The sequence below is a fragment of the Bufo bufo genome, chromosome 6 (genome assembly GCF_905171765.1).
Source record: "Bufo bufo chromosome 6, aBufBuf1.1, whole genome shotgun sequence".
In the NCBI taxonomy this organism is placed as follows: domain Eukaryota; kingdom Metazoa; phylum Chordata; class Amphibia; order Anura; family Bufonidae; genus Bufo; species Bufo bufo.
Genome location: NC_053394.1, coordinates 112,641,426 through 112,713,514, shown reverse-complemented (window position 1 = coordinate 112,713,514; position 72,089 = coordinate 112,641,426).

Here is a 72,089-nt window from a genome sequence, read left to right as displayed (position 1 = left end):
GTAGCCCCCCCTGGGAATTCATCCAGAATTGCGACTTCCTTATCTTCCTGCTCCTGATCCTCGACGGCTTGATCAGTGACACAATGCAATGCACACTCCAGAAAGAAGGCGTAAGGTACAATGTCACTGATGGCGCCCTGGCTGCGACTGACCAGTTGGGTGATCTCATCAAATGGCCGCAGAAGTCTGCATGCATCACGCATGAGCAGCCACTGGCGCAATGAAAAAAAACAAGCTCCCCAGAACCTGTCCTGCCGCAGAGATCGTACAGGTAGTCGTTAACTGCACGTTTCTGCTGGAGCAGCCTATTAAGCATATACAAGGTGGAGTTCCAGCGGGTCAGGCATTCATAAATCAGATGTCTGACGGGCAGGTGGTGTCGGCACTGAATGTGAGCAACGCGAGCCATGGCTGTGTAAGATCTTCTAAAATGACCAGAGATTTTCCTGGCCTGCCGCAAGACGTCCTGGACCTCAGGATATTTGGCAACGAATAGTTGCATGACTAGGTTCTGGACGTGTGCCATGCACGACATGTGTGTAATTTTTCCCTGTTTCAGTATGCTCAGCAGATTGTCGCTCACCACTTTACCAACTGTCAAATTGAGCAGGGTTAGCCACTGATCGGCCTGTGACCGCAAAGCTGAAAGGAGTGCAGGACCAGTGTGGCTCTTGGCTTCCAGGCACAACAGCCGCAGTACAGCATGGCAATATCTCAGCTGGCACGTCGAATAGGTTCTGGGGAGCTTGGGGGGCGCAATGGAAGAGGCGGTAGCGATGAAAAAGGAGGAGTTAGCCGAGGACGAGACAAAGGATGGAGTAGGAGGAGGAGAAGAAGAGGCAGGCCTTCATGCAATCCATTGCGGTAACACCAAATCCACACGGGTGCCATGGGTTGCATGCTTGATGGCCGTCAGAAGGTTAATCCAGTGGGCAGTAAATGTTATATACCTTCCCTGCCCGTATTTGCTAGACCATGTGTCTGTGGTCAGATGTATCTTGGCACTGACACTGTGTGCCAGAGATACATTAACTTGCAGCTGAACATGGCCATATTGCTCTGGGAATATTTCCTTCCAGGGACCTTCCATTGTGGTGTGCCAATGGCCACAAATTTTCTAAAGGCCACGAAAGCCTGCCTTTTGCCAGATGAACACGACGATGGCACGGTGGAAGGTGGAGTGGAGGAAAAATGGGAGGAGAGAGGATAAGGAGGAAGAGAAGAGGCAGGATGTTTAACACCGGGAGTGTGGCTTTGTGGGTTCTGACGGTGTTGCTCCCACTGGGCTCGGTGATGGGAGGCCAGGTGCCTTCTTAAGGCGATCGTCCCTAGGTGAGTGTTGGGCTTACTGCGACTTATGCATTGACAGCACAGGCTGCAGATGGCAACACTATTGTCAGCAGCGGACACGTTAAAAAAGCCCACACTGCGGAGCCATGTGCCGGCCTTCTGGGAGCACCAGATGTGACCGTAAATGGTGGATGGCTCGTTCCAGATACATTAGCAGTCTGCTTTTTGCTTCCTGTGCACTGTAAGTTCTGCCTGCTTCTCCTCCTCCTCCTTTTCTGATGCTCCGTCTCTCCCTCTGAACTCCCCTCCTCTTCCTCTCTTGTGGGCACCCACGTGACATCCATCGACACGTCATCATCGGCACCTTCAACACCACTGACATTAGAGATCTCAGAGTAGGCAGCAACAGCGGGGACCAACCTCCTTGGGCTGGTCTGGGTACTGTTGTCAGACTGCTGGGTGGCGATTGTTGATACCTCCTCTTCCTGATCCGATGCCAAGAATGGCTGTGCATCGGTAAGGTCTTGTAATGGATGGAAAGACAATTTCTCTGACTCGAGCGGAGGGGATATGGTGGTTGTGGTGGTGGGGTCTTTGGGGGTGCACACAGCAGAGAGTGAAGAGGGTGCAGATAGAGAGGTTGAGGAGGGTGCAGAAGCAAAAGGCTGAGTGAGCTACTCAACCAACTCTGGTGCGTCCTTTGACATATTTACGCACACCTTCTGCAACTTCCTACTTAGGCTCCGGCCTGGTGCACCTGCCCAACCCCTACCACCCATGGGGAATGGCCTGCCTCTTCCTCTGCCTGTCATTTTCAAAATGACCCTGTGACAAAAGTCCCTATAGAAGAGCAGTATTTGTGGAAGATATATCACACCCCTGCCTCAATAAGATTTTTTTGGGGGTAACTGGTATATTACACCAGTAAAAATTATTTGTTCCAATAGGGTTTGTCACTCTGTGTAGCTGCGGTAACTCAGCAAAACCACAAACAAATGCTACACTACCCAAATGCACTATATAGAAAGTATATTATTGGTATATAACACCGCTGCCTCAATCACTTTTTTTGGGGGGCAACTGGTATATCACACCAGTAGAAATTATATGTTTTAAGAGTGTTTGCCCCTCTGTATAGCTGCAGCTTTTGTGGCCCTATTAGCTAGCGTTTGGTGTCCCTAACAGTCTGTCCCTGCTCCACACAGCAACCGCTTCCTACACTGGCAAAAGACTGAATATACCATGGCGTCTAGATGGGGTTTATTTGTAAGGTAGGGGGTATGTTCATGTGCTGAAACGTCTCAATTGGCTGCCCTGTACCACCTGATGGATGTGTCATGGGTCAAAGTTCTTCACAATGTAAAAGAATATGGTGCCGGCGGACATCGCCATATGTTCGCCCATTCGGCGAACCGAGAACGAGCAAAGTTTGCCGCAAAACGACCGCCGAGCGAACTGCAAGGCCGTCTCTATTGGCCACTATTTCTGTAATGTGCAGTTTATTTTTGCATTAAACTGGTAAATTGGAGCAAAAAAAATTGGGGACTTCTGTTTTATTGTATCTGCAGTTTTACTGCCCTGGAGCTGCACCCCATGCTTTTTATCAATTTTACTGGCTGATACCTTTTTGGTTCATAAGGATGGTAAACCCTTGAAGAAATAGGATTTTTTTTTTGCAGTTTTCAATACCTGCTTAAGATCCCAGATCTCTAAGTATCCAAAGTTTCATTATTTGGTGCCAGTATCAGTGCTAGTGAACTGGATTTATTGCGCCCATGATGTAGCATAGGTCAAGTGATCTTTGTAGATGCCTGCTTCATACTAGGGTGTCTTGCTTTGTTGCACCCTGGGGAGGGTGGTGGTGCAATAACAACAGCAGTAAGGGTACAGTAGATCCCTGCTGTTGCACCTTGAACATTCTGGTGTCAGATATTAAAGAGGTTGTCTCATCTAGCCATTACTAAAGCAAGATGAAACGCGGTCCCAACCACCAGCCGGCCGGGAAACAGCACTCTGGCACTCGCGGTTTCAGTAGCTCCCATTGCGGTGCATGAAAGCTGCGGAAACAGCATAGCACAGCAATCTATGCTGTTTCTGAGTTAGGGAAACAGCATATCTTGGCATGCTACACTGTTTCCGTAGCTCTTATGAAATGCAATGGGAGCTACTGAAACAGCTCCCAAATTAACCTATTATAAGTGTGTTCCCTCATTGAGAGAATGCAACAACTAAGGGCTCATGTACATTAACATATTTTATTTTTGTGTCTGTTCCATTTTTTTTGCGGACCGTATGCGGAACCATTCCTTTCAATGGGTCCGCAAAAAAACCAAAGTTACTCCGTGTGCATTCTGTTTTCCGTTTGTCCGCATGTCTGTTCCACAAAAGATAGAACATGTCCTATTATTGTTCACATAACGGACAAGGATAGGACTGTTCTATTAGGGGCCAGCTGTTCCGTTCGGCAAAATATGGAATCCACATAGATATCATCCGTATTTTTTGCAGATCCTTGTTTTGCGGACTACGAAATGCATGAGTCCTAAACCTGTTGCCTGTCAAAAACTTCTGTAACTGTTTAAAGGGTAGTCCCATCTGGGACATTTATGGAATATTAACAGGATATGCTATAAATGTTCGATAGGTGTGGGTCCCAACCATGGGACCTGCTCTTATCTCGAAAACCTGGAATAAAAAGGTGGCCACGCATGTGCAGCTCTCCCCATTACTTAGATAGCACTTCCACAAAAATAAAGCACAGCATAATAATTTTGGAAATGCTATTGAAGTGAACGGCCTCTCCCTTCCTTTGGAAAATTTGAGGATATGTTACTGCCCCATCTAGTCACCCTTTGGAATCATCTACTTCAAGGAGGTACTCTTTTTCAACAATCCCAGGAGGCACATATCACATTAATCCACAAAAATGGGAAGGATTCCCAAATGTGTGGGAGTTATCACCCCATCTCCCTGCTGAACCTTGACTTAAAAGTGTGAGCCAAATTGTTAGCAGTCCTTATTAGCTCCCTACTCCCTTGTTTAATTGAAAAAGAACAGTCACGTTTTGTGAAGGGTAGAGAGGGCAGAGACAATTTATGTAAACGACTTCACACCATACATACTGTATAGCGCATAGACGTAAACTACCTCTTGCGCTACTGGGAATTGATGCTGAAAAAGTACCATACTACAAAGCTATACAACTCAACAGATGGCTAGAGTTGCTAGAACCTAGCAAACGACTGGACCTTGACATCTTGGCAAGGTAGTCTTTGGGCTCTTCATTGCCCAGACTCTCTGGCTATCTATTCCAAGTACTCTTAAACACCCAGATTATGACCCGCTACTTAGAGCCTCATGTGCAGTATGGCTCTCTCTAAAAGACACTCTAGCCCCCTTTCCATTACCACTCCTCAATCTCTAGTCTACTGCCAGTAGCTCTTACTAAGATCGACTCCCCATACTCTGATTTTTGGGAAAAGCTTGATTCTGTCTCTATTTCTGACCTGTTTTTATCTAGGTAGGGTACCCTCATAAAAGGTCCTACAAGATTTATTGAAACCAACCCAACTAACCGCACTGCATTTTCAGAAGCTAGCAGAGGGGTTTTTACAGGACTTCTCCTTTAAAAGGCAACTCACTCCCTTTGAGGTTGCTTTGTCAACTAGTAACATACATAGTAACATAGTATATAAGGCCGATTAAAGCCTTTGTTCATCCAGTTTGGCCTGTTATCCTGCAAGTTGATCCAGAGGAAGGCAAAAAAAACTAAACTGTGAGGTAGAAGCCAATTTCCCCTACTTAAGGGGAAAAAAATTCCTTCCTGACTCCAATCAGGCAATCAGAATAACTCCCTGGATCAACAACCCATCTCTAATAACTATAACCTATAATATTATTACACTCCAGAAATACATCCAGGCCCCCTCTTGAACTCTTTTAGTGAACTCACCATCACCACCTCCTCAGGCAGAGTTCCATAGTCTCACAGCTCTTACCGTAAAGAATCCTCTTCTATGTTTGTGTACAAACCTTCTTTCCTCCACAAGGGGACGCAGAGGATGTCCCCTTGTCATATTCACAGTCCTGGGGATAAATAGATGATAGGAGAGATCTCTGTACTGTCCCCTGATATATTTATACAAAGTAATTAGATCTCCCTCAATCGTCTTTTTTCTAAAGTGAATAACCCTAATGTTGATAATCTTTCAGGGTACTGTCGTCCCCCCATTCCAGTTATTACTTTAGTTGCCCTCCTCTGTACCTTCTCCAGCTCTTCTATGTCTGCCTTGTTCACAGGAGACCAGAACTGTACACAGTACTCCATGTGTGGTCTGACTAGTGATTTGTAAAGTGGTAGGACTATGTTCTCATCACGGGCATCTATGCCCCTTTTGATGCAAACCATAATCTTATTGGCCTTGGCAGCAGCTGCCTGACACTGGTTTTTACAGTTTAGTTTGCTGTTCACTAAAATTCCTAGGTCCTTTTCCATGTAAATGTTACCCAGTGTTCTACCATTTAGAATGTACGGGTGACTTGCATTATTCCTTCCCATGTGCATAACCTTACATTTGTCAGTCTTAAACGTCATCTGCCACTTCTCTGCCCAAGCCTCCAATCTATCCAGATCCATTTGTAACAGTATACTGTCCTCTTCCATGTCAATTACTTTACACAGTTTAGTGTCATCTTCAAAAATTTATATTTTACTGTGCAAGCCTTCTACAAGATCATTAATAAATATATTGAAGAGAATAGGGCCCAATACTGACCCCTGAGGTACTCCACTAGTGACAGTGACCCAATCTAAGTGTGTAACGTTAATAACCACCCACTGTTTTCTATCACTGAGCCAGTTACTTACCCACATACAGATATTTTCTCCCAGTCCAAGCATTCTCATTTTATATACTAACCTTTTATGCTGTACAATGTCAAATCCTTTGGAGAAGTCCAGATATACGACATCTATTGATTCAGCATGCAGTAGGGCATTCACCGCCGTTTCTTTTCTGTATACGTCTGTTTCCAATATACCATTTTCTCCTATGTGTATTTTTAAGTCTAGGAAGGTAACTTCTTTTCCTATCTGAAATAGATAGGAAAAGAAGTTACCTTCCTAGACTTAAAAATACAGAAAAGAAACGGCGGTGAAGGCCCTACTGCATGCTGAATCATCACATTTGAAAGCCACCATTGATGGGATATCCACTGGACAATTTGCCAGGATAAAAAGGATCTGCTCGAATGAAGGCAAGTACAAAGAACAGAGTAAAAATATGACAGAAAGATTTAAAGCCAGGGAATATAGCAATAGACAAATTAAAAAAGGAATTGCAAAAACTGGGAGGAAAACCCGAGAACAACTATTATGCCCAAATATGACAAAAACTGAGGAGACATCACATAACACTACATTTCTGACAGAATACAACAACCAATGGTTGCAAATTAATGAAATCCTACAGAAGCATTGGAATGTTCTACAAACAGACATGATCCTGAAAAAATGTATTTCTGAAAACCCCCTGGTGACAGCAAAAAGAGCGAAAAACTTTAAAGACCTATTGGTGCACAGCCACTATATAGAGAAAGTAGAGAGTAGAGAAGATGAAAGACTTAAAGGATCCTTCCCATGCGGGACATGTAAATCCTGTAAAAACATGGTAAGATCCAAAGAATTTAAAGGTCTGAAACATGACAAAAGTTATGTAATTAGAGAATACATCTCTTGTTCCTCTAAAGGTGTTATCTACCACGCACAATGCCCATGTAATAATATCTACATTGGTCTCACGACCAGAGAGCAGAGAAAGCGAGTTAGAGAACACATACGGGACATAGAAAAAAGCAAGGATGAAGAAGATCTAAATAATTTGAAAACCATACCCCGACATTTTAAACTATTTCATCAGAGCCATGGGGAATTATTTAAGTTTACAGGCATAGATCAAGTACACATGGGGATGCGAGGGGGGGATCTTAGCAAAAGATTGGCTCAAATCGAAAGCAAATGGATCTTTCAACTAGGCACCATGGCACCCAGAAGTTTAAATGAGACCTTGGGATTCAGTTCCTTATTATAAAGATACTGTAGGGGGTTTTAATTAAGTTTTTATGTTATTAGATATATTCATCATGTTTTAACATTGTCTTTTTTTGATTTATTGTAGAACTCACCTGTGGTCGAATCCATAGTGGGCTGATGGCTGGACCATTGATTCTATGGAAGTCCATAGTAGTCTATGGAAAGGAAAATAAGATATTGAATATATGAAGAACCAGTAAAATCAATTATGAATCATCTGAGGAGAGAGAATATTAACCAGTTCAAACAGTGATTAGTACCATGTAGTACTTCTAGGGGGGTTACATTATGGGGGTTTTGTATATGGCATCACATGGTGGTATAGATTTTATATGATGGTATAGACTTTATATAAAAGGCTTTTTAAATATAGAAAAATTGGAATATTATGTATCACTTATTCCATTATTGGATTGTATGACATCAAGGTATGTCAAAATGGACAATTGGGATTAGCACTTATTATTATTGATCACTATGAAATATTACTATAACGTTATAGACCACTAATTATTATGGACTTAGCGTGTAATATCACTATACGTTACTGATTACCATATTGGTGCATTTAGCACTTCAGATTTACAGACATTATGTCCTGTTATATTTTTCTTGATATGCACAGTCATTGAATGGAGTATTACTATGACGTTATAGTATACTATCTTTCTGCACTTAGCACTTTATGTACAGAGAATATATATATTTTTACGATTATAGGATGTACACATTGTATCAAATGTATAGGTTTCTTTGCACCATGCTGCACTGGGCACTTTATAATCTGTGTGACATGGGATGGGAATGCCACACACTTATGTGGGGCGGGCATGGCCAGGGCCCGTGTGACACAGATTTATAACTATTTAATTTAGCACTGTTTATATTTATGTATTTCTATAGATGCCCTATATTATGTACCATCGATTAGATATTTATTAATAGCATATTCTGTGAATATGGATTTCTATATTTTTTACATCTTTGCACCTCTCCAGATGCCCCACATATATGTACTCCTCATATTTATACACCTCTTCTGATGCCCTCAAGATAGATGTATGCACATCTGTGTTTATAATGAATGGGTTGACTAATATTGATTAGAGATATATACTATATATGCCCCGGTCATGGCTGTTCATTATGGACTGTCATGCCGGGCCGCATATATGGGGGGGATAAAAATGTATCAAAAAATGTATCAGGATATACCTATAGACTTAGAAAATCCACAGCTTGACTCCAGTGCGCATCGTGGGTCAGGGGTGGGCGGACTTGCGCCGTCCCCTCATACGTGCTCCCAGTGATGTCAGACGTTGTGCTGCCCTTGCTGGGACTACGCGAGCGGAAGGGCGAGAGTCCTTAAGCAACCCTGCCTACAAACTATCGCGATGCGCCGCGAATTGAGTAGACATTAGAGAGACCACGTGAGTATAGGGAAACGAACCATTGGCCAAAGGACAGTTAAAAGACCTCCTATCCAACAATGTAGCCACTCCTCCTGAAGAAACAAACGCGAAACGCGCGTACAGGGGCACGCCAGCCAGCGACAGCTCATCCCATCCACATACATCTAGGGCATCGGGTAAGAGAGATTTAGATTCACTTACTACATTCCCTGTACAGAGTCTTGATTGCAGTTTGCCTGCACCCACTCTACCTATTGGAAATGCTTGTATTACAGATAGTAAGCTACCGGATGTATGCCAGACTCGCATAATATGCTTAGGACCTTATGCTAGGAGATTCAGACTTTATGTGAATGGTCTGTTCAGTTGATGGTAGTCCACATTTTATGTTATATGTGAAATCATGGAATTTTTATGAGTTGCTGCTGCAGGCACTTTATGTGTTTCCACCTGTCTGTATATGTGTATGTATGTTTTTTATGTCGAGCTAATAATTTGGGTATTTTTTTGTACCAGATCTCTTTGTTGATTCCTTTTTGAATATTGCCACTACATTTGCTATGCGCCAATCCTGTAGAACACTCCCTGTCAGTATAGATTATGAAGCCAGGCTTATATGGTGTTATTTGCTTATTTTTCTTGAGGTACTCCAAGATAGCATCTCTTAGAAAACTTTCAAACTGTTTTCCCATGACAGATGTTAAACTTACCGGCCTATAGTTTCCAGGCTCTGTTTTTGGATCCTTTTTAAATATTGGCACTACATTTGCTATGCGCCAATCCTGTAGAACACTCCCTGTCAGTATAGAGTCCTTAAATATCAGAAATAAGGGTCTGGCTATGACATTACTTAATTCTCTTAGGATATGGGGGTGTATGCCATGGGGGTGTATGCCATCTGGTCCTGTTTATTTTAATATTTTTAAGACGCTGCTGTACTCCTTCCTGAATCAGACAGGGCACTTTTAATGGGGAATTTACTTTTACATTCTGCATGTCATCTGACAGTTTATTTTCCTCAGTGAATACAGTGGAGAAAAAAATATTTAATAGCTTTGCTTTCTCCTCATCGCTCTCTGCAACTCACCCCTCATTACTCTGTAGAGGGCCGACACCATTAGATTTATACGTTTTACCATTTATATAATTGAAAAACATTTTATGGTTAGTTTTGCTCTCTTTGGCAATTAATCTCTCGGTCTCTAGTTTGGCTGCTTTTATTTGTTTTTTACATATTCAATTTTTTTCTTTATAGTTTTTTAGTGCTTCCTCACTACCCTCCTGTTTTAGTGATTTAAATGTTTTCTTTTGGTCATTTAGTGCTTTCTTTACAGTTCTATTTATCCACATTTTTTCTTGTTCCTTAACCTTTTATTCCCAGAAGGTATGTACCTCTCACAATTATATTTTAGGATGCTTTTAAAAATATCCCTTTTTGTGGCTGTATTTTTATTTTTGAGGACTTTGTCCCAGTTAGTTAGGCCTATGCCCTCTCTAAATTTAGCTTTTTTCAAGTTTGATATTTTTGTTCCTCCTTCAAGAAACACTCTTTTGAATAATAATTGGAAGGTTATTACTTTATGGTCACTATTTCCCAGGTGTCCCCCGACCTGCATATCTGTTGTTCTGTTAGGTCTATTGGTTAATACTAAGTCCAGTATGGCCGTCCCTCTAGTCGAGTCCTGAACCAGTTGGGAAAGGTAATTTTTTTTGGTTATTGCCAAGTTTTCTTTATGAGATATACAAGTTTCAGTTTCCCAGTCTATATCTGGGTAGTTGAAGTACCTATTAAAATGACCTCATTATGATTTGCTGCCTCGTCTATCTCGTTTAGTAGCAGATTTTTTGTGGACTCTGGTATATTAGGTGGTTTATAATAAACTCCTATTAGTAATTTATTATTGTTTTCGCCTCCATGTATTTCTAACCACAGTGACTCCACATGTTCATGTCTCTCACTTATATCTTCCCAGAGTGTGGGCTTTAGGGTCCATTCAGACGTCCATAGTGCATTGCGGAACTGCAAATTGCGGATCTGCAATACACCCAGCCGGCACCCCAAATGAACTGCCTATTCTTGTCCGCAATTGTGGACAAGAATAGGACATGTTCTATTTTTATCCGGAGCTGCGGACCAGAAGTTCAGGGGCGCGCTCCGGAAATGCGGATGCGGAGAGCACATACTGTGCTTTCTGCATCCATTCCATCCCCATAGAGAATGAATGGGTCCGCACCCGTTCCGCAGTTTGTGGAACAGATACGGACCCATTTTACGGACGTGTGAATGGAGCCTTAGACAGGACTTCACATAAAGGTAGACCCCTCCCTCTCTCCGGTTTGTATCGTTCCTTTCTAAACAGACTGTAATCCTGTACATTAACTGCCCAGTCATAGCTATCATCCAGCCATGTCTCAGTTATTCCCACTATGTCATAGTCCTCCTCATAAATCACTAATTCCAATTCCCTAGTTTTATTAGTCAGGCTTCTGGAATTAGTATACATACATTTAAGAGGTTTATGTATATTTTTTACCCTACTCCTTTCCTTCTGAACTGTTCTAGTCCCTCTTTCCATTTCTCCCCCAGTCCCATTACCTTGCCCCCTGTCTCTATCTGCACTATCTTCCCATCCTATAATGTAATTACCCTCCCCCAGTTCCTAGTTTAAACACTCCTCCAACCTTCTAGCCATCTTCTACCCCAACACAGCTAACCCTTCCCCAACTGTCTTACCATTGCCTAGAAATGTGGGAAGGATTTATTATTTGCTCCTAACACACAGATCTCCTTCTAGACCTGCTTTTATCTCTTCATGGGAGAGAGAGATGAACATATTCCTTACCAATGAAGAAGTCCATGTAATTCTCCATTCTTCTCATGGTTTCTCCTCCTGTGTGAGACTGCAGGAGAACCACTATAAGCTTCTTACACGGTGGTAAAAAAAAACAGAGTTTCTCTTCATTTACAATCTCACCCACTCTAACGAATGCTGGAGATGTGGGACTCATGTCACCTCTTTCTCACATATCTGTTGGGAGTGACCCCTCATTACATCATACTGGAAACAAGTTGAACAGACCATTCAAAAGATTTGTTCTCCCTCTTTCACCCTCAGAATAGATTATGTCGTATTGGCCAGACCAAGCTCGGCCTACAACACATCTAAACAGAATCTCATCACCCATTTATTAGCAGCAGCCAAGGTCTTAATTCCCCTACACTGGCTCAGCCAATCCACTCTGAATCGAAGGTGAACAAACTTTGTCAATTCAAAGTACTCACTAGCCTAGCCAATAGGACAAAAGACAGTTATCTGAAAATCTGGTCCCCATGGCCACAATTCCAGTCACATCACACACAAAATACCCCACTACCTGGCTTTACATAAAGACCATCAAAAAGGCTTGCATCCTTTCAAGCCGTTTATCTCAAGGTACCAATCTCCTCCCTTTTCTCTGTCTGCTATACTTCAACTAGATTATTTTATGTTATGTTATATCATATAATTTATCTGAACATCTCCACTAGCTGTATTGATTGTACACTTTGCCTAACTCATATGGGGTTATTTTTATTATTCCATGTCTATTATAATCTTGAAATAAAGAATAAAATAAAGAAAAGGAAATGCTATTCAAGTGAACAAATCCTCTTATGTGCGACCACTGCTTCATTCCTTATTGGGTGCAACCGTGGCCATTTTAGAGACAGGAGTGGGTCTCAGTGGTGGGACCTTTACCTATCTGACCTTTGGTTATGCCATAAATGTCTCAGATGGGAATTGCCCTTTAAGAATGCTGACACAAGAGACCACTAAAAGCTGCCTTGTTTAAGTTGTTCCTGTGTCTGCTTCCTTCTTCCATCCTAGAACCTACCCCATCATTGGGAGCCAATCATAACACTCAGGGCAGTAAGTTAGACCTTCCTGCAAGGTCTAATATTGTTATAAATCCTTATATTGTGCTAATGAAATTTCAGACCATTGATTTATTAATATCTATCATTATTGGTAGTTGATAATTATGTTTTTTGATTTATTTTGTGTGATAAGTACAGATAATTGAATTTCTTGGAATTAATTTTCTTTCCAATTTGAATGAATCGGCTGGCAGATTTAAAGGCTATGTAAACCCTTGGGGGCAATTTTTTTTTTCAAATAAATGCATTGTACTTATTTTGAGCTAAAAATCATTTTTTAAATTGGTCTTTATTAAAAATATGGTGCCCTTTTTTCCATACATAGCTAAGATGATCTAGTAGCAGCCTGTAGATTGTGTCTCTTTTCCGTTAGTTGGGGAGCTGATAGGCTCCTTATCTCTGCTCTCTAACATTATAAACACTCATTATAGCACAGTTCTTATCTTACTGATAATAATGTGGCTTAAATAAGTGTTTATGACCTCTTAGTAGTTTAGAGATAAGGTTTATTAGATGACCAACACAAATTGAAAGTGAAAGTACCAGTCACACAGTTTAAAAAACAGTTAACCCTTTGTGACAGAACGGCTCAATATTTTTTTTAATAAAGGCCAAATGAAAATATGATTTTTAGCCATAAATGAGTAAAATGCAATCATAAACAAAAATTGCCTCTAAAGATGTACATAGCCTTTAATTCCAGTATGAATAATATTGACATGAATTGAAAGTGCTCAGATTGCCCTGGAAAGGATTCTATGACACTCTAAGATCTCTTAGGACTATCTTCAACCACTTTCAAGCTCTTTAATGCCAAGACAGCATTAGTAAAGTCAGAGTGACTGTACACTCATTAACAGAAAATAATGCAACAAGAAGTAGTTGTTGAAATTGAATGAAACTTTCTATGTGTGAATGTAATGATATGTGTAAATGATTACAATATTAGAGAGAAAGGATATCCTGCTGCACATTTGCCCACAGATGTTGCAGCTGAGACTCTAGATCCTGCACACTTGTAGGTTTCCGAAGCTGGCGTCCCAGCTGGTTCCATAAATGGTTGATTGGCGATAAAACTGGTGACTGGGCAGGTCAAGGAAGTGTGGCAATCCAGAGACAATCCTGAGAAACTCTATCTGTGTGCGCACAAGCATTAGCCAGCTGAAAAATACCAACTGGAAGCCCTGGCATGAGAGGCAACATACTTTGTCACTGAGTGTATATGGGTATGGCTAAACAAATGGAAACGGGTGGTAACAGACTGTTTAAACACACACTGCACTGTTGGATTTGTTATGCTTATTTAACCCTTTAGTGAGCAGCCTGTTTTGGACCTTAATGAACAGGAGATTTTTTTAATATTTCTTCCTCATTGTCTTCCCAGAGCTATATTTTATTTTTTATTTTTTCCATTTATGCATGAGGGCTTGTTTTTTGCGGGACAAGTTGTAGTTTTTAATGACACCATTTTGGGGGTACACATAACTTACTGATTAACTTTTATTAACTCTTTCTGGGATGGAGATGGGGAAAAAACAGCAATACTGCTACTTAGTTTTTACGTTATAAATTTAGCAGTGTTAGTTTTTCAGCACAAATAACATGACATATTTATTCTCTGGGTTGGTAAAATTAAAGTGATACCAAATACATATACCGGTAGTTTTTTTATGTGTTACTACTTTTACATAATAAAAAACATTTTTACAGTAAAAAAAAAAGTTGAAAATTGTTTTATTCCAAGAGCCATACTTTTTTTTTATTTTGTTTTCTATGGAGTTAGATTTTTGTGACAAAATTATAGTTTTCATTGGGATCATTTTGGGGTACATAAAACATTTTGATCGCTTTTTATGCCATTATTTTTGGTGGCAAGTTAGCAAAAAGCAGCAATTTTGGCATTAATTTGTTGTTTTTTACAGTGTTCACCGTACGGGATTCATTACATAAAAATTGCATAGTGCAGGTTATCATGGATGTGCCGATACCAAATATGTGGAGGAGATAAAATGTTTGCAATATTTTCCATTGAATGAAATTTTTTTCAGTGGGAGAAAAGGTGTATTTTTTTTTTTTTTATTTAATATTTTTTTTTACCTTTTATTAACCATTTAATAGTCCCACAAGGGCAATATTTTGATCATTTCTAAAATACATTGTGCCATTTCTATAATGCATTGTATTTTAAAGTCAGTACTATTCTGACATTCACCAGAAGGCAGTGCTAGAGAGACACAGCCTGTTAGGGGAGTGGCGGAGTCGGTCCTGGCTTCGGACCTCCAAGCTTATATTAAAAAGCTGATTAAGCTTCTTTTGCCTGACTGTACCGAACAGGATCTTATTATCAATCGGGCACACAGGATCGCTAAACCAAAGCATCTTTCTGATGACATACCACGAGATGTACTGGCCCACCTGCATTTTTTCCAAGCCAAAGAGGATACCCTGGCGCGGCAAGGAAACTGGACACTCTGCCGGATCCATACCAAACAGTAAAGCTCTTTGCAGATCTTTCTATAGCTACCCTGCAACTACGACGCACGCTAGCTCCCATCACCCTAGCAGTGAGATCGCATTCTATTCGTACCGTTGGGGTTACCCTGTAAAGTTGCTAGTACAGAGTAATGGAGCCGTTGTGGTAATCCGCACAGTAGAAGAGGGCAAGGCCGTACTAGCTACCTGGAATATCGCAGTGGCTGAGGCCCCTCCTGTGACGCTTCATCAACACCAAGTGGAAGATGGAGAGTGGCACCAGGTGGAAAGACGCCACCAGAAGAAACACCGCTGAAAGGTTCTTTTATTTATCCTGCATTTAGCAGGAGCAGGGATTTGTTCTACCATCTTGGATCCTCCTGGTGGTAGGCATGACTGTTTCCCCCCAACAAAAATCACAAGGGGTTTTGCGTTCTAACCCTTGTGCTATTCTATTACTGCCCCAATACTTGGGCAGTCAGTTTTGGTTTACACTGTTAATGTTCTTATCTACTTGCCTATGTTTTCTCTCTGAGCCGTGTCTATATTTCACTATACATTTGATTATAATGCGATATGTTGGTGAGTGCCTCCCTCCGCATCGTCTGAGCGATTCCAATTTGCAGTTTTATATCTAACAAGATGGTGTTAACAATTGGATCTTTAAACGTAAGAGGCTTGAATAGCCCATTTAAGAGGCGGATTATGTGGAGAGAGGCACTCTCGATTAAATGTGATATCTTTTGTGCACAAGAGACACATATAGTGGAGGCTGATGTAGGGAGGTTAAAGCATCCTTCTTTCCCGACCTTGATCCACTCCCATGGTATAGGTAAAAAAAGAGGAGTACTTTTAGCAATACGGAATTCAGTGGCACACACTGAAAAGAATACGGTAGTCGACTCAGGGGGGCGTTATATTATACATGTGTGTTCTATAAATAATGTCGTCTATACTCTAGTAGGTGTGTATGCCCCGAATATCCGTCCCTTGCGTTTTCTCAACAAACTTTTAAAAAAAATACAATCCTTGAGGGAAGGCAGAGTAATTATTTGCGGTGATTTCAATCTAGCTCCTGACCCATCTCAGGACTCTTCCTCCATCTCCAGATCTTGCACAACCTCTCTTGTGCCGTCATTGCTAGCTAACTCCCTATTTGATGTATGGCACATTCATCATGCTTCTGAGAGAGATTTCCCATATTATTCTCCTGCACATCAAATCGTACTCCCGTATAGATTTGTTTCTTGTCAATAGAGCTTTCTTGAGTGCTTCTGTAAAGTCCTCTATTAGGACGATTACCTGGTCGGACCACGCCCCAGTGACCTTAAAACTAATGGAAGAATTCACCACCCCACCAAACCCGTTATGGAGGGCTAATGAATTTATATTAGCTAACACTAAATACCAATCTGAGGTGTCCGCAGCATTGCAGGAATACTACTATAGTATGGACAGCTCACAAGGCGTTTATTAGGGGAATCCTAATGAAGCTGAGCTATAGACACAAAAAGTTGAGGGAAAAATATAAAAATGATCTTATATTGCAAATACAAAATGTAGAAGCACAAAATAAGAGCTTTGAAATCAAAGATAGCTTGCCTTTGGGACCCTTCCAAATCCTACAAATTGTATGATCCGAAAGCTATAGCTAATAGATTCAGGTCCTATTACTCTCAATTGTATAACTTAAAGGATAAATCTGGCTTTATTCCTGCCTCCCCCGGGGACATAGATGATTTCCTGAAATCCCTAATGATACCCTCTTTGGATAAATGTCAATGTGACTCCCTTTGTGCTCCCGTCTCCCAGGCCGAAATATCTAAAATAATAAACGGTCTTCCACATCATAAAAGTCCCGGTCCAGACAGGCTTCCAAACTCTTATTACAAAACCTTCTCTGACTGCCTGTTACCACATCTCCACGCATCTCTGTCTCATGCCATGGAAACAGGAAAAATGCCAAAAGAAATGTTGGAGGCGGTTATTGTGACTCTACCCAAATCTGGAAAGGATCCTTCCACTCCACAAAATTTCCGCCCCATTTCTTTGCTTAACACAGTTCTTAAAATCTATGCAAAGATTTTAGCATCCCGCTTAGCGGATATCATTCCAACCCTAGTAGCCCCAGACCAGGTAGGTTTTGTACAGGGGCGTCAAATCACAGACAATTCACGGAGGGTGCTGAACTTGCTTGACTTTGTTAATCGAGCTCGTGTACCGACGGTTCTGGTCACCCTGGATGCCGAGAAGGCTTTCGACCGAGTTAACTGGTCGTTTGTCTTTTCTGTACTCTATAGAATAGGCTTCCCAGAGTCTACATTACAAGCCATACGGGTTCTTTATTCTAACCCTTCAGCCCGTGTGTTAGCGAATGGAGTATTGTCTGACCCGTTTGTTTTATCAAATGGCACGAGACAGGGGTGTCCCTTATCACCTTTAATATTTATCTTATCATTAGAACCACTGGCGCAAGCGATCCGTCAGGCGACTGATGTGACGGGAGTACAAATAGGAAATAGACAACATTGCATATCGTTGTATGCAGACGACATTATTCTGTCCTTAACGAACCCTCGGATATCTTTAAAGGCGGTGATGGACATCATTCGTTCTTATGGGGCCATCTCATACTATAAGATTAATGAAAGCAAATTCCAAGCTCTTTCACTAGGGATCCCAGAAATAACTTTGTCCCAGATGAAAGAAGAATTATCAATAGATTGGCAAGATTCGATGGTCCAGTATCTAGGTTTTAAAGTGACAGCCACCCTTCAAGAACTTTATAGAGCCAATTTCCCCCTCGTCCTGCACTCACTCCAACCAGAGTTTAATAGCATGGCCAAATCGGAACTATCTTGGTTGGGACGTATTGCTGCTTTTCAACAACATATACTTCCGAAACTATTATATTTATTTCGCACTATCCCTATTCCGGTCCCGGTGTCCTTTTTTAACCTAGCTAATAGAATGCTAAGCGCTTTCATTTGGAACAAGGCCAGACCGAGAATAGCCAGAATCATTATGTGTAGACATAAAAGATGCGGGGGATTGGGTATGCCTAACCTATACGATTATTACCTAGCTTCCAGAATCAATCAGCTCAGAGAGTGGTGGAGGGGAGAAACAGGGAAGCACTGGGTGCATATTGAACAATCACAAATCCCAGGTCGGAACCTACGCGCCCTTCTTATGGCTGCGTTGCATGATGACTATTCGGGCCTTCATCCCGCATTTTATGTCTCTACGTCAATAGCTTTGTGGAAAACGTACCATAAAAGAGGTCGAGCTGCCCCGATATCAGTGGCACATCTAACCCCTGTAGAATCTCTCCAACATCTGATTCCGGATTTGAATGTGAAGGTGTGGAGAAACAGTGGGATCTCCACAGAGGCTGACCTGTTGTCGGGCTCTGTTTAAAATCCTTTAATGCTGTTAAACAATCCTTTAATGTCCCCCAACAGGAGGCGTTTTCTTACCTTAAGATTAGACATACACTGTCAAACAACCCCTCTTTCATCCTCAAAAATCATACTCAGTTATTAATCCAATGGTCCATAACAGGCTCAGCTCCAAAAGGGCTTAAGTCTTTATACATGTACCTAGGGGATAAGGACCGGTTTCTCAAAACAGCCCCACTTCTAGCGTGGGAGGTTGATTTAAAATCAACATTTACCCCAGCTCAATGGTCAGCAGCAAACAAGTTTGCTATTTCCACCCTCAAATGCTCCTCACATTTAGAGTCTTATCTTAAAACGACACTTAGATGGTACTACACCCCAGTCAGGCTACATGCATTCTTTCCAAATGTTAACGTAGAATGTTGGAGGGGCTGCGGGCACAAAAGTACATTACTGCACATACTCTTGAACTGTCCGGGAATCTACTCTCTTTGGTCTCAAGTGTTTATTAAAATGTCTGGAATTGCTGGATACCAAATTCCTCTGGACCCAGCTCTTGCCCTGTTACTGATAGACCTAGATAAAATTCCACTCAAGTCTAGGACTATCGTTTTACATTTATTACTTGCCACCAAATTGGCAATCACAAGGAATTGGAAAAGCACCATTGTCCCTGATATAGAAGAGATCATTAGAGCGGTTGATACCACTAAATCATATGAATATATAGTAGCTCACCAAACCTTCCAAGTTGCCCAGCATGACTTGATATGGAAATCCTGGGGAAGTCTGTGTCCAGCGGTTCCAGAAAGCGTGGAGCAGTGACAATCGGTGCAGTGGGGAGGCGCGGGGAAATAGAGATGGAAATTAGATGGTTTTGTACACATGTAAACTTTGCATGTCTCTAACACAGGATGCATTTGTACTTTACGTTGGAGTGAAGATACGGCCCAGACTGTTGTCTGATATTGTGTTTGTTTGTTATGTTTTGCATGACATGATTTTGCTATGATAATCTGTACTTTTTGTATACTTTGTATTTGTACTTTAAAGAAAAAATGGGAGTATTATGCTCAATGACACATCCTATTGCCTGTAATTTGTATACTGTATTACTTTTGGTATGAGCTATTACTCTGACAATAAAAAACTATTGAAAGTAAGTTAAAGACGTTGTCATTGCCTCTATACTGCGTCCGCAAACCTGTCTACCAAAGCAAATCCCCACTATATATATATATAGAAAACCTACAAAAGAACACTGAAAGCTGATAAACTATAAAAATATTGTTTTATTTGAGTACATGATTAAAAGCATACAAAGAGATAACAGACAAATGCACAAAGTGTAGCACAATCCTGGGAGAGTTGGTAGAGTACAAAAAAGTGTAAAGAGACAGAAGTGACCCAAATATGAATATATCTTAATTAGGCAAAGCTACCATATAAAATATATGTTAAAGGGATACCCACTATTGGTAAGAGTGCACATGATCTCATCAAATATAAAGTGCAAGTGCAAGCTTACATATATAAGCAAAGGAGAGGAGAGATAACCCTCCAATGTGGGTCCCTAAATACATATATATATATACCTATTCAAGTAATCTAAGCGGGTAAATAAAGTGCATGTGCAAATCACGTAACGGTTTACAAGAAAAAACACATAATAGGTGTTTGATCAAAAAACAGAACAACCGCAAGAGTTTAACAGGTAAGCAGGTAAATAAGAATGAGGTCACATACCGTATGTAAAATGATGGTAGATCCACAGGAAGACTGCACACCCCGACGCGCGTTTCGATTTGAAACCTTCCTCTGGGGGTACAGTCTTCCCACTGGAGTAGTCCCTCTTAAACATGTGTTCCGCCAATCAGGGTCCATTAATCGGACACGTGAGTTCTGAGGCACAGGTGAACCGCGCGGTGGCCAATCGCGCAGGTGCAGCTGCGCCTATTCACTCAAGGACCTTCCGTGACGTCAAAAACGTCATAGTCTCGCGAGGTGTTCAACGGTCGTATGGTAGCCGGTATTACAACTACATCTATTACTCAAGGACCTTCCGTGACGTAAAAAACGTCATGGTCTCGCGAGATACTCAGCGGTCACGTAGTAGTCAGTATTGCAACCAACAAGGTCATGCAGGCGGATCACATGATCGTAAGTTACAGTCACATGTTTCTCCAATGGTTCAAACGTCATCCAAGTGTAAACAAGTGAGTGTGTGAGCGCGAATAATGCACCTGTATATTCATAAAATTGTAGTACACATTAGGTGCATGAGAAAATCAGTAAAGTGGTAATATTTGATGAGGTAAAATGAGTCGCGGCTACATAGTCTCCCAAAAAGGTGGTAACCTATAGCGGATACCCAATGCAGGGAGAGTCCATGGCCACGAGTCATAACCAAAACAAATGAAATTAAATGTATCAAAATTGATAGTGCAATTATATATATATATATATATAGTAGTGCTATATGCACAACATAATAAACAAAGTGAAGAATTGGACTAGGTAAAATGAATCACAGCGACACAATCTCCCAACAGTACAGCAACCCACATAGGTCGCCCAATGGGGGGAGAGTGCATGGCAGGGAGTCATAACCAAGCACAAGAAAAGTGTTATTAGTATACTTATAAATGCATTGTGCAAAATTCATAATATTATTAATCAGTGAGAAACAAGAAACAAGGAAATGAGAATGTAAAAAGTTGGATGAGGTGAAATGAGTCACGGCCACACAGTCTCCCGACAGGGCAGCACCTCAAAACGGGACCCAATGAAGGGAGACTGTATGGCGGGGAGTCACAACCAAACCCAAAGTGCAAGAAGGGGGATTATTGATATACTAGTAAGTACATTATGCAAAATTCGTAATATTATTGGTGAGTGAAAAAGAAAACAATCAATGAGTAAAAAAAATACACATGTGTGACATACATATATGAACCTGAGGGAACAATACATATATGTCTTTCATGAGTCATAAAAAATAATAATAATAATGTTGGAACACAAAAAAGAAAAGGCGTGAAGTGGCATTTCGATCCTTCAAATTGTATCATTGATGACGTAGATAGTCCAGTAGAGCGTGCTCAAGATACTTGTAGAGAGCGTGGAAATAAATCTAATAACCTATGATGGAGAAACATTATTAATATCGGGACTCACCAGTGGGAAGATACATAAAACATACTTATAAACATGAAATCCTGTCTAAGCAAAATTAAAAGAAACAAAAATATAAGACATTTTTGTTAGTAAAAATGTAAAATTACATGTTCACTATAGGAAAGGGGCATACGACAGGGCATCATTGAGGCCCTTTGGTTGCTTAGTATCCAAGGTCCAAATCCATTTTGTTTCTAATTGGGCCAACCGTTTCATCAGGTTACCACCGCGCATACCTAAGTCAATGTGGTCAATGCCACAGACTTTCAGGGATGAGGGGTCACTATCGTGAAAGCTCTTAAAATGTCTCGCGATCGGTTTTAGATCGTCCACTTCAGTGGTGTCCTTCGATTTTTAAATATCTCGGACGTGTTCGCGGACTCGTACTTTTAGTTCCCTGCTTGTCAATCCCACGTAAATTTTTGGACACGGACAGGTGGCATGGTAGATTACACCTTTGGTTGTGCATGAAATGTGGTGTGTAATTTTATATGTTTTCGTATGTGCAGAGTTCATAAACTCAGTGGTTTTTAAGATGTTATCACAGGCCACACATTTACCGCAAGGGGAACAACCCCATTTAGGTCCCTTTGAACCAAAGATTGTGCCTTGTGTTTGAGGGGTGTAATAAGATCTAACCAAATGATCTCCTAAGGTTTTCGCCCTCCTGGGTATAACAGATGGATGTGATGGTAATATTTTATCCAGAATTGGGTCAGCCCTCAGTATTGGCCAGAATCTCTCCAAAATCCCTCGCATGTGTTGCCACTGCGAATGGTAAGGGGTGATATATATTACCACGTCAGATGTTGCTGTCTTTGGTTTGGGATTAATGAGATCTTGCCGCACCGAGTGTTTAGCCCTGTTGTACGCTCTCCTAACTGATCTCTTGCTATACCCTCTTTCCAGGAAACGTTGTCGCAAGATGTCCGACTGAATCTCGAAGTCCTCATCAGTGGAGCAAACTCTCCTGATCCTGATAAACTGACCGGTTGGTATTGCTTTGATTGTCTGCGGAGAGTGAGAGGATGACGCGTGTAAGAGAGCATTAACAGACGTTTCTTTTCTATATATATTTGTCTGTAAATGGCCCAATTGATCACGTCTAATTAAAACATCCAGGAATTCGATTTGTTCCATATCGCATTTGTAGGTCAGATGGATGTTATATGTATTATGGTTCAGGCCATCCATAAACAAACCCAAGGTTTCGGAAGTGCCCTGCCATATGAGAAAGACATCGTCGATGTACCGGGCCCAAAATATGACCCGGTCCATCGACGCATGCCCATCAGACATAAACAGCTCCCTCTCCCACAGCCCCAGGAACAAATTGGCATATGAGGGTGCACAGGCCGCCCACATTGCCGTCCCCCGGAGCTGTAGGTAGAAGGAGCCGTTGAAGGTGAAAAAATTATGCGTTAAAGCAAATTGTAGCAAGTCAATCAAGCAGGCCGAAAACTTCTTGTCATTGTCTGTCATGGACAAAAAATAGGAGGCAGCACGTATCCCATCTGCGTGATTGATGCTGGTGTACAACGATTCGACATCGCATGTCACCAGCATCATATCAGGCTCGAGATGAATACCGTCAATCTTCCGAAGAAGGTCGGCGGTGTCTCGCGTGTACGATGACAGATTTTCTACCATGGGTTTCAAATTGTGATCCAAAAATTTACACACATTTTCCAAGAAACCCCCACATCCCGATATTATCGGCCTAACTGTTGGTTTGGTGGAACTCTTATGAATCTTGGGTAAGAGATATAGGGTAGGTATTGAGGGAGGTCGTATGGTCAATGCTTCACATAGTTGTCGGGATATGACTCCATCAGTTACTGCTGCTTCCAGTAAATCCAGCAATAATTGACTGTAGGCAGAGAGGGGATTGAAAGTTAATTTCTTATAGCATGCCATATCCCTTAACTGGCGGTAGGCCTCTGCCTCGTACATTTTATGAGGCCAGATGACAATGTTCCAAGGAGGGGAATTTGTCAGAACGCTTCCTAATGACCATAGGAACCTTACCTGAGGTTTCTCTTTGTTCCTCTAATAGACTCTCCAAAATATTTAAAGTTTCTTCCTCTGTTGGTACGCCTGAGGGGCTTTCTTCTTCAGGTTTAAAAAAACCACCTCTTAAAAATCAGCGATCGACCAAATAAATGGAGATCCTTTATCGCTGTGAAGATGTCGCGAGAGGCAGAAGGTGAGAAAGTGAGTCCCTTCTGTAGGATAGAGATATCCACATCAGAGAGATTATGTTCAGAAAGATTGATTACCTTCAAGTTCTTGTCTTGATGTGGGTCATCTCTCTGTCTCCTCTTGTAAGGCTGGGTCCTATGTTCCCACTTCCTTTTATTTTGACCCCTCCATCTGGTCATCATCCCAGGACTAGTTTGACCACTTGCTTGACTGCCTGTGTTACTGGCTCCAGACAGTGATGAAATTGATGAGGACCAAACTAGTGTCTCAGATCTTTGGACACGTCGCCATCGGTACACCTTCTTATTTTGTGCATCAGTGAGGTCCCTATTAAATTTCTTGGATTTTAATTGTTGGATATCCCTTTCCCACGTCTCAAATTGGGCTTCCAATTGGAGATTAAAGGAGGTCCATTCCTCACTTGACATTACTGTCTGTAATTGATTTTGTGTGGTCTCAATCTCCTTATCCAATATTGAAAGGGTATTAACATTAAGGCCCACCAATAGTTCCATGAACTTCATGGAACTACTTGTGCAAATCTCCTCCCATTTCTCTGTGAATGTTTCGTCTTCTATTGGAAAGGAAGGGAACACTTGAATACGTAAACCTCTAGGTACAAGACCCCGCTGTATATAGTTTTCTAAAGAGGCCTTATTCCACCAAGTTTTTAACTTGCGGTGGAGTTGAGACCTCAAGGTGCCCTGCAGTGTGCCCACATCCCTACGTGCATTAAAATCAACAGATGAACTGTCATCTCTAAAAACCTCCACAAGACGAGATTGCCAGGTGCGTTCTCTCGTTCTAAAATCCATGGGGCCTGTAATCAAAGTACAAAGTCTGTGGGGACCACAGAAAATAAACTAATTAGTACAGAAGTAGATTACACAAAAGAATGGCGTAAGGGCCCCTCAAAAGAGCTTAACTCAGAAACTGATAGAAAACCTACAAAAGAACACTGAAAGCTGATAAACTATAAAAATATTGTTTTATTTGAGTACATGATTAAAAGCATACAAAGAGATAACAGACAAATGCACAAAGTGCAGCACAATCCTGGGAGAGTTGGTAGAGTACAAAAAAGTGTAAAGAGACAGAAGTGACCCAAATATGAATATATCTTAATGAGGCAAAGTTACCATATAAAATATATGTTAAAGGGATACCCACTATTGGTAAGAGTGCACATGATCTCATCAAATATAAAGTGCAAGTTCAAGCTTATATATATAAGCAAAGGAGAGGAGAGATAACCCTCCAATGTGGGTCCCTAAATACATATATATATATATATACCTATTCAAGTAATCTAAGCGGGTAAATAAAGTGCATGTGCAAATCACGTAACGGTTTACAAGAAAAAACACATAATAGGTGTTTGATCAAAAAACAGAACAACCGCAAGAGTTTAACAGGTAAGCAGGTAAACAAGAATGAGGTCACATACCGTATGTAAAATGATGGTAGATCCACAGGAAGACTGCACACCCCAACGCGCGTTTCGATTTGAAACCTTCCTCTGGGGGTACAGTCTTCCCACTGGAGTAATCCCTCTTAAACATGTGTTCCGCCAATCAGGGTCCATTAATCGGACACGTGAGTTCTGAGGCACATGGGAACCGCGCGGTGGCCAATCGCGCAGGTGCAGCTGCGCCTATTCACTCAAGGACCTTCCGTGACGTCAAAAACGTCATAGTCTCGCGAGGTGTTTAACGGTCGTATGGTAGCCGGTATTACAACTACATCTATTACTCAAGGACCTTCCGTGACGTAAAAAACGTCATGGTCTCGCGAGATACTCAGAGGTCACGTAGTAGTCAGTATTACAACCAACAAGGTCATGCAGGCGGATCACATGATCGTAAGTTACAGTCACATGTTTCTCCAATGGTTCAAACGTCATCCAAAGGGAGGATACAAGTAGGCACGTCACGAAGTGTAAACAAGTGAGTGTGTGAACGCGAATAATGCACCTGTATATTCATAAAATTGTAGTACACATTAGGTGCATGAGAAAATCAGTAAAGTGGTAATATTTGATGAGGTAAAATGAGTTGCGGCTACATAGTATCCCAAAAAGGTGGTAACCTATAGCGGATACCCAATGCAGGGAGAGTCCATGGCCGCGAGTCATAACCAAAACAAATGAAATTAAATGTATCAAAATTGATAGTGCAATTATATATATATAGTAGTGCAATATGCACAACATAATAAACAAAGTGAAGAATTGGACTAGGTAAAATGAATCACAGCGACACAATCTCCCAACAGTACGGCAACCCACATAGGTCGCCCAATGGGGGGAGAGTGCATGGCAGGGAGTCATAACCAAGCACAAGAAAAGTGTTATTAGTATACTTATAAATGCATTGTGCAAAATTCATAATATTATTAATCAGTGAGAAACAAGAAACAAGGAAATGAGAATGTAAAAAGTTGGATGAGGTGAAATGAGTCACGGCCACACAGTCTCCCGACAGGGCAGCACCCTAAAACGGGACCCAATGAAGGGAGACTGTATGGCGGGGAGTCACAACCAAACACAAAGTGCAAGAAGGGGGATTATTGATATACTAGTAAGTACATTATGCAAAATTCGTAATATTATTGGTGAGTGAAAAAGAAAACAATCAATGAGTGAAAAAAATACACATGTGTGACATACATATATGAACCTGAGGGAACAATACATATATGTCTTTCATGAGTCATAAAAAATAATAATAATGTTGGAACACAAAAAAGAAAAGGCGTGAAGTGGCATTTCGATCCTTCAAATTGTATCATTGATGACGTAGATAGTCCAGTAGAGCGTGCTCAAGATACTTGTAGAGAGCGTGGAAATAAATCTAATAACCTATGATGGAGAAACATTATTAATATCGGGACTCACCAGTGGGAAGATACATAAAACATACTTATGAACATGAAATCCTGTCTAAGGAAAAATTAAAAGAAACAAAAATATAAGACATTTTTGTTAGTAAAAATGTAAAATTACATGTTCACTGTAGGAAAGGGGCATACGACAGGGCATCATTGAGGCCCTTTGGTTGCTTAGTATCCAAGGTCCAAATCCACTTTGTTTCTAATTGGGCCAACCGTTTCATCAGGTTACCACCGCGCATACCTAAGTCAATGTGGTCAATGCCACAGACTTTCAGGGATGAGGGGTCACTATCGTGAAAGCTCTTAAAATGTCTCGCGATCGGTTTTAGATCGTCCACTTCAGTGGTGTCCTTCGATTTTTAAATATCTCGGACGTGTTCGCGGACTCGTACTTTTAGTTCCCTGCTTGTCAATCCCACATAAATTTTTGGACACGGACAGGTGGCATGGTAGATTACACCTTTGGTTGTGCATGAAATGTGGTGTGTAATTTTATATGTTTTCGTCTGTGCAGAGTTCATAAACTCAGTGGTTTTTAAGATGTTATCACAGGCCACACATTTCCCGCAAAGGGAACAACCCCATTTAGGTCCCTTTGAACCAAAGATTGTGCCTTGTGTTTGAGGGGTGTAATAAGATCTAACCAAATGATCTCCTAAGGTTTTCGCCCTCCTGGGTATAACAGATGGATGTGATGGTAATATTTTATCCAGAATTGGGTCAGCCCTCAGTATTGGCCAGAATCTCTCCAAAATCCCTCGCATGTGTTGCCACTGCGAATGGTAAGGGGTGATATATCTTACCACGTCAGATGTTGCTGTCTTTGGTTTGGGATTAATGAGATCTTGCCGCACCGAGTGTTTAGCCCTGTTGTACGCTCTCTTAACTGATCTCTTGCTATACCCTCTTTCCAGGAAACGTTGTCGCAAGATGTCCGACTGAATCTCGAAGTCCTCATCAGTGGAGCAAACTCTCCTGATCCTGATAAACTGACCGGTTGGTATTGCTTTGATTGTCTGCGGAGAGTGAGAGGATGACGCGTGTAAGAGAGCATTAACAGACGTTTCTTTTCTATATATATTTGTCTGTAAATGGCCCAATTGATCACGTCTAATTAAAACATCCAGGAATTCGATTTGTTCCATATCGCATTTGTAGGTCAGATGGATGTTATATGTATTATGGTTCAGGCCATCCATAAACAAACCCAAGGTTTCGGAAGTGCCCTGCCATATGAGAAAGACATCGTCGATGTACCGGGCCCAAAATATGACCCGGTCCATCGACGCATGCCCATCAGACATAAACAGCTCCCTCTCCCACAGCCCCAGGAACAAATTGGCATATGAGGGTGCACAGGCCGCCCACATTGCCGTCCCCCGGAGCTGTAGGTAGAAGGAGCCGTTGAAGGTGAAAAAATTATGCGTTAAAGCAAATTGTAGCAAGTCAATCAAGCAGGCCGAAAACTTCTTGTCATTGTCTGTCATAGACAAAAAATAGGAGGCAGCACGTATCCCAGCTGCGTGATTGATGCTGGTGTACAACGATTCGACATCGCATGTCACCAGCATCATATCAGGCTCGAGATGAATACCGTCAATCTTCCGAAGAAGGTCGGCGGTGTCTCGCGTGTACGATGACAGATTTTCTACCATGGGTTTCAAATTGTGATCCAAAAATTTACACACATTTTCCAAGAAACCCCCACATCCCGATATTATCGGCCTACCTGTTGGTTTGGTGGAACTCTTATGAATCTTGGGTAAGAGATATAGGGTAGGTATTGAGGGATGTCGTATGGTCAATGCTTCACATAGTTGTCGGGATATGACTCCATCAGTTACTGCTGCTTCCAGTAAATTCAGCAATAATTGACTGTAGGCAGAGAGGGGATTGAAAGTTAATTTCTTATAGCATGCCATATCCCTTAACTGGCGGTAGGCCTCTGCCTCGTACATTTTACGAGGCCAGATGACAATGTTCCAAGGAGGGGAATTTGTCAGAACGCTTCCTAATGACCATAGGAACTTTACCTGAGGTTTCTCTTTGTTCCTCTAATAGACTCTCCAAAATATTTAAAGTTTCTTCCTCTGTTGGTACGCCTGAGGGGTTTTCTTCTTCAGGTTTAAAAAACCACCTCTTAAAAATCAGCGATCGACCAAATAAATGGAGATCCTTTATCGCTGTGAAGATGTCGCGAGAGGCAGAAGGTGAGAAAGTGAGTCCCTTCTGTAGGATAGAGATATCCACATCGGAGAGATTATGTTCAGAAAGATTGATTACCTTCAAGTTCTTGTCTTGATGTGGGTCATCTCTCTGTCTCCTCTTGTAAGGCTGGGTCCTATGTTGCCACTTCCTTTTATTTTGACCCCTCCATCTGGTCATCATCCCAGGACTAGTTTGACCACTTGCTTGACTGCCTGTGTTACTGGCTCCAGACAGTGATGAAATTGATGAGGACCGAACTAGTGTCTCAGATCTTTGGACACGTCGCCATCGGTACACCTTCTTATTTTGTGCATCAGTGAGGTCCCTATTAAATTTCTTGAATTTTAATTGTTGGATATCCCTTTCCCACGTCTCAAATTGGGCTTCCAATTGGAGATTAAAGGAGGTCCATTCCTCACTTGACATTACTGTCTGTAAGTGATTTTGTGTGGTCTCAATCTCCTTATCCAATATTGAAAGGGTATTAACATTAAGGCCCACCAATAGTTCCATGAACTTCATGGAATTACTTGTGCAAATCTCCTCCCATTTCTCTGTGAATGTTTCGTCTTCTATTGGAAAGGAAGGGAACACTTGAATACGTAAACCTCTAGGTACAAGACCCCGCTGTATATAGTTTTCTAAAGAGGCCTTATTCCACCAAGTTTTTCACTTGCGGTGGAGTTGAGACCTCAAGGTGCCCTGCAGTGTGCCCACATCCCTACGTGTATTAAAATCAACAGATGAACTGTCATCTCTAAAAACCTCCACAAGACGAGATTGCCGGGTGCGTTCTCTCGTTCTAAAATCCATGGGGCCTGTAATCAAAGAACAAAGTCTGTGGGGACCACAGAAAATAAACTAATTAGTACAGAAGTAGATTACACAAAAGAATGGCGTAAGGGCCCCTCAAAAGAGCTTAACTCAGAAACTGATAGAAAACCTACAAAAGACCACTGAAAGCTGATAAACTATAAAAATATTGTTTTATTTGAGTACATAATTAAAAGCATACAAAGAGATAACAGACAAATGCACAAAGTGCAGCACAATCCTAGGAGAGTTGGTAGAGTACAAAAAAGTGTAAAGAGACAGAAGTGACCCAAATATGAATATATCTTAATGAGGCAAAGTTGCCATATAAAATATATGTTAAAGGGATACCCACTATTGGTAAGAGTGCACATGATCTCATCAAATATAAAGTGCAAGTGCAAGCTTATATATATAAGCAAAGGAGAGGAGAGATAACCCTCCAATGTGGGTCCCAAAATACATATATATATATACCTATTCAAGTAATCTAAGGGGGTAAATAAAGTGCATGTGCAAATCACGTAACGGTTTACAAGAAAAAACACATAATAGGTGTTTGATCAAAAAACAGAACAACCGCAAGAGTTTAACAGGTAAGCAGGTAAACAAGAATGAGGTCACATACTGTATGTAAAATGATGGTAGATCCACAGGAAGACTGCACACCCCGACGCGCGTTTCAATTTGAAACCTTCCTCTGGGGGTACAGTCTTCCCACTGGAGTAGTCCCTCTTAAACATGTGTTCCGCCAATCAGGGTCCATTAATCGGACACGTGAGTTCTGAGGCACAGGTGAACCGCGCGGTGGCCAATCGCGCAGGTGCAGCTGCGCCTATTCACTCGAATCGTTGTACACCAGCATCAATCACGCAGATGGGATACGTGCTGCCTCCTATTTTTTGTCTATGACAGACAATGACAAGAAGTTTTCGGCCTGCTTGATTGACTTGCTACAATTTGCTTTAACGCATAATTTTTTCACCTTCAACGGCTCCTTCTACCTACAGCTCCGGGGGACGGCAATGGGGGCGGCCTGTGCACCCTCATATGCCAATTTGTTCCTGGGGCTGTGGGAGAGGGAGCTGTTTATGTCTGATGGGCATGCGTCGATGGACCGGGTCATATTTTGGGCCCGGTACATCGACGATGTCTTTCTCATATGGCAGGGCACTTCCGAAACCTTGGGTTTGTTTATGGATGGCCTGAACCATAATACATATAACATCCATCTGACCTACAAATGCGATATGGAACAAATCGAATTCCTGGATGTTTTAATTAGACGTGATCAATTGGGCCATTTACAGACAAATATATATAGAAAAGAAACGTCTGTTAATGCTCTCTTACACGCGTCATCCTCTCACTCTCCGCAGACAATCAAAGCAATACCAACCGGTCAGTTTATCAGGATCAGGAGAGTTTGCTTCACTGATGAGGACTTCGAGATTCAGTCGGACATCTTGCGACAACGTTTCCTGGAAAGAGGGTATAACAAGAGATCAGTTAAGAGAGCGTACAACAGGGCTAAACACTCGGTGCGGCAAGATCTCATTAATCCCAAACCAAAGACAGCAACATCTGACGTGGTAAGATATATCACCCCTTACCATTCGCAGTGGCAACACATGCGAGGGATTTTGGAGAGATTCTGGCCAATACTGAGGGCTGACCCAATTCTGGATAAAATATTACCATCACATCCATCTGTTATACCCAGGAGGGCGAAAACCTTAGGAGATCATTTGGTTAGATCTTATTACACCCCTCAAACACAAGGCACAATCTTTGGTTCAAAGGGACCTAAATGGGGTTGTTCCCCTTGCGGGAAATGTGTGGCCTGTGATAACATCTTAAAAACCACTGAGTTTATGAACTCTGCACAGACGAAAACATATAAAATTACACACCACATTTCATGCACAACCAAAGGTGTAATCTACCATGCCACCTGTCCGTGTCCAAAAATTTACGTGGGATTGACAAGCAGGGAACTAAAAGTACGAGTCCGCGAACACGTCCGAGATATTTAAAAATCGAAGGACACCACTGAAGTGGACGATCTAAAACCGATCGCGAGACATTTTAAGAGCTTTCACGATAGTGACCCCTCATCCCTGAAAGTCTGTGGCATTGACCACATTGACTTAGGTATGCGCGGTGGTAACCTGATGAAACGGTTGGCCCAATTAGAAACAAAGTGGATTTGGACCTTGGATACTAAGCAACCAAAGGGCCTCAATGATGCCCTGTCGTATGCCCCTTTCCTACAGTGAACATGTAATTTTACATTTTTACTAACAAAAATGTCTTATATTTTTGTTTCTTTTAATTTTTCCTTAGACAGGATTTCATGTTCATAAGTATGTTTTATGTATCTGCCCACTGGTGAGTCCCGATATTAATAATGTTTCTCCATCATAGGTTATTAGATTTATTTCCACGCTCTCTACAAGTATCTTGAGCACGCTCTACTGGACTATCTACGTCATCAATGATACAATTTGAAGGATCGAAATGCCACTTCACACCTTTTCTTTTTTGTGTTCCAACATTATTATTATTTTTAATGACTCATGAAAGACATATATGTATTGTTCCCTCAGGTTCATATATGTATGTCACACATGTGTATTTTTTTCACTCATTGATTGTTTTCTTTTTCACTCACCAATAATATTACGAATTTTGCATAATGTACTTACTAGTATATCAATAATCCCCCTTCTTGCACTTTGGGTTTGGTTGTGACTCCCCGCCATACAGTCTCCCTTCATTGGGTCCCGTTTTGGGGTGCTGCCCTGTAGGGAGACTGTGTGGCCATGACTCATTTCACCTCATCCAACTTTTTACATTCTCATTTCCTTGTTTCTTGTTTCTCACTGATTAATAATATTATGAATTTTGCACAATGCATTTATAAGTATACTAATAACACTTTTCTTGTGCTTGGTTATGACTCCCTGCCATGCACTCTCCCCCCTTTGGGCGACCTATGTGGGTTGCCGTACTGTTGGGAGATTGTGTCGCTGTGATTCATTTTACCTAGTCCAATTCTTCACTTTGTTTATTATGTTGTGCATATTGCACTACTATATATATATAATTGCACTATCAATTTTGATTCATTTAATTTCATTTGTTTTGGTTATGACTCGCGGCCATGGACTCTCCCTGCGTTGGGTATCCGCTATAGGTTACCACCTTTTTGGGAGACTATGTAGCCGCGACTCATTTTACCTCATCAAATATTACCACTTTACTGATTTTCTCATGCACCTAATGTGTACTACAATTTTATGAATATACAGGTGCATTATTCGCGCTCACACACTCACTTGTTTACACTTCGTGACGTGCCTACTTGTATCCTCACTTTGGATGACGTTTGAACCATTGGAGAAACATGTGACTGTAACTTACGATCATGTGATCCGCCTGCATGACCTTGTTGGTTGCAATACTGACTACTACGTGACCGCTGAGTATCTCGCGAGACCATGACGTTTTTTACGTCACGGAAGGTCCTTGAGTAATAGATGTAGTTGTAATACCGGCTACCATACGACCGTTGAACACCTCGCGAGACTATGACGTTTTTAACGTCACGGAAGGTCCTTGAGTGAATAGGCGCAGCTGCACCTGCGCGATTGGCCACCGCGCGGTTCACCTGTGCCTCAGAACTCACGTGTCCGATTAATGGACCATGATTGGCGGAACACATGTTTAAGAGGGACTACTCCAGTGGGAAGACTGTACCCCCAGAGGAAGGTTTCAAATCGAAACGCGCGTCGGGGTGTGCAGTCTTCCTGTGGATCTACCATCATTTTACATACGGTATGTGACCTCATTCTTGTTTACCTGCTTACCTGTTAAACTCTTGCGGTTGTTCTGTTTTTTGATCAAACACCTATTATGTGTTTTTTCTTGTAAACCGTTACGTGATTTGCACATGCACTTTATTTACCCGCTTAGATTACTTGAATAGGTATATATATATATGTATTTAGGGACCCACATTGGAGGGTTATCTATCCTCTCATTTGCTTATATATATATAAGCTTGCACTTGCACTTTATATTTGATGAGATCATGTGCACTCTTACCAATAGTGGGTATCCCTTTAACATATATTTTATATGGTAACTTTGCCTCATTAAGATATATTCATATTTGGGTCACTTCTGTCTCTTTACACTTTTTTGTACTCTACCAACTCTCCCAGGATTGTGCTGCACTTTGTGCATTTGTCTGTTATCTCTTTGTATGCTTTTAATCATGCACTCAAATAAAACAATATTTTTATAGTTTATCAGCTTTCAGTGTTCTTTTGTAGGTTTTCTATCAGTTTCTGAGTTAAGCTCTTTTGAGGGGCCCTTACTGCAGCTTTACGCCATTCTTTTGTGTAATCTACTTCTGTACTAATTATATATATATATATATACATATATATATATATATATATATATATATACTACTTACAAAAATGTAAAAAGTTTATGCTACAGTGATATTATATCATAAAAGTAGGGCATTTAAGTAGAAGCATCAGTGGTGATTTCCTCATCCCAAACAATGTATTGAAGCAAAAGCCAATAACAGTGGTGGGTACACCCCCACAAAAGTTGTAGATGTCTCAAAAACTTGTCATGTGATCTTGAGCATCAATTACAGCTTGATAACGACGTATCATGCTGTTGACAAGTCGACTTATTGTCTGCTGAGTAGAGTTGAGCGAACACCTGGATGTTCAGGTTCGAGAAGTTCGGCCGAACTTCCCGGAAATGTTCGGGTTCGGGATCCGAACCCGACCCGAACTCCGTCCCGAACCCGAACCCCATTGAAGTCAATAGGGACCCGAACTTTTGGGCACTAAAAAGGCTGTAAAACAGCCCAGGAAAGAGCTAGAGGGCTGCAAAAGGCAGCAACATGTAGGTAAATCCCCTGCAAACAAATGTGGATAGGGAAATGAATTAAAATAAAAATTAAAAAAATTAAAATTAACCAATATCGATTGGACAGAGGTCCCATAGCAGAGAATCTGGCTTCACGTCAGCAGAGAATCAGTCTCTTCATGCCATAGCAAAGAATCTGGCTTCATGTCAGCACAGAATCAGTCTCTTCATGCCATAGCAGAGAATCTGGCTTCATGTCAGCACAGAATCAGTCTTCATGTCATAGCAGAGAATCAGGCTTTACGTCACCCACCACTGGAACAGGCCACTGTCACACATTTAGGCCCCGGCACCCAGACAGAGGAGAGAGGTCCTGTAACAGAGAATCTGGCCTTATGTCAGCACAGAATCTGTCTTCATGTCATAGCAGAGAATCAGGCATCACGTCACCCACCACTGGAACAGTCCACTGTCACACATTTAGGCCTAGGCACCCAGGCAGAGGAGAGAGGTCCCGTAACAGAGAATCTGGCCTTATGTCAGCGCAGAATCAGTCTTCATGTCATAGCAGAGTGTCATGGTCTTACCTGCTTGCTGCTCTCCTTCGTTTGACATGTGCTGGCGGCCATCTTGGGTCCTGGGTTTCTTGTAGCCTTCCACCCTGCGGCTCCTCCTTCCCCTGGGAGGAGCTGGATGCCTAGCTCATATATATAGGAGGTCTGTGGCTTCAGTTCCTTGCTTGGTCCTCTTGTGTTCACATGCTTCTAAGACTGCTGCTGCTTCTGGTTCCTGATCCTGGCTTCGTCTGACTACCCTGCTGGTTCCTGATCCTGGCTTCGTCTGACTACCCTGCTGGTTCCTGATCCTGGCTTCGTCTGACTATCCTGCTGGTTCCTGATCCTGGCTTCGTCTGACTACCCTTCTGGTTCCTGACCTCTGGCTTCGCAAAGACTCTGCTCGGTTTCACCATCCGTTTGGACTTTTGCTTTACAGCTTTATTTTCAATAAAGCCTTCTTATTTTCACTATCTCTTGTTGTACGTCTGGTTCATGGTTCCGTGACATTAGGACCAAGCCATGAATTCTGACGGTACAGGGCCATCCTCGCTACTCACGCTGGTTGCCAGACTTGATCAGCAGGATCACCTGTTGGGTCGGTTCGCTGTGGCGTTGCAAACCCTGCTTGAACGCACGGCTCATTTCGCTCCCGTTGCCGATGGGTCGGTTGTCGCTCCTGGGCTCGCTCCTACTGCCGCTCCGGTTGTTGCGCCAGAGTCTACCCCGACACCTGTTGTTGCGCCTGCGGTGTTTCGGGGTATGACCGGTTCTGCCCCTCTTCCACAGCGCTTTGGGGGAGAGCCAACTCAGTGCCGAGGTTTCCTTAACCAGGTGGGCATTTATTTCGAGTTGCTGCCACATGCCTTTCCTACTGAGAGATCAAAGGTGGGCTTCTTGATCTCGCTGCTCTCGGACAAGGCCTTGGCCTGGGCCAGCCCTTTATGGGAGAACAACAATCCGGTGGTTGCCGAGTTTTCCGGTTTTGTTGCTTCTCTTCGGAAGGTATTCGATGTGCCGGCTCGTGCTGCCTCTGCTGCGAAGCAACTTATGTCCATCAGACAGGGTTCACGATCCGTAGCTGAATACGCCATTGAGTTTCGTACCCTGGCAGCAGAGGTGGGCTGGAATAATGAGGCTCTGGTCGCTGCTTTCTCTCATGGTCTCTCGGATGCCTTGAAGGATGAGGTTGCAGCTAAGGACCTACCAGTTGAGCTCGAGTCTCTTATTTCTTTCCTGATTTTGATTGACACCAGACTCAGGGAGAGACCTTCCTTTAAGGAGAACCTGCGGAGGTCTTCTAACAGATTGGTGCCTACGTTTGCTGTCCCACCCGTGCCTCCCTCTCCTCCCACGCCTCCTGGGGATGACTTGTCTGGGGGTGAACCCATGCAGCTGGGGTTTGCTCGCCTGTCCGAGGGGGAGAGGGCACTCCGGAGACGCGAGGGCCGATGCATGTACTGTGGTCTCGGTGGGCATTTTCGGTTGGCATGTCCGAACCGTCCGGGAAACGCTCGTACCCTGAGATCCTGTCGGGGGCAGATCTTGGGTGGAGTCTCCTCGTCCCCGGTTTCCCGTGTTGACAAACCACTGATCACTGTTGTCCTCTCCTGGGTCGGGGGCTCGGTGACGACCCAGGCGTTGGTGGACTCTGGTGCTGGTGGTTTGTTCATTGATAGTGTGTTCGCTGCCGCCAATTCCATTCCTCTGCAGGCTCGAGGTTCCCCACTGGCTCTTGAGGCGATAGACGGCAGACCCCTTCTGCCGCCACACGTGACTCATGAGACCCTTCCAGTGGGGATAGCCATTGGTGCCGTTCACAGAGAGTCGGTCTGCCTCCAGGTTATTTCGTCTCCACACTACTCGGTGGTCTTGGGGTACCCCTGGCTCCAGAAGCATAATCCGACTTTCGATTGGAGATCGGTCGAGATCCTCTCGTGGTCACCGCAGTGTGGGGCTAGTTGCATCCATGGGTCTGTCAAGTTGCTGTGTACTTCCTCGGACTCTCTGTTGCCTCCTGAATACGAGGAGTACCGGGATGTATTCGATAAGGTGCGCGCGGTTGCCCTACCTCCGCACCGCCCATACGATTGTGCCATAGAGTTACAATCTGGTGCCGTTCCTCCTCGTGGCAAAGTCTATCCACTGTCGGTAGCGGAGAATGAGGCCATGGAGGAGTACGTGAGGGAGGCGCTTTCACGCGGACACATTCGCAAATCTTCGTCCCCGGCAGGGGCTGGATTTTTCTTTGTGAAAAAGAAGGGCGGTGAGTTGAGGCCTTGCATCGATTACAGGGGTCTCAATCGCATCACGATCAAGAACGCTTACCCGATACCCTTGATTTCCGAGCTGTTCGATCGCCTTAAAGGGGCCACGGTCTTTACCAAACTCGACCTGAGGGCGGCATATAACCTGGTAAGGATCAAGGCGGGCGATGAGTGGAAGACCGCGTTTAACACCAGGACCGGTCATTACGAATCCTTGGTTATGCCCTTTGGGTTGTGCAATGCGCCCGCAGTCTTTCAGGAATTCATCAACGATGTTTTCCGTGACCTGTTGCAGCAGTGTGTGGTAGTCTATTTGGATGACATCTTGGTATATTCTGAATCCATGGAGGCCCACATTCTGGATGTCAGACGAGTGTTGCAACGGTTACGAGAGAACAAGCTGTTCGGTAAGCTTGAGAAATGCGAATTTCACCGATCCCAGGTAACCTTCTTAGGTTACATCATTTCCGCTGAGGGGTTCTCCATGGATCCTGAGAAGGTTTCGGCTGTCTTACAGTGGCCCCAGCCCAGTGGTCTTCGTTCCCTGCAGCGCTTTTTGGGCTTCGCCAATTATTATCGGAAGTTCATCAGGGACTTTTCCATGCTGGCCAAGCCTCTCACGGATCTGACCAGGAAGGGCAGTAATTCCCAGGTCTGGCCGCTCGAGGCCATCCGAGCTTTTGAGGCCCTAAAGTCCGCCTTTGTGTCGGCTCCGATTCTGTCGCATCCCAACCCTGGGTTGCCCTTTGTCCTCGAGGTGGACGCGTCTGAGACGGGAGTAGGCGCCCTTCTGTCTCAGCGTAGAACACCAGAGGGTCCTCTGCTTCCTTGTGGGTTTTACTTCCGGAAACTGTCTTCCGCGGAGTGCAACTATCAGATTGGTGACAGGGAGTTATTGGCCATCGTGCAGGCCCTTAAAGAATGGAGGCACTTGCTCGAGGGTTCGGTGGTTCCGGTTCTCATCCTGACGGACCACAAGAATCTGACCTACCTTTCTGAGGCCAAGAGATTGACACCACGTCAGGCCAGATGGGCTCTGTTCTTGTCACGTTTTAATTACGTGGTCTCCTACCTACCCGGTTCCAAGAACATCAGGGCGGATGCCTTATCACGGCAGTACTCCGAGCTGTCCAGGGAGGAGTCGATTCCGACTTCGGTCATACCTCCGAATCAGATCCTGGCCGCCATTCGCACCAGCCTGACCTCTCCCCTGGGTGAGCAGATTTTGGCGGCTCAATCTGGTGCTCCCTCTGGGAGACCCAACGGCAGATGTTTTGTGCCTGAGGAGTTGCGCACTCGGTTGTTGCGAACCTACCATAACTCCAAGACCGCGGGGCATCCTGGAAAGAATCAGCTGTCCTGGGCTGTTTCACGTCTGTTCTGGTGGCCTTCCCTACGTTCCGACATCGCCGCATATGTAGCGGCATGCTCCGTTTGTGCCCAGAGTAAGTCCCCTCGGCACCTTCCGTTGGGCCTTCTGCAACCCATAGCCACCGGGGAGCGCCCATGGTCACACCTGGGGATGGATTTCATTGTGGACCTCCCTGCATCCCGAGGCCATACGGTCATTCTCATGATTGTGGATCGGTTTTCCAAAATGTGCCACTGTGTTCCTCTCAAGAAGTTACCCTCTGCACAAGAGTTGGCCACGATTTTTGCCAGGGAGGTCTTCCGGTTGCACGGTTTGCCTAAGGAGATTGTGTCGGATCGGGGGAGTCAGTTTGTGTCCAGGTTCTGGCGCGCCTTTTGCTCCCAGTTGGGGATTCATCTCTCCTTCTCCTCGGCCTACCACCCTCAGTCTAATGGAGCCGCAGAACGATCCAATCAGGCCTTGGAGCAATTCCTTCGTTGCTATGTCTCCGATCACCAAGACAATTGGGTTGACCTCCTGCCTTGGGCTGAGTTTGCCAGGAACACGGCGGTGAACTCTTCCTCTGGGACGTCTCCCTTCATGGCCAATTATGGGTTCCAACCTGCCGTGTTACCGGAGGTATTCTCTCCCCAGGATATTCCGGCTGTGGAGGATCACCTTTCCGTCCTACGTGCTTCTTGGGTACAGATCCAGAAGTCCCTTGAGGTCTCTGCGCAGCGCCAGAGATTCCAGGCTGATCGCAGACGAGCGCCTGCTCCTTCCTACCAGGTCGGAGACCGTGTATGGTTGTCCACCCGCAACCTCAACCTTCGAGTGCCCACTCCCAAGCTGGCGCCTCGCTTTGTTGGTCCCTTCCGAGTGCTTCGCAGGGTAAACCCGGTAGCCTATGCCCTTGCGCTTCCTCCTGGCATGCGGATCTCCAACGTGTTTCATGTCTCCCTGTTGAAGCCACTGGTGTGTAATCGTTTCACTTCCTCGGTTCCTCGGCCTCGTCCGGTCCAAGTGGGCAATCGTGAGGAATATGAGGTGAGCAATATCCTGGACTCACGCCTGGTCCGCGGTCGGTTGCAGTTTTTGGTCCATTGGCGTGGTTATGGTCCAGAGGAGCGTTCCTGGGTTCCCTCCGCAGATGTCCATGCTCCTGCCTTGCTCCGAGCCTTCCACGCACGCTTCCCTCAGAAACCGTTTTGTGCTCCGCGGAGGAGGGGCCCTTGAGGGGGAGGTACTGTCATGGTCTTACCTGCTTGCTGCTCTCCTTCGTTTGACATGTGCTGGCGGCCATCTTGGGTCCTGGGTTTCTTGTAGCCTTCCACCCTGCGGCTCCTCCTTCCCCTGGGAGGAGCTGGATGCCTAGCTCATATATATAGGAGGTCTGTGGCTTCAGTTCCTTGCTTGGTCCTCTTGTGTTCACATGCTTCTAAGACTGCTGCTGCTTCTGGTTCCTGATCCTGGCTTCGTCTGACTACCCTGCTGGTTCCTGATCCTGGCTTCGTCTGACTACCCTGCTGGTTCCTGATCCTGGCTTCGTCTGACTATCCTGCTGGTTCCTGATCCTGGCTTCGTCTGACTACCCTTCTGGTTCCTGACCTCTGGCTTCGCAAAGACTCTGCTCGGTTTCACCATCCGTTTGGACTTTTGCTTTACAGCTTTATTTTCAATAAAGCCTTCTTATTTTCACTATCTCTTGTTGTACGTCTGGTTCATGGTTCCGTGACACAGAGAATCAGGCTTCACGTCACCCACCACTGGAACAGGCCACTGTCACACATTTAGGCCCAGGCACCCAGGCAGAGGAGAGAGGTCCCGTAACAGAGAATCTGGCCTTATGTCAGCACAGAATCTGTCTTCATGTCATAGCAGAGAATCAGGCTTCACGTCACCCACCACTGGAACAGGCCACTGTCACACATTTAGGCCCCGGCACCCAGACAGAGGAGAGAGGTCCTGTAACAGAGAATCTGGCCTTATGTCAGCGCAGAATCTGTCTTCATGTCATAGCAGAGAATCAGGCATCACGTCACCCACCACTGGAACAGGCCACTGTCACACATTTAGGCCCAGGCACCCAGGCAGAGGAGAGAGGTCCCGTAACAGAGAATCTGGCCTTATATCAGCACAGAATCTGTCTTCATGTCATAGCAGAGAATCAGGCTTCACGTCACCCACCACTGGAACAGGCCACTGTCACACATTTAGGCCCCGGCACCCAGACAGAGGAGAGAGGTCCTGAAACAGAGAATCTGGCCTTATGTCAGCACAGAATCTGTCTTCATGTCATAGCAGAGAATCAGGCATCACGTCACCCATCACTGGAACAGGCCACTGTCACACATTTAGGCCCAGGCACCCAGGCAGAGGAGAGAGGTCCCATAACAGAGAATCTGGCCTTATATCAGCACAGAATCTGTCTTCATGTCATAGCAGAGAATCAGGCTTCACGTCACCCACCACTGGAACAGGCCACTGTCACACATTTAGGCCCCGGCACCCAGACAGAGGAGAGAGGTCCTGTAACAGAGAATCTGGCCTTATGTCAGCACAGAATCTGTCTTCATGTCATAGCAGAGAATCAGGCATCACGTCACCCATCACTGGAACAGGCCACTGTCACACATTTAGGCCCAGGCACCCAGGCAGAGGAGAGAGGTCCCATAACAGAGAATCTGGCCTTATATCAGCACAGAATCTGTCTTCATGTCATAGCAGAGAATCAGGCTTCACGTCACCCACCAGTGGAACAGGCCACTGTCACACATTTAGGCCCAGGCACCCAGGCAGAGGAGAGAGGTCCCAAAACAGAGAATCTGGCCTTATGTCAGCACAGAATCTGTCTTCATGTCATAGCAGAGAATCAAGCTTCACGTCACCCACCACTGGAACAGGCCACTGTCACACATTTAGGCCCCGGCACCCAGACAGAGGAGAGAGGTCCTGTAACAGAGAATCTGGCCTTATGTCAGCACAGAATATGTCTTCATGTCATAGCAGAGAATCAGGCATCACGTCACCCACCACTGGAACAGGCCACTGTCACACATTTAGGCCCAGGCACCCAGGCAGAGGAGAGAGGTCCCGTAACAGAGAATCTGGCCTTATGTCAGCACAGAATCTGTCTTCATATCATAGCAGAGAATCAGGCTTCACGTCACCCACCACTGGAACAGGCCACTGTCACACATTTAGGCCCCGGCACCCAGACAGAGGAGAGAGGTCCTGTAACAGAGAATTTGGCCTTATGTCAGCACAGAATCTGTCTTCATGTCATAGCAGAGAATCAGGCATCACGTCACCCACCACTGGAACAGGCCACTGTCACACATTTAGGCCCAGGCACCCAGGCAGAGGAGAGAGGTCCCGTAACAGAGAATCTGGCCTTATGTCAGCGCAGAATCTGTCTTCATGTCATAGCAGAGAATCAGGCTTCACGTCACCCACCACTGGAACAGGCCACTGTCACACATTTAGGCCCAGGCAGAGGAGAGAGGTCCCGTAATAGAGAATCTGGCCTTATGTCAGCACAGAATCTGTCTTCATGTCATAGCAGAGAATCAGGCATCACGTCACCCACCACTGGAACAGGCCACTGTCACATATTTAGGCCCAGGCACCAAGTCAGTGGTGTAGTACAGTCGATATGAACCACATGAAGCTTCACCAAATATCCAGTCTGCAGGTTTGCAATAGGGTCATACCAATATACAGGAGCTGCAGCAATGATCACTTGTTAAATATAGTTCCATATATTCATAAGCTGTTAGCAGAGAGTCAGGACATGCTAAATAAACCTCTTCAAATGTGCTATTAGATAACTGAGGAAAGTTTTAACAGACATAGTCTTTACAGTGGACTCTTCCAGAAAGCCCCCTGTGTATTCTGCTACTTGGTTTGGTCTCCTCAGTGCAGACATTTACTGTGAAGGAGGTAGGATCTCTGTCTAAGTTCTCTAAAGCTAAAGTTCATTTATCTATTGTAAAAAGTTATAATATATACCCATAATAGTTCTGTAGAATGTAAAGAGGTGACTGTATGTTTTTTTAGCAGCCTTTAAACCCTGCAGCACATGCTAGGCTGAGTAGATGATGTACAGTTAAAGAGACATGTGTTCTTCCTAAAATGGCTGCAAGACATGCTGTATTCCAGGTCACCCTGCTGCAATATCTTTGTAAATGATTTTCTCTTGTTCATTTTTCTGTATGCTTTGTTATATCCTGTAACATGTATGTGGGAATGTAATATAATGACTGCCTGTTATGATATAGGTGGGCTGGTGACCTGGCTGTATACCACATAGTGGCAGTGTTTCCCTGTTGTATTACAAGCTCCAGCCAAGTGCACTCCACCTCAATAAAGCTTTAAACCACAGAAGACCTGAGTGTCGTCCCTTAGAGTCCACTTAGAGTTTATGCCTGGAGGAGCTGGTGACCGAGTGAGTGTGAAAGATGGAGGTGTCGCAGATGGTGCAAGGAAAAGAGGGTTACATTTGGTGCCGTGACTCGGAAGTCATCATTCTGCTCAAAGTGACCAGTGAAGATACCTAAAGTCACCAGTGTGCGAGTTCTGAGGTGATTGTGCCACGGCGGAGCTGCTAGGCGGCAGATTGACCTTATTAGCGGTTTATATCCTCTCAGGAATAGAAGATGAGTGGACGAGCCAGAGCCCGCGGAAGAGCACGTGCCAGGGGGCAGCCCAGCCAAGGACAGCCTGGACAGGAGCAAGAGGCTCAAGAACCTAGACGCATTGAAAGACCCCAGCAGCCACCAGCCGAGCCTTTGCTTGTGGGAAGAGGGCGCCAGAGAGGCCCGCCAGTAGTGGAGAGACCTCCGACTGATGTTCTGCAGCTTTCAGCTGGATTTCAGGACATATCCCTCGGAGAACGGGTGGCCGCAGGCGTGACTTCCATGACCTTGGAGTGAACACCCGGCAGACCATTGAATAGAAATGTGAGACCTGTTTTTTTTTTGCACTGTGTGACAGGTTAAGGTTTAATCACAGAATCAGACTTCTATCTGCACGGTAGCGTGTGTCTTAGGTTTTTCTGAATGACACTATCAGTACCTTCAATTTAAGATATCCTTTTTGGGATAGATTTCAAGTAGGCCTCAAATACCAGAAACTAGTTATTTTGAGAATGGCACATTTGGGAATAGTTTTTCAACCCAGAAAAAAAATAGGGCTTTTACGGTCTCTACAAATAACTTGACCAGATTAAACAGTACAGATTTGCTTGAATAGAAATGTCAGGTCTATTTTTTAGGCGCTGGGTGACAGGCTCAACTTGCCCCTGATGTAATATATGGCCAAAAAATAACCACACTGTTGATGGTTAAATGCACTTGGGTGACACAGGCTCAGCCTGCACCAGATGTAGTATATGGCCAAAAAATAATCAGACTGCTGATGGTTAAATGCACTTGGGTGACACAGGCTCAGCCTGCAGCTGATGTAGTATATGGCCAAAAAATAACCAGACTGTTGATGGTTAAATGCACTTCGGTGACACAGGCTCAGCCTGCAGCTGATGTAGGATATAGCAAAAAATATCCACACTATCGATGGTTAAATACACTTGGTGATAGCTTGTGCTGGCGCACCACAAGTCACAAAATGGCCGCTGATCACCCCAGAAAAAAAGTGATCTAAAAACGCTCTGGGCAGCCTCAAAAAAGTGAGCAAGTCAATAATAGCACTTCAATGATCCACAGCTGCAGATCGATCACAGAATGAAGTCTTTTGGAGGAGTTAATCTGCATAATCTCGCCCTAACGTCGCAGCTGCAACCTCTCCCTACACTGATCATAGCAGAGTGACGTGCGGCGCTACGTGACTCCAGCTTAAATAGAGGCTGGGTCACATGCTGCACTGGCCAATCACAGCCATGCCAATAGTAGGCATGGCTGTGATGGCCTCTTGAGCCAAGTAGTATGACGCTTGTTGATTGGCTGCTTTGCAGCCTTTCAAAAAGCGCCAAAAAAGCGCCGAATACCGAACCCGAACACAGACTTTTACGAAAATGTTCGGGTCCGTGTCACGGACACCCCAAAATTCGGTACGAACCCGAACTATACAGTTCGGGTTCGCTCATCCCTACTGCTGAGGCATGACATCCCACTCTTCTTGAAGGGCGGCCCTCAGGTCATTGAGGTTATAGGGTATAGAGTTACAAGGCTCTACATGGCGACTCAGCTGGTCCCATTGATTTTCAATGGGATTCAGATATGGAGAAAGTGCAGGACACTAAATTTGAGGTACCCCAGTCTCCAGCAGCTGTTCCCTAATGATGTGATGTCGTTGAGCTGGTGCATTGCTGTTCATGAAAATGAAATTAGGCCTGTGTTGTTCAGGCAGAGGCACAATGACTGGATTAATGATGTTATTCAAGTAGTATGGGCTTGTCACTGTACCATTCACAAAGTGTAGGGCAGTTCTGTGTTGACTAGATGCACCTGCTCACACTGTAACACCACCACCACCAAAGGCACATCTAGTGACAACAATGGCTAATGCATAGCATTCTCCTTGACGTTTCCAACATTGTTGGTGGATTTCATTTCTGCTCAGCGTGAATCAACTTTCATCAGTGAACAGCACTGAGGCCCACTGGTCCCTCCTCCAGCGTAGATGCTCTTTGGCCCCTGCAAGACGATGACACCTGTGCCTGGTGGTGTGTTCAGGTACCTAGGTTGTCTAGCATGCAGACCACGCTGATATAAATGGTTTTGAATGGTCTGACATGACACTTGTGTGCCTCTTACCTCCCTTAAAGGGAATCTGTCACTAGCATACACTGCGTGCAGAATTATTAGGCAAATGAGTATTTTGACCACATCATCCTCTTTATGCATGTTGTCTTACTCCAAGCTGTATAGGCTCGAAAGCCTACTACCAATTAAGCATATTAGGTGATGTGCATCTCTGTAATGAGAAGGGGTGTGGTCTAATGACATCAACACCCTATATTAGGTGTGCATAATTATTAGGCAACTTCCTTTCCTTTGGCAAAATGGGTCAAAAGAAGGACTTGACAGGCTCAGAAAAGTCAAAAATAGTGAGATATCTTGCAGAGGGATGCAGCACTGTTAAAATTGCAAAGCTTCTGAAGCGTGATCATCGAACAATCAAGCGTTTCATTCAAAATAGTCAACAGGGTCGCAAGAAGCGTGTGGAAAAACCAAGGCGCAAAATAACTGCCCATGAACTGAGAAAAGTCAAGCGTGCAGCTGCCAAGATGCCACTTGCCACCAGTTTGGCCATATTTCAGAGCTGCAACATCACTGGAGTGCCCAAAAGCACAAGGTGTGCAATACTCAGAGACATGGCCAAGGTAAGAAAGGCTGAAAGACGACCACCACTGAACAAGACACACAAGCTGAAACGTCAATACTGGGCCAAGAAATATCTCAAGACTGATTTTCTAAGGTTTTATGGACTGATGAAATGAGAGTGAGTCTTGATGGGCCAGATGGATGGGCCCGTGGCTGGATTGGTAAAGGGCAGAGAGCTCCAGTCCGACTCAGATGCCAGCAAGGTGGAGTACTGGTTTGGGCTGGTATCATCAAAGATGAGCTTGTGGGGCCTTTTCGGGTTGAGGATGGAGTCAAGCTCAACTCCCAGTCCTACTGCCAGTTTCTGGAAGACACCTTCTTCAAGCAGTGGTACAGGAAGAAGTCTGCATCCTTCAAGAAAAACATGATTTTCATGCAGGACAATGCTCCATCACACGCGTCCAAGTACTCCACAGCGTGGCTGGCAAGAAAGGGTATAAAAGAAGAAAATCTAATGACATGGCCTCCTTGTTCACCTGATCTGAACCCCATTGAGAACCTGTGGTCCATCATCAAATGTGAGATTTACAAGGAGGGAAAACAGTACACCTCTCTGAACAGTGTCTGGGAGGCTGTGGTTGCTGCTGCACGCAATGTTGATGGTGAACAGATCAAAACACTGACAGAATCCATGGATGGCAGGCTTTTGAGTGTCCTTGCAAAGAAAGGTGGCTATATTGGTCACTGATTTGTTTTTGTTTTGTTTTTGAATGTCAGAAATGTATATTTGTGAATGTTGAGATGTTATATTGGTTTCACTGGTAAAAATAAATAATTTAAATGGGTATATATTTGTTTTTTGTTAAGTTGCCTAATAATTATGCACAGTAATAGTCACCTGCACACACAGATATCCCCCTAAAATAGCTAAAACTAAAAACAAACTAAAAACTACTTCCAAAAATATTCAGCTTTGATATTAATGAGTTTTTTGGGTTCATTGAGAACATGGTTGTTGTTCAATAATAAAATTAATCCTCAAAAATACAACTTGCCTAATAATTCTGCACTCCCTGTATTAGCAAAAAAAATAATTTTTGACTCCATGTGTAATAAAGTACCTTATATCCATATGTCTTGTTCTTTTTATTGTGAATCTTGTCATTTCTTCAAAAAAACGCTTCTTATGATATGCAAATGAAGCTGTAAGGAGCCCAGAGGGGCGTTATTCTTTCTCCACGGTCCCCAGGAACGCCCCTCTGAAGTGCCGTGCCCGCCTAAATTTGAAAACTGATAACTCCTCCAAGTTCAGCTAAATCGCCTCCCAGAGGCGAGGCTAAGTGCCCCCCCCAGCGCCGCACTCAGCGGCAAACACCCCCGAACACTAAAATAACACATCCTAGATCTGAATTAATTAAATATTCTTCTGAAATACTTTGTTCTTTACATAGTTGAATGTGCTGACAACAAAATCACACAAAAATTAAAAAATGGAAATCAAATTTTTAACCCATGGAGGTCTGGATTTGGAGTCACACTCAAAATGAAAGTGGAAAAACACACTACAGGCTGATCCAACTTTGATGTAATGTCCTTAAAACAAGTCAAAATGAGGCTCAGTAGTGTGTGTGGCCTCCACGTGCCTGTATGACCTCCCTACAACGCCTGTGCATGCTCCTGATGAGGTGGCGGACAGTCTCCTGAGGGATCTCCTCCCAGACCTGGACTAAAGCATCTGCCAACTCCTGGACAGTCTGTGGTGCAACGTGACGTTGGTGGATAGAGCGAGACATGATGTCCCAGAAATTTATTCAATGCCACATTGCACCTAAAATACATGTCTGCCAAGTCAGGCCTGTCATCAAAATTCATATTTGGCAGTTTTACTCTAGAGCCCTGCCATGCACCCATATATCATTTTTTGAGCACATATGGGGTGTTGGCGTATTCGGGGGAAAATGGGGAACTAAATGTGGGCTGCATTTTGTCCGGTAACCCTTTGTAAAAGTGAAAAATGTGGGTGTAAAGCAACTTTTTCTGGAAAAAAAATTTATTTTTATTTTTCACAGCCAAGCGTTTCCTAATTCTGTGAAATGCCTGATGGGTCAAAGTGTTCAGTATATTCCTTGAGGGATGTAGTTTTTTCAGGAACGGAGTCACTTTTTTGGGTTTGCCACTGTAGGGCCACATCAGGGTGTCTTCACGTGTGACGTAGCTCCCAATTACCATTCAAGCTAAATCTTCTCTCCTAACGCCATATGGTGCTCCTTCCACTCTGAAGCCTTCTGTGCGGCCTATACATCTGTTTTTGAGCACACATGATTTTGAGTTTTGTTTGGCTGTTAACCCTTGATGTGTTTCAGAAAAATCTATTCAAATTTTAAATCTGCTACAATAAGTGATTTTTTTTTATTTCATTCCCATTTTCATTTCATTCTCGTAGGCCACCTAAAGGGTTAATAAGGTATGTAGAATCAGTTTTGATTAGCTTGAGGGGTGTAGTTTCTAAAATGGGGTGATTTATGGGTGGTTTCCACAATGTAAGCCCCAGAAAGTGACTTCATAACTGAACTGGTCCTGAAAAAATTGGGGTTTGGAACAGTAATTAAAAATTTTAAGATTTGATTCTAAACGTCTAAGCCTTCTAAGTCCCAAAAAACAAAAAAAATGTTTTCAAAAAGATTCAAACATGAAGTAGGCATATGGGGAATGTAAAGTAATAACTATTTTTGGAGGTATTACTATCTATAATAAAAGAAGTGAAATTGAACATTGGAAATTTGCTAATTTATGGTAAATTTGTTTTTTTTTATGAATAAAAAAATTATTTTTTTCATCAATTTTTCCACTATCATGAAGTACAAATATGTGACGAGAAAATCTCAATGGCCTGGATAAGTAAAAGCTTTTTAAAGTTATTACCACATAAAGTGACACTCAAATGGCCTGAGCAGGAAGTTAAAAACTGGCCTTGGGTAGAAAGGGTTAATGTTTCTGAATATGTTATGTATATAGAATTATATTGCTGTGTGCACATATTTACCCCCATGGTGGAGGCTGGTGACATCCTCCTCATCATAAGCTTGGGGGGGAATCCGGCTGATGGGAGGGTCCGGCCTCTTCCGCTGCCACCTCCACTTCACCAACATAAGGTGGGGGAGGGGCATACACATTCTGGCAGGGTCCTGCCTGCTCTCACTCCTCCTCCTCCTCTACGGAGATCTCCACCACCTCCAAATTCTCAGTGGAACTCGTGCGGCGGACTGAGGGAACGGGAACCCCTGTAATCACACAATATTCATAATTTTGACAAACAACTCAGAACTCATAACAAATGCAAATTAAGATGTATCTAATGTAATGATGTAATGTAATGACGGGGCCTTTTACTGGAATACAGAATGATGATTGCAGTTTATGTATATATACACACACGTATTTATATTTATGTGTGTGTGAAACGTACGGAATCAGCCAGTTACATCATAGAAGTCTACCTCGTTGTGTGTATAAATATATATATATATATATATATATATATATATACAGTACAGACCAAAAGTTTGGACACACCTTCTCATTCAAAGAGTTTTCTTTATTTTCATGACTATGAAGGCATCAAAACTATGAATTAACACATGTGGAATTATATACATAACAAACAAGTGTGAAACACCTGAAAATATGTCATATTCTAGGTTCTTCAAAGTAGCCACCTTTTGCTTTGATTACTGCTTTGCACACTCTTGGCATTCTCTTGATGAGCTTCAAGAGGTAGTCCCCTGAAATGGTCTTCCAACAGTCTTGAAGGAGTTCCCAGAGATGCTTAGCACTTGTTGGCCCTTTTGCCTTCACTCTGCGGTCCAGCTCACCCCAAACCATCTCGATTGGGTTCAGGTCCGGTGACTGTGGAGGCCAGGTCATCTGGCGCAGCACCCCATCACTCTCCTTCATGGTCAAATAGCCCTTACTTTCAAAGTTTTCCCAATTTTTCGGCTGACTGACTGACCTTCATTTCTTAAAGTAATGATGGCCACTCGTTTTTCTTTACTTAGCTGCTTTTTTCTTGCCATAATACAAATTCTAACAGTCTATTCAGTAGGACTATCAGCTGTGTATCCACCTGACTTCTCCTCAAAGCAACTGATGGTCCCAACCCCATTTATAAGGCAAGAAATCCCACTTATTAAACCTGACAGGGCACACCTGTGAAGTGAAAACCATTTCAGGGGACTACCTCTTGAAGCTTATCAAGAGAATGCCAAGAGTGTGCAAAGCAGTAATCAAAGCAAAAGGTGGCTACTTTGAAGAACCTAGAATATGACATATTTTCAGTTGTTTCACACTTGTTTGTTATGTATATAATTCCACATGTGTTAATTCATAGTTTTGATGCCTTCAGTGTGAATCTACAATTTTCATAGTCATGAAAATAAAGAAAACTCTTTGAATGAGAAGGTGTGTCCAAACTTTTGGTCTGTACTGTATATATACAGGGAGTGCAGAATTATTAGGCAAGTTGTATTTTTGAGGATTAATTTTATTATTGAACAACAACCATGTTCTCAATGAACCCAAAAAACTCATTAATATCAAAGCTGAATATTTTTGGAAGTAGTTTTTAGTTTGTTTTTAGTTTTAGCTATTTTAGGGGGATATCTGTGTGTGCAGGTGACTATTACTGTGCATAATTATTAGGCAACTTAACAAAAAACAAATATATACCCATTTAAATTATTTATTTTTACCAGTGAAACTAATATAACATCTCAACATTCACAAATATACATTTCTGACATTCAAAAACAAAAACAAATCAGTGACCAATATAGCCACCTTTCTTTGCAAGGACACTCAAAAGCCTGCCATCCATGGATTCTGTCAGTGTTTTGATCTGTTCACCATCAACATTGCGTGCAGCAGCAACCACAGCCTCCCAGACACTGTTCAGAGAGGTGTACTGTTTTCCCTCCTTGTAAATCTCACATTTGATGATGGACCACAGGTTCTCAATGGGGTTCAGATCAGGTGAACAAGGAGGCCATGTCATTAGATTTTCTTCTTTTATACCCTTTCTTGCCAGCCACGCTGTGGAGTACTTGGACGCGTGTGATGGAGCATTGTCCTGCATGAAAATCATGTTTTTCTTGAAGGATGCAGACTTCTTCCTGTACCACTGCTTGAAGAAGGTGTCTTCCAGAAACTGGAAGTAGGACTGGGAGTTGAGCATGACTCCATCCTCAACCCGAAAAGGCCCCACAAGCTCATCTTTGATGATACCAGCCCAAACCAGTACTCCACCTCCACCTTGCTGGCGTCTGAGTCGGACTGGAGCTCTCTGCCCTTTACCAATCCAGCCACGGGCCCATCAAGACTCACTCTCATTTCATCAGTCAATAAAACCTTAGAAAAATCAGTCTTGAGATATTTCTTGGCCCAGTCTTGACGTTTCAGCTTGTGTGTCTTGTTCAGTGGTGGTCGTCTTTCAGCCTTTCTTACCTTGGCCATGTCTCTGAGTATTGCACACCTTGTGCTTTTGGGCACTCCAGTGATGTTGCAGCTCTGAAATATGGCCAAACTGGTGGCAAGTGGCATCTTGGTAGCTGCACGCTTGACTTTTCTCAGTTCATGGGCAGTTATTTTGCGCCTTGGTTTTTCCACACGCTTCTTGCGACCCTGTTGACTATTTTGAATGAAACGATTGATTGTTCGATGATCACGCTTCAGAAGCTTTGCAATTTTAAGAGTGCTGCATCCCTCTGCAAGATATCTCACTATTTTTGACTTTTCTGAGCCTGTCAAGTCCTTCTTTTGACCCATTTTGCCAAAGGAAAGGAAGTTGCCTAATAATTATGCACACCTAATATAGGGTGTTGATGTCATTAGACCACACCCCTTCTCATTACAGAGATGCACATCACCTAATATGCTTAATTGGTAGTAGGCTTTCGAGCCTATACAGCTTGGAGTAAGACAACATGCATAAAGAGGATGATGTGGTCAAAATACTCATTTGCCTAATAATTCTGCACGCAGTGTATATATACACTCACAGAGAGGTAGAGATGTATGATGTAACAGGCTGATTTGCTACGTGTCACACCAGGTACTAAGTAATCATTTGTAAAAGGATGAAATACATATTTGCATAATTGTATATATACATTAGAGTGTAGGCGAGAGATACAAAAGTAATGTAAGCATTGTACCTGGGCATTTTCTGTCACGGATCTCTGTGATCCAGCCAATGTGCCTCCTCTTCAATACTGACTAATGTTTCATGATGGGCATCGCACTATGCTTTACCTTATTCTCCCTCCTAAGCTCCTTCCTTAGATCCCTCATCTGCTGTTTTTTATTCTGGACCCGGGTCCTGTCGTATCCCCCCTCCAACCTGCGTTGCAGGATAAAGATGAAAGCATATAATCCCAAATTTTTTAAATACAGGTATTGAAAATAATGTCACCAACAACACAGCCAAAACAATTTAAGTGTTTGAAGGGGAAATATTAGATTTAATGTTACAGTTATAAGATCGGATTGTATTGCAATTGTATGTGTGTGGGGTCTGAGCAATCGGATATTGGCCAGCTGAGCAGAGATGTACCATATTTTTCGCTTTATAAGACGCACCTGATGATAAGACGCACCTAGATTTTTGAGGAGGAAAATAAGAAAAAAAATTTTTTGAACCAAAAGGTGTGCTTTTGGAGGGGTTTTGAACTAATGGTGTGCTTTTAGAGGGGTTTTGAACTAATGGTGGTCTGTGGATGACGCACTGTTATGGGGGGACCTGTGGGTGACGCACTGTTATGGGGGGACCTGTGGGTGACGCACTGTTATGGGGGGACCTGTGGGTGACGCACTGTTATGGGGGGACCTGTGGGTGACGCACTGTTATGGGGGGACCTGTGGGTGACGCACTGTTATGGGGGGACCTGTGGGTGACGCACTGTTATGGGGGGACCTGTGGGTGACGCACTGTTATGGGGGGATGTAGCATCATATATAGCATCTTATGTAATGGGGGTCACTATTCACACAGGGACAATATACTGTGACACATATGATACTGTGACCAGCATAAGATGATCTTATGCTGGTCACAGTATCATGTGTCACAGTATATTGTCCCTGTGTGAATAGTGACCCCCATTACACCACAGGGCACACAGTAGACTTTATATGTAAAATCTTTTAATGGCTCTGCTTTCTTCTATACCAGTACTCACTATAAAAGCAGCAGTCCGGCCAGCACGTGACTTCACTCACTCAGTCAGTCACGCTCCTGCCAGCTTCATTAATGAAGTGGGAGGAGCATGACCGAGTGAGTGACGTCACACGCCGGCAGGACCGCTGCTTTCATAGTGAGTACTGGTATAGAAGAAAGCAGAGTGTAATGAAGCCGTTTTCATATGTAAAGTCTATAATCTTCAAGCAGTGTCTCTGCTTTAAACTAGGGCAATCCTCTGTAGTGCAACTCACTATGAAAGCGGCAGGCAGAACGGCAGCGTAACCTCGCGATTCTCACTCATTAATGCTCCTCCCACTTCCTTGCCATGAATGAGTGAGAATCGCGAGGTTACGCTGCCGTTCTGCCTGCCGCTTTCATAGTGAGTTGCACTACAGAGGATTGCCCTAGTTTAAAGCAGAGACACTGCTTGAAGATTATAGACTTTACATGTGATAATTACCGTGAGCGGGGTCCGATGTATTACAGTACAGTGACTGCATCGGGCCCCGCCGCGAGTGTTGCCAGCCTCCGTCCCCTCCTCCCACCCCTCTGATACATTGCGGCTTGCGATGTATCAGCGTCAGCAAAGTAAACATGGCAGTGTTCGCTTTATAAGACGCAGGTTCTTTATAAGTGCGTCTTATAAAGCGAAAAATACATCACATAGTCTCCCCCGTCAGATAAACACCGTAAAAAAAAAAAAATAGTGCCAAAAAAGCCCATACATAGGACAACCGCTGGAAAACTAAAAAAAACTATGGCTCCAGAATATGGAGACACTAAAATGCTTTATTATGTAAAACGGAAACAAACAAATAATAAAAGTAGACATATTTGATATTGTCATGTTTATAACAACCTGTAAGATGAACATTGTAAAAAACAAAAAATAAAAACTATGCCAGAACATTTTTTGGTTACCTTGCCTCATAAAAAGCTTTCTACAGAGCAATCAAAAATCATATGTACCCCAAAACATCAATAAAACTGTCACCTTATCCCGTAGTTTCCAATATGGGGTCACTTTTTGGGAGTATCTACTGTAGAGGTGCATCGGGGGGGGGGGGGGGCTTCAAATGGGATATGGGTGTCTAAAAATCAGTTCAGCAAAAATTGCCTTCCAAAAAACATTCAGCGCTCCTTTTCTTCTTCTCTCTGCTGTGTGCCCTTACATCAGTTTACCACCACATATGGGGTGTTTCTGTAAACTGCAAAATCAGAGTAATAAATATTGAGTTTTGCTTGGCTGTTAACAAAGTTTGTCAGTTTTGAATAACTTGAGGGGTGTAGTTTCTAAAATTAAACATTTATGAGGGGTTTCTAGTATGCAAGCCCCACAAAGTGACTTCATAACTGAACTGGTCAATAAAAAGTGGGTTTTGGAAACTTTCGTAAACATTTTAAGAACTGCTTCTAAAATTCTAAGCCTTCTAACGTCCTAAAAAATAAAATGACATTTACAAAATTATGCCAACATAAAGTAGACATATGGGGAATGTTAAGCAAAATAAAATATTTTTTGAGGTATCACTTTCTGGTGTAAAAGCAGAGAAACAGAAATTTAGAAAATTGCAAATTTTTCTAAATTTTTGATAAATTGTGTATTTTTTCATAAATAAAGGTGAATTGTATTGACTCAAATTTATCACTGACATGAAGTACAATGTGTCACAAGAAAACAATCTCAGAATGGATTGGGTAAGTAAAAGCGTTCCAAAGTTATTACCACATAAAGTGACACATGTCAGATTTGCAAAAAATGGCCTGGGTAGGAGGGCGAAAACTGACCGAGGGTAGAAGGGGTTAAAGGAACAAACATTGACTTATAGGATAGCTGCCATACATCTGGAGGCGAGAGCTCATTTGCATCCCTTTCTTCCCAAACTTGGCAACTCTCTTGGAATATTCAAGAGGCTCCTTGAAAATGATGCCTCCCTGAATTTCTAGCAGAGTTCCTAGAAGTCTAGGCCAGACCTTGAAAAGTAACCCCACAGAATTACCCTTTCTCCACCAAACTGTACATTTGGTTCACCAAACCTATACTCATCCATCACACTGCCAGACAGGGAAGAGTTATTTGTCACGCTACAGAACACGTTTCCCCTGCTCCAGAGTCCAGTGGCAGTATGCTTTACATCACTTCATCCAAAACTTGACATTGTGCTTGGTGATGTAAGGCTTGTATGCAGCAAACAGACAGGTAGGTAGATATGTAGATGGATAGATAGATAGATAGATAGATAGATAGATAGATAGATAGATAGATAGTTTATGTACATTGATGTATACCTTTTGTATATGTAGAAAGGCATAAATAACAAATTCCTCCAGGTTAACTGAACTGGAAATGTTACCTTGAGAAAATAAACTCTACTGCAGTACTGATTTCTATAACTGTAGAACAACTAGAAGAAGTTTGGCATATAGTGGATATATAGCGGCTTATCTGGAGAGCAGAGATTTTCTTTTATCACTGAGATCTAAGAAGACAGGAGTCACTTTGAGCAAGATGTCTTAGAGCTGTGACTTCATTCTCATTCTAGTATTCTTCTACCTCCCTGAACCTACAGTGAGTGCCTGGGTGCTGCAATATAACTCTCTATAATACATACATTATTTTCTATACAATCGCTGCAGTCAAACATAGAGGGCAATGCAGCAACACAGCCAGGAGACACCCCGCAGCTCTTGTGGGCCTTCAAAGCCACCTGCCCTGCTGTTATGGAGAAGCTGAATAATTACAACTGTCCTTAGTCATAACTGTAAACTTTTTTTTTATTACTGTGCAATTGCATTAGATGAACCAAAATAAATCTATGACATTGATTCCATATCCATTCACAGCTTAATTCCCCATTTACTAACCACCTTAAAATAATCTTCATGTATAATATGTAACTATATAAAATAAATCATTCAGTTGTTGTCTTAAGTTGTTAAGCTGTGCTCAACTGTTTATTAAGTTTGCCAATATGGCCACTATTAAAGCCCCTTCAGGGTGTTATAATGAAGAGAGTGGGGGGTTGAGTCAGCACAACCTGCCTGCAGGTGCAGATCACTATGGCGAAATACATATACAAACGGAAAATGCAAATGTGATCGCACACTGCATCCAGCACTCTGCCCTCCATGCTGGATGAGACATTGGTTTATATTTTGGCCAAAGCATAGTAAGCCACTCACCGCGTCAAGGTCGTCTCAATTGAGTGGTCCCTAACTCTTGTTCCTACCTGTTCATGGGCCATGACAGCCACATAAAATCCAGGGAATGCAGGTCAGCATGCAAGCCAAGTACACTTTGCTTGTAACCCCGTCCGGTGCCATTACAGCTTTCATCGGATCCAGGGATGCAAGTACCAACATGCATGCTGAACCCACCATATACTTCTCCTGGAGCCAGATGGCTAATGGTAGGTTCTATATAAGCAGACTCAGTTTTATACTGACTTTAAAACCAGCCTCCAGGACAGATTGACTGGTCAGGTGTGCTTGACTCAAAGGAGATCGCCACGCCTCCAATATATGCTACAAAGAAAAAAAGTGGGGGGTTGAGTCAGCACAACCTGCCTGCAGGTGCAGATCACTATGGCGAAATACATATACAAACGTAAAATGCAAATGTGATCGCACACTGCATCCAGCACTCTGCCCTCCATGCTGGATGAGACATTTTTTTATATTTTGGCCAAAGCATAGTAAGCCACTCACCGCGTCAAGGTCGTCTCAATTGAGTGGTCCCTAACTCTTGTTCCTACCTGTTCATGGGCCATGACAGCCACATAAAATCCAGGGAATGCAGGTCAGCATGCAAGCCAAGTACACTTTGCTTGTAACCCCGTCCGGTGCCATTACAGCTTTCATCGGATCCAGGGATGCAAGTACCAACATGCATGCTGAACCCACCATATACTTCTCCTGGAGCCAGATGGCTAATGGTAGGTTCTATATAAGCAGACTCAGTTTTATACTGACTTTAAAACCAGCCTCCAGGACAGATTGACTGGTCAGGTGTGCTTGACTCAAAGGAGATCGCCACGCCTCCAATATATGCTACAAAGAAAAAAAGTGGGGGGTTGAGTCAGCACAACCTGCCTGCAGGTGCAGATCACTATGGCGAAATACATATACAAACGGAAAATGCAAATGTGATCGCACACTGCATCCAGCACTCTGCCCTCCATGCTGGATGAGACATTGGTTTATATTTTGGCCAAAGCATAGTAAGCCACTCACCGCGTCAAGGTCGTCTCAATTGAGTGGTCCCTAACTCTTGTTCCTACCTGTTCATGGGCCATGACAGCCACATAAAATCCAGGGAATGCAGGTCAGCATGCAAGCCAAGTACACTTTGCTTGTAACCCCGTCCGGTGCCATTACAGCTTTCATCGGATCCAGGGATGCAAGTACCAACATGCATGCTGAACCCACCATATACTTCTCCTGGAGCCAGATGGCTAATGGTAGGTTCTATACAAGCAGACTCAGTTTTATACTGACTTTAAAACCAGCCTCCAGGACAGATTGACTGGTCAGGTGTGCTTGACTCAAAGGAGATCGCCACGCCTCCAATATATGCTACAAAGAAAAAAAGTGGGGGGTTGAGTCAGCTGGATGCAGTGTGCGATCACATTTGCATTTTACGTTTGTATATGTATTTCGCCATAGTGATCTGCACCTGCAGGCAGGTTGTGCTGACTCAACCCCCCACTTTTTTTCTTTGTAGCATATATTGGAGGCGTGGCGATCTCCTTTGAGTCAAGCACACCTGACCAGTCAATCTGTCCTGGAGGCTGGTTTTAAAGTCAGTATAAAACTGAGTCTGCTTATATAGAACCTACCATTAGCCATCTGGCTCCAGGAGAAGTATATGGTGGGTTCAGCATGCATGTTGGTACTTGCATCCCTGGATCCGATGAAAGCTGTAATGGCACCGGACGGGGTTACAAGCAAAGTGTACTTGGCTTGCATGCTGACCTGCATTCCCTGGATTTTATGTGGCTGTCATGGCCCATGAACAGGTAGGAACAAAAGTTAGGGACCACTCAATTGAGACGACCTTGACGCGGTGAGTGGCTTACTATGCTTTGGCCAAAATATAAACCAATGTCTCATCCAGCATGGAGGGCAGAGTGCTGGATGCAGTGTGCGATCACATTTGCATTTTCCGTTTATAATGAAGAGAGTGTTTCACTTGAACAAATTTGGCTAGGGCATTATCAAATTTGCTCCCCAGGTGTTCACCCCTTAACCTCTATACAGGAATCTGGACTTCACTGCAGAGGAACCATTAGGAGTAGCATCATTTCAAGTGACTGCTAACTCACAAGGGTCATGAGACACCGGTGCAGGGCAAGGTAGAGTATGTGCAATCTGATAAACAGGCTGAGATCAAGGCGGGTAGCTGAGGTCAGAACAGAACAAGCCGAGGACAGGTACATGAAACCTAAAGCACCCCACGTTAACTTACCATTGGCTGGGGAAGATAAGGGTGCATGTTTGCTAGCCCTTCAAGAGCCAGAGGGAATGTGTGCACGACAGGCAGAGAGAAGCATTGCTGGCAGGAATGCTACTCCAATGACTGGGAGCACCAGGCAGGAAGAGGACGACGCTGATGGTACCAAGCCGCTGAGTCCTGCAGCTATGGAACGAGGGAGCAAAGTGGCATCCGTGCCCACCAGCAGGAGTAGAGTTGCAGTTGGCGCGGAATGCTGCCATATCAGGTATGTTAGCTGGTCTGGTATAGGCACTTAGCAGGGTCCACTGTCCTGGGGTATAGAACATATGAGCTGTGATTCTATAAGGACATCTTATACGTGGTGGGACTTCTATCTTTCAACCCCAAAGTTGACAAACATTTCTATTTATAGGGATTGCCCACTTTTTGTCCATTTTGAGCAATGCCTTTCTGTTTAATGGGTCCCAAGATTGAATACAAAATGCTACACTGCTAGAGCCACCAATAGTAAACCATGGACAAATCCATTAGCACGTCTTCAATTTTCCAGGGGTCCCAGTTTTATTTTGCAATGAGGTACCTAGCCCTCTTTACTATATACATGCCACTACTTGGACATTAAATTTCCCTGCAGTACTGCATGTTATTGACTTTCTTCATATTGTGTCCTGATGCAACTTTCCTATGGTTTACATAGCGACCCACACATTACATTGTCTTCCCAGGCAGAATAGGGTCAGTTACCTGTAATACAATTTTGGGATATTGCATAGGTTGGCTGTGAATAATCATTAAAGGCAATGAGTAGGAGAGGGTGACATCCAGGCCAGGTCTACCTCCCCTTCATTACTTCTCCCAGTAATGCCACAATTATGATGTGAACTGGATGCTGTATTTCCTGGGCTGATGTTATTGAAAAAATTCATCATGCATTGAAATCATTTTCTACTTTGCTTCAGGCAAAACGCTGCACACTGGATTTCTGAAATGGAGCATTATGTCTGCCTTTCTGCTCACTTACCCCAAGACTAATGATAAAAGGGATGAGATGGGATGGAAAGAGGGGCTTAATGTCAACGTCAGCACCAGCCGGATAAGGCGACTAAGAGATTTATCATTTGATTTCCCTATAAGAAAACTAAGACTCTTTGCCTGTAAGATAATGGAACAAATTTAAAATGGTGAACTCATAAAAATGCTGTGCCATAGCGAAGCTCTGCATTTAAATGGGGATCTGGCCCTATTATCTCTATGGAAATGTCACAAATATAACTTGTATCCATCTCTTAAAATAATGCCATTTCTCAGCACTACTAAATTATTCTGCTCATTGGAAGAAAAAAAAAAAAAAAAGAAAAAAAAAAAACTTTCTTTGCTCCACCATCATTTTTTGCCCTGGGGCTTAACTGAAATAAATCCCTTTGCTATTTTTTAAGGCACTAATAAATTGTGCTACTTTTATAATATTCAGGCTGTATAATGGAATCACTTTCTTTGCACCGCTCTCAGTTCTGTAGTATATTTCATTGTTATCATCCTTAGTGATGAGTGGCAGGGGCAATAATCGAATTTGCAATATTTTGCGAATATTTTGTAGAATATCCGTAGAATATTCGCGAATTCGAATATTCGTTATATTCTACATTCTTTTTTTTTACTTGAAAATCGGCAATGTAATGATTGCGTAATATGCGAATATTACGTGATCAATACAGGCGTGGGTCAAAAACTAATACAAACCGGATTCAAAAAAAGTTGGGACACTAAACAAATTGTGAATAAAAACTGAATGCAATGATGTGGAGATGGCAACTGTCAATATTTTATTTGCAATAGAATGTAGATGACAGATCAAACGTTTAATCCGAGTAAATGTATCATTTTAAAGGAAAAATACGTTGATTCCAATTTTCACGGTGTCAACAAATCCCAAAAAAGTTGGGACAAGTAGCAATAAGAGGCTGGAAAAAGTAAATTTGAGCATAACGAAGAGCTGGAAGACCAATTAACACTAATTAGGTCAATTGGCAACATGATTGGGTATAAAAAGAGCTTCTCAGAGTGGCAGTGTCTCTCAGAAGCCAAGATGGGTAGAGGATCACCAATTCCCACCATGTTGCGCAGAAAGATAGTGGAGCAATATCAGAAAGGTGTTACCCAGCGAAAAATTGCAAAGACTTTGCATCTATCATCATCAACTGTGCATAACATCATCCGAAGATTCAGAGAATCTGGAACAATCTCTGTGCGTAAGGGTCAAGGCCGTAAAACCATACTGGATGCCCGTGATCTCCGGGCCCTTAAACGACACTGCACCATAAACAGGAATGCTACTGTAAAGGAAATCACAGAATGGGCTCAGGAATACTTCCAGAAACCATTGTCAGTGAACACAATCCACCGTGCCATCCGCCGTTGCCAGCTGAAACTCTACAGTGCAAAGAAGAAGCCATTTCTAAGCAAGATCCACAAGCTCAGGCGTTTTCACTGGGCCAGGGATCATTTAAAATGGAGTGTGGCAAAATGGAAGACTGTTCTGTGGTCAGACGAGTCACGATTCGAAGTTCTTTTTGGAAATCTGGGACGTCATGTCATCCGGACCAAAGAGGACAAGGACAACCCAAGTTGTTATCAACGCTCAGTTCAAAAGCCTGCATCTCTGATGGTATGGGGTTGCATGAGTGCGTGTGGCATGGACAGCTTGCATGTCTGGAAAGGCACCATCAATGCAGAAAAATATATTCAGGTTCTAGAACAACATATGCTTTCATCCAGACGTCATCTCTTTCAGGGAAGACCCTGCATTTTTCAACAAGATAATGCCAGACCACATTCTGCATCAATCACAACATCATGGCTGCGTAGGAGAAGGATCCGGGTACTGAAATGGCCAGTCTGCAGTCCAGATCTTTCACCTATAGAGAACATTTGGCGCATCATAAAGAGGAAGGTGCAACAAAGAAGGCCCAAGACGATTGAACAGTTAGAGGCCTGTATTAGACAAGAATGGGAGAGCATTCCTATTTCTAAACTTGAGAAACTGGTCTCCTCGGTCCCCAGACGTCTGTTGAGTGTTGTAAGAAGAAGGGGAGATGCCACACAGTGGTGAAAATGGCCTTGTCCCAACTTTTTGGGGATTTGTTGACACCATGAAATTCAGATTCAACATATTTTTCCCTTAAAATGGTACATTTTCTCAGTTTAAACTTTTGTTCCGTGATTTATGTTCTATTCTGAATAAAATATTAGAAGTTGGCACCGCCACATCATTGTATTCAGTTTTTATTCACGATTTGTATAGTGTCCCAACTTTTTTGGAATCCGGTTTGTATATAGCACTATAGAATATAGTGCTATATATTAGTTTTTAGAATATTTGTCATTTTTTTTCCATCTGAAGTCATGATTCCTCCCTGCTTAAGTTGCTTGTGGGCCAATGACTCATTGGCCCACAAGCAAGAAGCAAGGAGGAATCATGACTTCAGATGGAAAAAAATGGCGAATATTTGAAAAACGAATATATAGCACTATATTCGAAATATTTGCGAATTCTCAAAGTTGCGATATTCGAGATAAAAATTAGTTTTTCGAATATTCGCGCTCAACACTAATCATCCTGACGCACTAAGCAGAACACCATAAAAGCATAAAGGATTATTCCACATATCCATCTACTAGGACCTGTTATCTAATTAAAGGGGTTGCCCGGGTTCAGAGCTGAACCTGGGTATATCCCCTTCTCCCCCCACTCAGCATTTCATGTCCCGATGCTCTCCTTTGCCCTGTGCTGTATCACACAGGGCAAGGGCTTTTTTGTTTACATTTTTACACTGCTAGGCTGAAGCCCACCCAATAGTGCCAGTGACATCACCAGGCTTACTGCTAGGCGGAAGCCACCACCTAACTTAGTCATGGAGAGATCAGTATGTCACTGGATCTCCAGAAAAAGCGTGTGCCCTGACATGAGCTCCGACGCTCATTCCAGAGGGGCTGAGTGGGGGAAGAAGGGGATATGTCAGGGTTCAGCTCTGAACCCAGACAATCCCTTTAATTGATGTGTATATTTACATTGGGGTGGTTCTAAAGATGGCTGAGAGGAAGGGGGTCACAAACTTATGTTTCTGAGCTTTACCACCATAATAAATAGGGTAGGGATGTCAGGTGGCACATTTGCCATTTATAGTTATATTCATACTGGGCTCTGAATCAGTTATAGCTGCAATTCCCCAATCCATCTTGTGATACTGAACATGACCCATTGTGCTCCAGCATGCTCTTTGATCTCCATACCTTACCTGACTACACTTATATCTTTCATGGTATCACATTCAGGATCTTCCTGAATACGGTTACCTGTCCCTTAGCTCAAGACTACATTGACACCTGTTCTGTGGTACCGCATGCACGGTTTTGTCTGACCTCTATTATCCACCACAGTCTGTCTACACTACCATGAACCTAATAAATCTTTCTACCCTTCCTATTGTTGTTGCCAGGATAGGTAATCAATATTATATCAGCAGAGGTGCCGGAAGTTGGACCCCTCCAAATATAATATTAATGACCTATCCAAATGATTGAATAGACTGTAGCACTCGGTAGAGCTCCTCAACCTCTCCCTAGGCCAGTAGCATCATGTTAATAGGTCACAATTTTGTCGGGAAATGTGGACACATAACTAAGTGAGATTGTGAGGCCAGAGAGGTATGTTCAGAGCAACAACTATCCACACAGACCCAGTATCTCAGCATTACTAACTCATTCAGATCCCTGACTAGGGCTTACTAGAATCATGTCAGGAGTTGGTGTGAACTGCAGACACTTGAGACTTATGTCAAAAATAAAATTGTACCAGAGTTCTGTGTATCCCAATGCTCCCAGCAACCAGAGTATGATCCCAAGATCTCATATCTGTAGATATTTCCCTCCATCTCATGACTTTGCTCTTATAGGAGGAGAAAATAGTGTTAGAGAATAGCAAGAGGGAATTGCAGGACATCCTGAAAGCAACACGTAAATTCAGTGACAATCCGGATTTCTCTTGCAAAGAATCTACTTTACAACAAGCTATTGAAAAATTCACACCAGAGTTATAAAAGCGTAAGCACTGTGACATAGCAAGGGGTTTTGTTTGGGAAGGCAGGTATTTTCCTCCCAACATGGGCGGCTGGGCTAATTTCCAGCCCAGTGAGATCAAATACCGGACAGGAGTTTAAGTGCCGGTCCAGGTTTTGGCAGCACCGGGCTGTACTTTAAATAGGCAGCTGGGCTCAACAGTAGAGTCTCTGTTTTGGGATCTGAAGCATGGTGCTGTGCTGGAAGATTGAGAGCCGCATGAGGGCTGCACTCTGGGAAACAGGCCCCGTAAAACCTGCTGTGTACTGCCGGGGATAAAATGACATGCACTGACTAATGTGCATCTATTAAGAAGAGGGAGTTATTCTAGGTGTATTAATACCCCTTGGGATATGATTTGTTGCTAGTCCCTTTGGGTCTACGATATAAACACTTACCCACCCCTCGTCTATTAGCGCTCTATGTGGGAGAGGATCAGTAGCGATTGCCTGTATTGGAGTGTCACTTCTATTTGTTAATAAAGGTTTACTATTTTTCACTTTTAGCATCTATACAGGCAGTATCACCTTTTCTCTTTTACGCACACCCTTTTGAAAGATATATCCATGATCCCTTTAATAGGTCACATAGCCTAGGCACAGATAAGTCCCTATAAAGTGACTAAGGATTGCCGCTATCCAATGGACAGTGTTGTGCTTAGTAAGTTGCTTTTACCAAAGCAGCGGGGTTGCTGGTGGTTGGGTCCCTGCTGATCTTATGTTGATTACCTGTCCTGACTAGAGTTGGGCGGACACCTGGATGTTCGGGTTCGGCAGGTTCGGCTGAACTTGAAAAAAAAATTCGGGTTCTGGACCCGAATTTGACCCGAACTTGACCCCGAACCTGAACCCCATTGAAGTCAATGGGGACCCTAACTTTTGAGCACTAAAATGGCTGTAAAAATGTCATGGAAAGAGCTAGAGGGCTGCAAAAGGCAGCAAAATGTGCTTAAGAGCATGGCAAATGCTCTGCAAACAAATGTGGATAGGTAAATGAATTAAAAAAACATAAAAGACCTTAAAAATAAAAATTTTTAACTGATGTAGGAGGAAGAGGTTGAGGAGGCGGTGAATGGGTTAGTGTGGCCGTGTAGGCTCACGTGGCGGTCTAGGTGGAAGCGGCGGCGAAGGAGGAATAGGTAGCCAACACAGATGTGTGTTATTTTGCATTTTTACATAAGGGTATCCCCCAAAATATTGGGACATATAATTAAAAAAAAAGGAATAAGTGCACTTGAGTACAAGGATGGATGGTTGAGGCTGTTAGAACTGTCTATTCTGCACAAGGTACAGACAAGTCCTGAGGGATCCAAGCCTGGTTCATTTTAAAGAACGTGAGCCTGTCCACATTGGCTGTGGACAGACGGCTGCGTCTGTCTGTAATGACGCCTCCTGCCGTGCTAAACACACGTTCAGAGAGTACACTGGCTGCAGGGCAGGCCAGCACCTCCAAGGCATACAGGGCAAGCTCTGGCCATGTGGACAATTTGGAGACCCAGAAGTTGAAAGGGGCAGAACCATCAGTCAGTACGTGTAGTCGTGTGCATGTTCCACCATGTTGTTCAAATGCTGCCTCCCGCTAACACGCTCCATATCAGCAGTTGGGGCCGGTTGTTGCGGCGAGGTGATAAAGCTTTTCCATATGTCGGCCATGCTAACCCTGCCTTCTGAGGTGCTGGCGCTGACACCGCTGCGTTGGCGACCTCTTCCTCCTCCCCTGCCTTCGCCTTGTGCTTCCACTTGTCCCCCGGCGTCAGTCGGGAATGCTCTCATGAGCGCGTATACCAGCGTGCGCCTGTAGTCGCGCATCTTCCGATCACGCTCCAGTGAGGGAATTAAGGACGGCACATTGTCTTTGTAACGCGGATCCAGCAGGGTGGCCACCCAGTAGTCAGCACACGTTAAAATGTGGGCAACTCTGCTGTTGTTGCGCAGGAACTGCAGCATGTAGTCGCTCATGTGTGCCAGGCTGCCCAGAGGTAAGGACAAGCTGTCCTCTGTGGGAGGAGTATCGTCTGCATCCTCCGTATCCCCCCAGTCACGCACCAGTGATGGGCACGAGCTGCGTTGGATGCCACCCCGCTGTGAACATGCTTCATCCCCATCCTCCTCATCCTCCTCCTCCTCGTCCTCCAGTAGTGGCCTCTGCTGTTGCAAAAATCCTCTTTCTGAGCCACTTCTAAAAGACTGGCCTGAAAGTGTTAGAGATGACCCCTCTTCCTCCTCCTCATCCTGGGCCACATCCTCTTCCATCATCGCACTAAGTGTTTTCTCAAGGAGACATAGAAGTGGTATTGTAACGCTGATAACGGCGTCATCGCCACTGGCCATGTTGGTGGAGTACTCGAAACAGCGCAACAGGGCACACAGGTCTCGCATGGAGGCCCAGTCATTGGCGGTGAAGTAGTGTTGCTGAAACTCCACTATGGCCTGCTGCTGCTCGCACTGTCACTCCAGCATGTGCAAGGTAGAGTTCCACCTGGTGGGTGGGAAGGCCGAAGTTATGCTGTAGAGCAGACAGCCGAGCTGTGGCAGGATGAGAACGCTTGAAGCGAGCACTGACGGCCTGCACTTTACGCAGCAACTCTGACATGTCGGGGTAGTTGTGAATGAATTTCTGCACCACCAAATTCAGCACATGCGCCAGGCAAGGGATGTGCGTCAAACCGGCTAGTCCCAGAGCTGCAACGAGATTTCACCCATTATCGCACACCACCAGGCCGGGCTTGAGGCTCACCGGCAGCAACCACTCGTCGGTCTGTTGTTCTATACCCCGCCACAACTCCTGCGCGGTGTGGGGCCTGTCCCCCAAACACATCAGTTTCTGAACGGCCTGCTGAAGTTTACCCCTGGCTGTGCTGAAGTTGGTGGTGAAGGTCTGTCGCTGACCGGATGAGGAGGTGGTAGAAAAGGAGGAGGAAGCCGAGTAGGAAGAGGAGGCAACAGGAGGCAAAGAATGATGCTCTGCGATCCTTGGCGGCGGAAGGACGTGCGCCAAACAGCTCTCCGCCTGGGGCCCAGCCGCCACTACATTTACCCAGTGTGCAGTTAGGGAGATATAGCATCCCTGGCCATGCTTACTGGTCCATGTATCTGTGGTTAGGTGGACTTTGCCACAGATGGCATTGCGCAGTGCACACTTGATTTTATCCGATACTTGATTGTGCAGGGAGGGCACGGCTCTCCTGGAGAAGTAGTGGCGGCTGGGAACGACGTACTGTGGGACAGCAAGCGACATGAGCTGTTTGAAGCTGTCTGTCTCCACCAGCCTGAATGACAGCATTTCAAAGGCCAGTAGTTTCGAAATGCTGGCATTCAGGGCCAGGGATCGAGGGTGGCTAGGTGGGAATTTACGCTTTCTCTCCAAGGTTTATGAGATGGAGAGCTGAACGCTTCCGTGTGACATGGTGGAGATGCTTGGTGACGGAGGTGGTGTTGTTGGTGGCACATCCTCTGTTTGCTGGGCGGCAGGTGCCAATGTTCCTCCAGAGGCAGAGGAAGAGGCCGAGGCAGCAGCAGAAGAGGGAGTAGGAGGGGCCTGAGCCCTTTCTTGGTTTTGAAGGTGCTTACTCCACTGCAGCCCGTGTCTCGCATGTAGATGCCTGGTCATGCAGTTTGTGCTAAGGTTCAGAACGTTAATGCCTCGCTTCAGGCTCTGATGGCACAGCGTGCAAACCACTTGGGTCTTGTCGTCAGTACATTGTGTGAAGAAGTGCCATGACAGGGCACTCCTTGAAGCTGCCTTTGGGGTGCTCGGTCCCTGGTGACGATGGCTTGTAGCAGGTGAACTGTTTTGGCGACGGCTGCTCTGCTTTTGCACCCTGCTCCCGCTTTTACTATGCTGTTGGCTCGGTCTCACCATTGCTTCTTACTCCGAACTCTAAAAGTCAGTGGCAAGACCTTCATTCCATGTGGGGTCTAGGACCTCATCGTCCCCTGCATCTTCTTCCACCCAGTCTTCCTCCCTGACCTCCTTTTCGGTCTGCACACTGCAGAAAGACGCAGCAGTTGGCACCTGTATTTCGTCATCATCAGAGACGTGCTGAGGTGGTATTCCCATGTCCTCATCAGGAAACATAAGTGATTGTGCGTCAGTGCATTCTATTTCTTGCACCCCTGGAGAAGTGCTAGGTGGATGCCCTTGGGAAACCCTGCCAGCAGAGTCTTCAAACAGCATAAGAGACTGCTGCATGACTTGAGGCTCAGACAGGTTCCCCGATATGCACGGGGATGATGTGACAGACTGATGGGCATGGGTTTCAGGCGCCACCTGTGCGCCTTCTGCAGAAGACTGGGTGGGAGATAATGTGAACGTGCTGGATCCACTGTCGGCCACCCAATTAACTAGCGCCTGTACTTGCTCAGGCCTTACCATCCTTAGAACGGCATTAGGCCCGACCAAATATCGCTGTAGATTCTGGCGGCTACTGGGACCTGAGGTAGTTGGTTCAGTAGGACGTGTAGCTGTGGCAGAACGGCCACGTCCTCTCCCTGCACCAGAGGCTCTACCAACACCATCACCACGACCATGACCGCGTCCCTTATTAGATGTTTGCCTCATAGTTAGCGTTCACAAAGCAAAGTAAAAAGTGGTTAAGTCTGTTAAAAATAATTAACCGCCAATAAAAACCCTGATGTAGGGTATTGCACTCAATTTTTTTTTTAAACTCTATATGACAGCGGTATTTATGGCCTAAATTTCAGAGTAACTTATGCATGTCTAATCCCAGATGTGCAGTATATCAGAGGGTTTTTTCACCCCAGTAACCAAAAATGCCGTATTTCTGGCCTAAATGTGACAGTCACTTATGCACGTCTAATCCCAGATGTGCAGTATATACTAGAGGGTTTTATCACTCCAGTAACCAAAAAGCCGTATTTCTGGAATAAATGTGACAGTCACTTATGCACGTGTTATCCCAGATGTGCTGTATATTAGAGGTTTTTTTCACCCCAGTAAGCAAAAAAAAATTATTTCTGTCCTTAATGTGACAGTTACTTATGCACGGCTTATCCCAGATGTGCAGTATATCAGAGGGTTTTTTCACCCCAGTAACCAAAATGCTATATTTCTGGCCTAAATGTGACAGTCACTTATGCACATCTAATCCCAGATGTGCAGTATATTAGAGGGTTTTTTCAGCCCAGTAACCAAAAAGACGTATCTCTGGCCTAAATGTGACAGTCACTTATGCACGTCTAATCCCAGATGTGCAGTATATTAGAGTTTTTTTTCAGCCCAGTAACCAAAAAGCCATATTTCTGGCCTAAATGTGACAGTCACTTATGCACGTCTTATCCCAGATGTGCAGTATATCAGAGGGTTTTTTCACCCCTGTATCCAAAAAGCCATATTTCTGGTATAAATGTGACAGTCACTTATGCATGTCTAATCCCAGATGTGCATTATATCAGGTGGGTTTTTCACCCCTGTAACAAAAAAGCCGTATTTCTGGCCTAAATGTGACAGTCACTTATGCAAGTCTTATCCCAGATTTTGCAGTATATTAGAGTTTTTTTTCACCCCAGTAACTAAAAAGCGGTATTTCTGGCCTAAATGTGAAACTCACTTGTGCACATCTTATCCTAGATATGCAGTATATCAGAGGGTTTTTTCACCCCAGTAACCAAAATGCCATATTTCTGGCCTAAATGTGACAGTCACTTATGCACATTGTGGGGGGTTAGCTCTTCTCCGGGGGTGATTCACACAAATATCATCGCCAGACACCAAGTTTCTGGTCCAAACATCACTTTATTTGGCTCCTCAGATATCCAAACATAAATGATACAAAATAAACACCTGCCCGGCTGGGCTCTAACTAAACATATAATATCCTGACTCACCTAAAGTCACAGTTCACACCCTGTGAACACGTGCGGCTTTCTCAGCCAATGTCCAACAGCCTCCTGGCTTAGACCACACAGAGCCTCCAGGCCTCTGTCCACAGGCAACACACTCCCCCCTTGCTGACACCCTGGGAGGTGCCTTATGCCAGGCTGATTACCTCCAGCTTCTATCACCTGTGGTGGAACAGGGGTGTGGACCGCACTAGCCACCCCTTCCTTGCCTCTAACCTGAGTGAGACCTGTCACTGTCTCACATACCCCCCCCCCTTTGTTCAAACCCGTGAGGGTGAACACCTGCATAACCACGGGAGGCTGGTGAGAGGGTATCGACCTGGCCTGGACGTGGGGAACAGCCACCCACCCTGCTCTTTGGCTGCTCCCAATAAGAACCGGCCCAGATTGGCTTTACAGCCACACTAAGTAACCCAGTGTCAGCGAGCACTAGCTGCCGCTGACACAGAAAATTACAGGTTCTTATTTCACCGAGGCCAGGAACCTCGGTGACACGTACCTTCCCTTTGTTCTGCCAGACCCACGCCAGCAGAGCTTGGTTTATCACCAAAACCAACATCTTGCCTAACCGAAACTGCCTAAAGGCCTCATGTGCCCATCTCATGGCCAGATATTCTTTTCCTACTCTTTCCCGAGTGATAATGATGCGCTGTCGTATATTTTGATCTCTTTTTAGATCCTCTGGCTCCTGTACATGCACCTCACGTCCTTTCTTGGACTGCTGCTGCTCTTGCCTGAACTGTTCCGAGTCATGGTCATATCCCGACACTTTCTCCTTTGCTTTGCAGGGCTCCTTCTGCAGAGCATGCTTGCCCCTACTCGCTTCTTTTACGTGCATCTGGGTCACTTCTTCCTTCTTTCCAACAGTAGTTACGCTAGCTACTATGACAGTTTTAGAGACCTCTGCTTCTTTAGCGGCTTTTTCCACTTCGGCCGCGGCTCCCTTTGGCTTAACTTTGGTCTCTGTAGAACCTGGGTACTTCATGTCAACCAAAATATCGGCCTTAACTTTTTCAGTCTTTGTCTTCTTGAAATCTCCAGTCTCTTTGACCTCCTTCTCATCCTTCTCGGACATGGCACCATACACTTGCCCTGTTAACCCCTCCCCCTCAGCGAGGCAGGAGGCACCAGGGTCTTCAGCAGACTCCTCGTCTTCTGTCATTTTCTCCAGAGGCTCACCCAGGACCCTGTTCTCATTTTGTGGAGGATTCAGGAGATACAGCCCATTGTAATAGCCCGGATCCGAAAACTGATCGTTCACCTCCTCGTACTTCTTCCCCAGCAGGCTGCTGGCTATTTGGAAGGCCTTGTATGCAGAGGGGACGTCTTCCAGGCCTAGGCTACACGCTACCACGGGTCTGTGGTCTTCGGCATCCACATCAGCCCCATCATCTGGTTTAGCAGAAGCATCTTCCATCTTCTCTGCCACAGCCAGCACCACAGTGCCATCCTCTCCAGTCCCATTTTTAACAGACTCTGGCTTCTTGACATCTTCCAGAGAACTCTCCTCTTCAGGTTTCTCACCTTTCACCTGCTGTTTGAGAGCACACTTAGATTTCTCCAACTCATCTTTTAAGCTCATGAGATTTTCATTCTCTGCTCTGAGTTGCTTGTTCAGCCTCTCCAACTCAGCATGCTCCTCAAGCGCTTCTTCCAGGGCTTTAGCCAAGGAGAGGGCCCCGGTCTCCTTTTCCCAAGCATCAGTCTCTGTTTGGTCACGTTTTTCACCATATCGAGCCGAGATGTATTTCTCTTCAGCTAGGAGCCAGTCACACTTCTCCTGTTTCTTCGCTGGATTAGACATAACTTGCTTCTGGTGGTCCAGTTCCACCATCAGATCATCCAATGCTCGCTGAAGTTTGTTCTTGGTTTTCTCCACCTTTTTGTATGTCACACCCTGTTTCTCCAGGCGCTGAACCACCAACTCCATGTTTTTCAGCAGTTTCTTTTCAGCTTTTTGCACAAGCTTGTGGGAAGTGCCCCGCTTTTGGGCCTCCGGTTCCAGCTGCTCCTTGCTCGGCTCTGCTGCAGCAGATGTAGGAGTATCACCATTCTCTTTCTTTGCCCTTTCTGAAATTTTCTTCAGTTGCTCTGTGAAGACAGCTAGTCCCGTCTCTAACGTTTCTAGGGAGCGTGAGGAGAGAGAGAGATCATTCTCCTGTTTGCAGTTGTACTGTCGTGTCAGGTCATCTA